This window comes from Oryctolagus cuniculus, chromosome 15 (genome assembly GCF_051225735.1).
Source record: "Oryctolagus cuniculus isolate XC-2025 breed Fujian yellow rabbit chromosome 15, ASM5122573v1, whole genome shotgun sequence".
Taxonomy (NCBI): Eukaryota; Metazoa; Chordata; class Mammalia; order Lagomorpha; family Leporidae; genus Oryctolagus; species Oryctolagus cuniculus.
This window is the reverse complement of record NC_142881.1, coordinates 3043651-3114768: the sequence shown is the minus strand read 5'-3', so window position 1 is coordinate 3114768 and position 71118 is coordinate 3043651.

The window sequence follows — 71118 nt, the reverse complement described above, 5'->3', positions numbered from 1 at the left end:
TCTGTTCCTCGTGTCACGACCTCTGTGGAGCTTGCAGTCAGTGAACCACAGAGGAGAGTCGGGCGCAGAATAAAAAACTGCATCACATCATTTTTCATCGTGGCCAGATGAGGTCTGAGTGGAGGAACAAGGAACAGGAAAGAGAGAACATCTGAAAAATTGGCTCTGCAAGCTGGAATGAGATTCTGCTCCGCGGGGCCACTTTTTTCCCCTTTCTTTCCACAGCAGTCAGGTTGTAGACAGATCTGGGTCTTAGCCTGCCACCCCAAGGGCCCCAGTGTCAGGGAGGAGTGATAGAACACTGTTCATTTATGCAACATCTGTAACACATATAGCAAATTATTAATGCCTCAATGTGCCAACCTGCCACTGTGCATTTCTGACATAGCAGGGGCCAGGGGCACGGAAGTCGTGCAGCTCAGCTCTGAGGACGGGGCTCCTGGTGAAAATTAAACGCAGGTGCTCGAGTCCGGCTGCCGGTTTTCCGGGGACAAAATGTGGCAGGCAGAGCAAGCGTCCTGTGTTCATGGGCATCAGGGTTACGTATTCCACAGTCTGTCGCTCGATGCAAAGGACAGCACCGGGGAGGACCGACGACGCCTCTCACGGCCACAGGGGTGCCGCTGGGACATGGGAGCGGAAGCCACGCGGCTTGCACAGGAGACCAATGGGAGCAGAGGCACATGGCGAAGTCCACGGCGAGAGTCCACGGCGAGGGGGCGGGAGCTGCTTCACTCTGCCCTGCGCCACCCCGATCCCAGCCGCCCTGGTGGGGACAGAACCTGCCTCTCTGCCTGGACCTCCCATTTCCTTTGCGTCCGTCACACAACATGTGCCCCTTACTTGCAAGCTGACACTGGCTGAGTATCCTTTCACCGCTAGGCTACCACTCACACAGCCGCCCCCCGTGTCCCTGCACACCCACTCGGCCACATAGCTTGGCTGTGAGCCCACTCAGCCTGCAGACTGGACGCCTTTGCTTCAACGGTCAGCCGGACACTGGCTGCTTCCCTGGAGTCTGCCTTATGTGTTCTTTAAGCCACTTCACGACGGTCTGATTACCGTGTTTGAAGCCGCACCTGTTTAATGTACACCACCCCGAGAGTTTGGAGGTAAACAAATACAGGTGCAGCCATCATCAGGACCCAGGCCACACGTGTATCTGTCTTTGTTTACACAAAGTTTCTTATTGCGCAGTTTATTTTTATTTTGTAATTCTCTAAATGTGTTTTTTCATTTGCGCTAAGTGCATTTAACATAAGCTCTATGGTATTGACATAATTTTTGAGCCTTCAGCAATGTATTGCTATTTGAGGGCCCTATGTTGTACTGGTTCATCCTGCATGACCAACACTGTGCACCCTTGGCCAGTATTTCTCCCTGCCCTCCACTCCTGCTGCCCGCGGCTCTGCTCCCTGCTCCTGCCAGTTTGACCATTTTACATTCCTCAGGGAAGCAGCATTAGCCGGCTCAGCCACTCTGCACCCAGCCCGCCTCAGCGGCACGGCGCCCTCCCGTCCAGCCGCATCCCAGGGCTGAGGGATGTGTGCAAATCCTTCTGTCCACGGCCCTCGCTCAGCTCATTCCCACATCCTGACTCCGGTGACTATGCTTCAGCGGACATCTCTCTGAGATTCTGGTTCTTAATCCTGAAGCTGGAGCCCCTCAAGGAACGCCGGGCTGAGGAAATGAGGCGAGGGGATGGGACCCAGCACACGCACGATTCCCGGCCCCTCGCGTGCAGCTGCCCGCACACCGTGGTCCTGCAGGGCAGGAAGTGGAGCTGGGCGAGAGCAGCCAGATGCCCCTGCCCCTGCTTCCAGGACGAGATCCTGAAACGCCCGCGTGTGCTTTTATGTGCTGTGCCGTCATTCTCCAGCCTCTCCCACTGTCTGCTCGCTCAGTGGGGTTCGTCCTCGAGGGCCAGGAAGCAGAGCAGGGCACACACAGGAGAGGCCAGGCCAGGGCAGAGCCCCTCCCGGGACACGGCTACACAGAGGGCCCTTGCTGGGCTTGTGACCGCCTCCCTCAGTCTGCTCCAACCAAGCTGGACGAACTCATTCCAGGTGATGAGGTCATGTCCATGGCAGAAGAGAACCCAGTGAAGTCACAAAGCTGCCCCCTTGTCAGCCCTGGGGGCAGGTGTGGAGATGGCGGGAGGGCAGGTGGTGCGGGGGAGGCGCTGTCCCCGCCTGTTTCAGCTGGGCCCCTGCGCATTCGCCAGCACCAGCAGGGCCTCTGAGAGCCCCTGGGTCACAGCTGAGGTGTCCCTGATGTATCCTGGAGGCCCGGCCACCTCGCCCCCCCCCCCCACACCGCTCTGCAGATGGCAGCCTCAGAGAGACCAGCGTCCTCCAGGAGAGCTGAGGAGAGGCGTTGCATGCGATCCTGGCGCTGGAGAAGCCAGGACTGCACTGTACTCCCGCCTCTCTCCCGTGTTCCCCTTCCCGTGACTCGTGCGTGTCAGCCCCACGGCCAAGCACACCGACTCCTTCACCTGCCGACAACTGACCGCCCCGGCCCGGCTGCAGCCAAAATCCCATTAGGTGGCTTTAGCCAGAGCCCCTCAGCCCTGAGGTTTCCCTCTGTTAACTTCCCTCCTCCGACGCCCACTGCCTGCGGTGCTTCCTGGTGCCTGTCCCGTGCGCTCCTGAGTGAGGCCTGCCTCTCAGTGCTGCACCAGGGCCCCTGGGTCATTGGAGAGCGGCACCGGTGCTCTGGGCAAGGACCCTCGACTCTGACGCCGCACGGCGAGCTGGGATCCCAGGGCACACCGCACCTCCCAGCTCCCAGCACCCCAAACTTCCCAGCCTGGCCCTTCCCTCAGGCCTGAGTGTGGGAGCCTGGGAGTCACCACCCCACCCCGGGCCCCACAGCATCCCTGACGCTCCTCAGTGTTCCCTCTCCGAGGGTGCTCCCAGCTCTCGGCTGTGATGGACTCTTCTCCAAGATGACGCAAAAGTGGAGCCTGCCTGCCTCTCTCAAAGATGCTTGCTTCCTCCCTGGCTTCCAGGGGCCCCTCTACCATGGCCCCTGCCCGCTCATCTCAGACAGCCCTGGGAGTGACTTGCTTCCCTCCGTGCCCCCCACCTGCTCTGGGCTGCTGCCATCCTTGGTGGCTGCAATTCCTGGGCCCAGGGTCTCTTCCATTCCCGGGGGTGCCCACGTCTCCAGACACAGGTTGAAGCACACATCGACGATGCCCCGGACAGCACCTTCTGCTCGCCCTCCCCATTGTCTATCTGGAGAGCCCTGTGCCAATCTGCTCCTTTGAACGCAGCAGTTGTGAAAATTGAGTTAAACTGTGTTGGGCCAGCGAGAGCCGTGCCACGTTCACAACCTCTCAGGACGATCTGGAGCTGGGCGGGAGGCTCAGCAGGACGCGCTCGGGCCGCTGGTCCACCTGTTTCCATCTTTTTAAACTAAGACATGAGAGCATGTTAACTGCACACCACGTGCTGTTGGGATTCTCCGGCTCCTCTTGGGTCCTGGACATTCAGCTTGGACGTGGACCGGAAACCAGAGGAGGTTTGCTCACTGAAGACTCCGTTTCCAGCCCGTGGCGGCTGATGTGTGTGCCGTGCTCAGCAGCCGGGCGCGGGGTGACCTTCCTGCCTAGAAGGGATCTACCTGATCCGCTGTTTGGCTGCCTCTGGCCTGAGTCAGCTTTCTCCTCAGTCCGGCCCCAGCCCTCGGGCACAGCTGTGGAGGGCTCCTGGTGCTGTGTGATGAATTTCCGAGTCAGTGTGGAATCCGACCCTGGGGTGTTGGAAGAGATGGACTCCGGTGACTGACAGCTGGGTCCTCGTCGGGCCTTTGAGGCTGCCACTTGAGCCTGCTCGTCCAAACTGGATTTCAACCCCAGTAGGCCGGGTTTGGGCAATTCAGGAAGCCAACTGCCCTGCCAGACATTTGCCTCTGGCACAGGCCACTCTAACATGTTCAAGGCCGTCCCGCATCACGGAAACTCACAAGCACTTCTTCCTGCCCTTCTGTGCCCAGGCCCAGAGGCCAGTGACGCTTCTGCCCCGGCAGGGTCTGTGCCTCGGAGCCCCGGCTCTGCCCAGCCTCCGGGAGTGAAGCGGGGTGTGGATCAGCACCAGGGAGCCACTGCCTCTCCCAGGTTCACCGTGATCTCAAGTCTCCACGGAAAACACACTTTTCAGCCTGATCGTGGTTTACAAAATCGTCATTGACTCGTGAAAACTCTCCACTTGCATAGATTTGCCGGATTAACGGTGTCACATTAGCTGAAGGCCCCCTGCAGGTCGCTGGACCACAAGTGCTGCCTTTTGCCTTCAGCTGCTCCGTCCCCGTCCCGCTGAGTGGCAGCTCACGTGCACACATTCTGGAAGCTTCTGTGACTCAGGCTGTCATGCAAGGTACAGAGGCTGCTTGGTGACAAGTGGTGACAGTAACACTCTGCCCTCCTCCATGGCCTCGCCGCTGCTTATACGAGGGCCCAAGGAGGCTCTGCTGGGATCTCGCTCTTCCATTTTGTTTTCCAACTTGGAATATGTGATTCTGAATAGCAGTTTTGTTCTCCTCTTCCTTTAACAAAATTAACCAGCCTTTGAGTATTTGTATATTTGAGAGACACAGAGAGATTGTGAGAAACAGGGTGCGAGAGAGCTCCCACCTGCTGGCTCACTCCCCAGACACCCGAACAGCTGAGAGATCAACGCTGACAGCCTGGTCTCAAGCCAGGCTCCCTCGTGAGTGGCAGGAGCCCCATCGCTTGAGCCATCACGGCTGCCTGCCCCGTGTGCATTAGCAGGAAGCCAGAGTCAGGAGCTGGCACCAGAAATCCAACCCAGGTACGCAGATCTGGGATGCCGCTGTCCCAGCTAACTGCTTGGCCAAACGCTCGCTCCAAAACGAATTAGCTTGTTCTCTGCGTTCTTGAACCTGATCTGGACAAATCCGAGGTCTTGACCAGTCATTCCCACCACACTGACTCTGTCCTTTGCGCCTCCACCCTGTGAAGCGTCGTAACCCACAGAGAAGGCAGGCCCGCAGCAGGCAGCCGGGCCCAGGCAGAGCGCGTGCAGAGCGAGGCCGCTTCCCGCACAGCTGCAGCGGGAGACCTCATTCTTCGGCTGGGAGCGCGTGGAGACCCCGCTGGGATGCACTTCTGTGCCTTCACTTCCAGCACTGTCGGTTATGCTGCTGTTCCTCATCGGAGGCCCGCCGCTGACGTCTCCGCTTTTAGACCTCCACGGAACGCTTGAGCCATCAGCTCGCCTTTCAAAACGCATTTGACTCCAAACAGAGGCACGGCACAGACGCAGGGGTCACCGACATCAGAGCCTGCCACGGCAGGAGATCGTGTGCTGAGAAGTGAACTTCAAGAAGGGAGCGCTAGCGAGACAAATCCGGTCTTGACAGCACTGCGCAAGCTCTAAAAATGTGCAGGGTTCTACATTCTAATAATGTCTTCGGGGGTTCACATCTGTGAAGTGGGCGCACAGACTAAACAGCGGGATTGTTCTTTTCCTTCTCCAAGGGGAGTTTTGTAACCGCCAGGAGTCACTGGCGAGGTGCAGAGGCCCTGCTGTCCACAGCGCCCCTAGAACCTGCGCAGGTCCCGGCAGCTGGCCTCTGGCTGGGGCCACAGCAAGCCGGCAGCAGGCCTGATGCTTGCTGAGCTGGACTTCCCAGGCCTGCTCTGCTGGGTGGGGACCAGCAGGCCTGGCTCCGTCTCCAAAGCTCGGATCTTCTTCCAGCTGCTGGGCCCCCCTCGCCCGGAATGACTCCCCCTGTACGGAAGCCCTTCTGATATAAGGGGTACAACTCCCCGTACAGATCCTAGGACCACTCGCTACTCAGGATCCCACAAACCATAGCTGACTCTTCTGCTCTGCTTCATGGAGGCTCCATAGCTGAATCCAAAGCGAAAAGCCACCAGAGGCCTGACATTCATAAACATCAGCGTGCCCTTTGGTGCGACGGCAGAAGCCCAATCGCTACCCCAAGAACCGCGTTGGTCTCAGCCTTGGGCTGCGTCCCAGGCAGACAGAGTCTTGGCCTCCTTCTTCTGGATCACAGAGGGAGTTGCAAACCTGTTTCTTATATTAAAGAGTTTCCAGGAAAAACAAATGTGTTATCTCGTAAATCTTAAGCTGCTGCAGCATCGCCAAAAGCAGAACAAGCTAAACCAGGCCAGGACACCATCCCAAAGCCCTCCTCCCTCCCTCGCAGCCCGCTCCCCAGAGCCTGGAGCCGTGATCCTCCTGGCCCGTGAATCTCCTGTTGCCAAGGGCATCCGGAGCTGGGTCTCCCTGTGACGCCCACAGCCCAGGCTCTGAGCAGGAAGGGACCCTGCAGCGAAGTCATGGGGCCCCCGTGGCGTCCTGCAGAGAAAAGGGAGAAGGGAGGAAGGGGAGCAGGGGGAGCTCTGGATGGGGGGACCCCAGGGAGGCCGGGGACTCGCCCGTTCTCCCACCGCTGTCCCTGTCCCCCTCTTCCCGGGAGCCCAGCCAGGCATCCCAAACAGGAGGAGACCCAAGAACTCGTGTTTTCTGGATCCCGCCCGAGCTTTTTATGACACATTATCTGGTTTGTCCAAAACACATGTTTTATGACATGAGAAAGAACAACTTTGGCTGAATCGTTTGAATTATTAAGGCTCAGTCCAGCAGTCTTCAAGGGCTTTTGAACTTAGATTCTTTTACGGTTTTATAATCGCGTTCTTTTGGAAACCTCTCTGCATTTTCGCCCAGCCTACAGGCATAATGGATTGCTGCTCCAAGATGTTTTTATGACAACGCGACTTCCTCCCGGAGCGCGAGGTAAATGATGGGGTTGGAGACCGTGTTGCATCGGGAGAGCCCTAATATTTCATATTCAGATGGAGCACTTTCCAATTTTCCAACTCCATTTTGTACTTTTTTCTCCTCTGGTCCGCCCCAAGACGTGCGGGGAGGCAGGAAATGCGATGGCTCGTTGCTCTGTAGATAGAAACTGAGAGACTCCGGGCAGGCCAGGGCCTCCCAAGACCCTGCAGGCAAGAGGCTGCCGCCTCTGGGGTCCCTGGCTCTCCCACAAGCACCCCTCACCTCCCTGCGGGTGCCTCCACAATGCTGAGACCGGGTCAGCTTGAGGGTCCTCACCCAGTCCCCCTCATGTCACAGGCAGGAAACTCAGGGTGGGGCCGGAATCCCTCCTCGCCCCCAGCCCTGCACAGCCAGCGCCTCAAGGGCCACAGGGCCACCCAGACCTCACGCTCAGCCCACGGAGCCTTCCAAATCCTCAGCTTCCTGCCGCACGCAGCCCAGAGAGCTCGCTCCCCTGAGGGTAGTCGTGTATCTGGAAGGAGCCATTTGTTTTTATTATGGTCGGGGATCAATACCGAACCTGGAAATCATCTTTGTTCTTTGCTGGCATGCCCCCGCCCCAGTGCCTTCCAGTGGAAGCACCTCCACGTTACAGCGTTACCATGAAATTCCACCCTCTCTGGGGTCGGTGGGAGGAGGCCCCTAATTAAAAATCCCTTTGAATGAAAAGGCAGTGTGCAGGAATCGCCTGCCATCAGTGAGCACCTAGCATTCTACTCTTGTTTCTACAATAAAGTGAGTGAGTTAGGTCTTTGCAAAATCAGTTCACTGTTGGCAAAAGCAACATTTTGGAACAGTGCAAAAAAGCAAGGCAGTGCAATCCGAAGAACATTAAGGACCCCCATTACTTCAGTTTAGACTATGAGAAAAATGAGGGGATGTAAGACTCTATTAGAGAAAAAGATGTAATATTCTATTACTGGGTTTATAGCTATATATAAAACCCAAGTACACTGCTCCCAGCTACTAACCTCTTCTGTTCAAACCACTAATAAATGGTGAATTCCTTTAGTTTAAAGATTGTGACTCTCACCTTTAAGCTTTCATAACTGTCGGAAGAGAGCAAAATTAAAACCATGGAACCTCGCCTATGATTTTCCAGAAGGAAAGCACTCAGGGAGATTTGACTTTTTTGCAAGAAGGGGTGAGTCCATCTGAGCGTGACACACGTGTGACACGGTCGACACAGCACCTCGCGTGGGTGAGGGCTGCCGAGAGCACCCGGGGCTGCAGCACTGCGGAGGGCGGAGCTCGCACAGAACTGGCGCTCCGCCTGGGGCGGAGGCAGAGGTTGGAGCCGCGCGGACCCCATGCCACCTGCTTATTGCAAACAAGGCTCTTGAACAATCCCAAACAAATCAGACCGCCCAGACTTTTTTTTCCTTGTTCCTAACTTTCCCATAAAAAGATTCAGGTAAATGTAGCATGACGAGCCAATTTAAGCCAATTTCAAAGTTATTTGAGTAATTGGTTATTAAGATAACAGTCTCAGATTTCAATTCAGCAATTATTGTCTTAAAGACACAGACACAGGCATCAGAAGAAAAGGCAGCCGCGGGTTAAGGTGAGCGCGCCCTGGTTTCCTGGGACAACGCGCCCCGGAAGGAGCAGGTGCCCAGGTCATGTCCTCTGCAAAGCGGCTCCAGACACCTGCAGGGAGTGGGACGGGACTGTGTGCCTCAGACCCCAGGGACCACAGCCACAGGCCTGCCTTGGTTCAGGAAGACCCAGAGATGGGCTGTGTCTAAGGGTCGGTCTGCTTCTCACACACTCCCGTGCACACACGCACACGCACACGCACACACACACGTTAATGTATCCTCACCCTACGTTGAGACCCACGGAGGGATTTCTTGCCACCCTCCCAGGAGACAGCGGCACAGCCTCCCACACTGTCTCTGGATGGAACAGTGGCTTTGCCAGGGGTTCTTGGTGGAAGGCCAAATCTGCCTTTCTAATGATGGGTGGAATTACCCTGAAAGCCTCGCAGTAAAGAAATACAAAACGCTCAGCTGACTCCCAGCTAATCAACCCCCTAGGATGGATGGCTGTGACCAATTATGACGAACCACGAGGTGCTCGCTAAGCCCAGCCTGCGAGGGACTGACTTGCTCCAAGGTTTTCAAAACAAACGGATATCCTTGATATTCATCAAAGTAACAAAGAGACCTTCTAAGGAAAGCAGAGCGATGCTGAGAATTCGTGCTGCCCTCCAGTAGGTGCTGTGCGCTCCCTGGGCGCCAGGCATAGCCTTTGTGTGGGAGCAGCTCTCGTGCCACCACAATCCTAGAGCAAAGGGACTTTAAATCAGTGATTCCCGTATCCGGAGGGCTGCGGATGCCTGCCCGAGGTACTACAGGTGGCAGGGAGCGTGCAGACTGGAAGACCACAGGATCCGAGACAACAGCCCAGCCTGTGACCAGGCTGTCCCACCCCAGAGACACCAGTCCTAGGACATCCCTGGCGTGTCCAACAGGCAGATGCGCTCACACCTCTGTCCATTCAGGCTCTCACTCACCGCACGGACGTTCATTCCACGCCCCCACTGGGCAGCCAAAGATGCTTTGTATTAAAAATGAAGCCCCAGAAAAAGCAGCGGTGTTTCAAAAATAAGCCATGGGAATTCGCCAGCCCTGCCTTGAATCTCTGCCCATCTGCTCATCTCTGAGGACAGCTGCGAACACCTCTCTGACAACAGCCGGGTCCCCCACTCTCCCTGGGAGACAGTGGTCTCACCTCCGCCTTGGCATACCCTGAACACAGGTGTAGCCCTCCAGGTACAAGGGAGGCTGTGAGAGAGAGAGAGAGAGAGAGAGAGAGAGAGAGAGAGAGAGAGAGACTCGGCAGCAACGCACTTGGCGCACAGCTTACCCCATAACGCCTATTCTGCTGATGAGCTGCCACCATCGAGCTGCAGACCTGGCCCAGGAGCTGACGTGTAGCACATTTATCATCCAGAACATTCTTTTCCTTGGGGACCTGCAACAAAGCAGAGTGGAAACTCCTGGCTGGTGCCGACCCAATAAAGAGATGGAGCTAGGGTTACCCTCACTGTTCATGTTCCTTAGTTTACGCCTTTCGGAACTTCTTCTCCGACTTCAGTTGTCCCACACCGGGGACATGGCGGGAATCTCAAGTGGCGTGTTTCCTGGGGAGGGGGCGTGGACAGGTGGCAGAGGTGGGGTGGCGCCGTGGCTTTGGTCCCCTGCTCAGACTGCGGAATGAGCTGAGTAGTTTGTGCAGTGGATTTGACTCTTATGTCTGCTTCCCAGAAATGTCAGCTGTTGGAGTCAAAATGGCCCTCAACTCTCATCTATTGATCCTGTTTGTTTCCAAACTCTCATGGCCCATGTAATCCTTTTGCTCAAAGTCTCCTCCCAAGGGAGGCACATGCGATGAAGCAGTCGGCCCTGCACTTCTGTTGCATCCCAGTTCCAAGGATTCAACCAACCGCGGGCTGGAAATATCTGACTGAACATGTACAGGTTGGTTTTCTTGTCATTATTCCCAAAACAATACAGCATAGCCGTTATGTCCAGTCTTTACATCTTAGTAGGTGTTGTGAGTAATCTAGGGTGGACACAAAGTGTGCAAGAGGAGGTGGGGAGGTCTTATGCAAACTCTGCACCATTATAGGAGGGATTTTGATATCCTTGTGGGTCCTGGAATCCATCCCTCATGAATATCAAGGGACAACTTCACACCCATGTGCACACATACACCCATGCACACACATACACCCATGCACACACACACACCCATGTACACACACACACCCATGCACACACATACACCCATGTACACAGGTACACACATGCACATGCAGACCCACCCAACACACACCCATGCACACACATGCACACTAGCACACACATACACACATGCATGCACAGGAAATACATATGTGTATACACACATGTATGCACATACACACAGACACACGTGCACATACATACATGCATGCACATGCAGCCCACCCACACATATACCCATGCACACACATGCACAAGAAAACACAGTACACATGTACACACATACAGGAACACACATGTGTACACATGTACACACAGGCACATGCAGGCCCACCCACACATACACCCATGCACACCCATGCACATTAGCACACACATGTATACATACATGCACAGGAAATACACACATGTACACACATACACCCATGCACACACATACACCCATGCACACACACACACCCATGTACACACACACACCCATGCACACACATACACCCATGTACACAGGTACACACATGCACATGCAGACCCACCCAACACACACCCATGCACACACATGCACACTAGCACACACATGCATGCACAGGAAATACACACGTGTATACACACATGTATGCACATACACACATGTACACACAGACACACATGCACATGCAGCCCACCCACACATATACCCATGCACACACATGCACAAGAAAACATACTACACATGCACACACATGCACATTAGCACACACATGTATACATACATGCACAGGAAATTCACACATGTATACACACATTCATGCACACACATTCACCCATGCACACACATGCACACTGGCACACACATGTACACATGCATGCACAGAAAATACACACATGTATACACACATGCACACAGAGACACACATGCACATGCAGGCCCACCCACACATATACCCATGCACACACATGCACAAGAAAACATACATACACGTGCACACACGTGCACATACAGGAACACACACGTGTACACACGTATACACAGGCACATGCAGACCCACCCATGCATACACCCATGCACACACATGCACACGTGCACATACATATACACGTGCACACTAGGCACATGTGCACACACGTGTATACACAGACACACACAGTCCCACCCACACATACAAAGCGAGTAAAGCAAGGAAGGAGGCCACCGCCCGCTCCACCTTCTGGGACCGTGGAAGGGACCGTGGAACCTGGGACTCCTGGACCACTTAGGAAAACTGTAGCCCTTGAACCCCTCATCGTGGTAATCAGCAGAGAAGCTCTCAGAGTGGGGAGGCCGGGTCCTCCCTGCCACGGGGCAGGCTGCGGAGCTGGGCTCGGGACGCGGGGTGCAGCCGCTCCTCTGCTCTGCCGAACCGCCCTGCCCTGCGCTTCCTGGGCCTCCAGCCCCAACACCTTCCTGCGAGCCCCAGCAGCACAGCACCTGGGCTCCCCGGCCCTGCCCTGGCGTCCTAGCTCCTCATCCTGCACAAGCCCTGGCACTCCTGGGTCCTGGGCAATCCCCTCCAGGCCTGCGGCTCTCTCAGGTCTGTCTCAGCCCAGACCCCAGGTGGGAACGCCCACCCCTTGTGGGGCACCTGGGCCCCGGATCTCCCACCACTCCCCTTCTCAGGGTCTCCCAGGGGAAGGCACCGCCAGCCTTGCAACAGTGCCTGGGGCCTCCAGCCAGGGCCCCTGCCAGAGACGACGCTCTGCTCCCATGGTGGTGACAGGCTCGGTGCCCGGACGGGCTTTGCCAGCCCACAGCCTTGCCTCCACCCTCAGCCTCGGCACCTCGGCATTGCCAGTCCTGGCTGTGCGGGATAAAGGCAGCTACATTCCGCTCTCACATGAGCCTCACGAATACCCATGGATTCAGGTTATTTTTGTTCCCATTTTCTACTGGGGAAAGTGAGTGTGTTCAGAGACTCGGGTGCCCAGGCACAGGGTCCTGGTTCCCTGCAGCCGCGACGTTGCTCCCGTCGTCACAACACAGGCCTCTGTGAAGCAAAGGCAAGCCCGGTGCTTCCTGGGGGTGGCGTCCCAGGCCCATGGCCCAACCGGCCTCCCTCCAAGGACTCCTGCCAATATTCAGACCCCTCCCTGCACCATGCACCCTGGAGCACCCACAGACTGCGGCCGGCTGGTACTGAGACAGAGCCGGCTCACCAGGGCGCAGCACAGACGGCAGCAGGCAGCAGGGTGTGGACCCAACAAGAAAGGACCATGAAGTATAATGATGGTTCTAAGGATTTATGCATTAGTGAGTGCTGAGACGAGCTGGACACACACACACACACACACACACACACACACACACCACGTTCATATAATTATAGGGAGATAATTGAAGATCCCCTGAAGGTTTGCAGGATAATACAGAGTGGTGTTGCTGGTGGGAACCCCTTGCAAAACCATGGCTATTTTACCAGGAAACTGACACAGCAACGACCTTGTTCGTGTTTTCCCAGTTATGCTAGAACAGCGGTCTGAGCGCGCAGCAACGTCAGCTCCGAGCCCTGCTGCCACACGTGGGCATCTGGCGTGCCCATGCTGCTCCCTCCCTGTCCCCACCTCTCTCACACCAGCTGCAAACCTGAACCTCATCTCTGTGACCCTGTGGTTCCAAGCACGCCACATAGACACAGTCATGCAGGAGGTGACCTTCGGAGCTGGGCTCCTTGTATCCAGCGTCACCGTCCGCGGGGACCCTCGGGCCACCAGCTGTGTCCTGACTCACTGCTTCCTCACTGCCGTGTTCCCTGGTGGGGAGGGGGCACGGTTTGCTGCCTTTGCCAGTCAGAGGACAGAAGCACACACAGGCTGACACAGGGATCGCTGGCTTCCAGCGCTGAGTGCTCCGTGCCAGCAACCCGGCCCCGGGTCCAAGGACACCAGTCCTGCCTGCAGGCCACGCTTGTCAAGAGCGACTGTCCCAGCAGGCAGTGGGCGGTCATTTCCCTGTGCTTCAGGAATTGTCTTCCCTTCTCCGGCTCAGCCTGCAAGGAAAGCAAACTCCCACGTGCCACGTGCAGCTTGCCGAGTGGTTCGGTCAGAAGGTTTGACTCAAGTGACTTTTAAAGTAAGGAGAGAGTGGATTATCAACTTTTTATTAAAAACATTGTCCGTCTCCATGGAGAAGGTTTTTTTCTTTTAAACCAACGCAAAGGAAGGGGAATGGTATAAGGTTTGCTAAGAAGGAGTTAATATCCTGTAATTTAGGACTTCTGGAATATTTTAATTATGAAATGAAACGGTGAGCCCTGCTGTTGCCAGAATGCTGTGTCCGTTTATATTCCTGTAGCGTGGAGTTGGCCTTTAAATTATGAAGTCCTAAAAACCATATTCTTTCTCCCGGTCTCTCAAGTGCTTTTAAACTAATTCTGGGCATTAGTCGATTTGGCTCCCAGCTGGGTGTGTGCTCGGCCGGCGGCCCTCGGCAGTGCCAAGGTACACAGTCTGCAGCCCAGCGGGGGACTCGCGCTGCAGGTAGACGGTCTTCTGCCTGTTGGATTTTGTTGTGGGGTTGTGGGTGGTCGGTGCCGCCCGTCAGAGCTGCCCAGGACCTCACAGGGTCCCTGAGGTTTGGGACATTCCTGCCACCCACGACTGGGCACGGAGAGGAACCCCCTGTGTGCTGAGATAGCCTGTGCACAGTGACGTCAGCCAACAGAGGAGGCCTGTGCCATCACCCAGCCGCATATGGATGACGAGGCATCAGGGTGCTGATGTCAAACAGGGGAGGACTGAGGCCCACCCCTGAGAAAACTCATCAATCCTATTGTGTCAGGAGGCCCGTTCCTGCCTGGCTCCATTGCCGGTCTCACCTGAACACACCCCAGCCAATGGGACAGCGGGTGACAGGAGCAGGGATCCATACCAGCCTGCACAGCAGGTTTTTGGGACTAAAGTCAATGTATTTTCCTGAGAGCCATGGGAAAAGTAGATGCGGGGCCAGTGAGAGCCAATGGCCATAGCCCTCGCTCTCTGCAGAGCCCTAGGCTGCAGAGGTGTGGAGTTAGGGAGCACCCTGCTGTGTAGACAGTACAGGAGGAAGGCTGGGAGCGAATGCTGGGTTATTGGCTTGTTGGGATCAGCCACTAAAGATTGCAGATCCACCCACAGGGCCAGAGCCACCCAAGGGCCACTGGTCTCCTCTATTTCCAGGCAGGGGCCGGTGTCCCTGACCACACCTGGAGCGTTTTCCTCCCGGGGGAAGTGGAGAAAGGCTCTCAAGAACCTGGGGCTGGAGAGAGGGAGCCCACGGCCCCCACACCTGCCCTGTGTGCCTGAGAACAAGCTTTGGGCACCCACCTGACAGGTGAGGAAACTCTGGCTCCAAGGGGAAGCAGGCCTGTGGGAAGTGTCCCCTCCGGGCCCCGGGCCAGACACCCTCGTTCATGAACCACAGCAGCAAACCCAAGAGGGCTTCTCCACCACCCTCCATGCGTGCCTGGCATCCACGGACATGGCCGCCGGTGGAATCCGTGCTGGACTGCCCAGGTGTCGGGCAGGCCCCGGGGCAGGGGAGAGCTTGTGTGCTGGGCCTGAAACCAGCCGCCTCGAGCGTCACTCTGCAGCTAAAAGAGCCCAGCGTGGGCCATGAAGGGGCCATGGGAATGCACGGGCCAGGGCTTAGCACTCAGCACAGCCCGGCTTCTCTGCTGAGGCTGGGCACAGCCGGGCCATCCGGAGATGGGGACGTGCACGTTCACGTGGCCGGTGCTCCTGGGCAGGCTCGTCCTCGCCGCTCCAGCGCCCTGGGTGAGGCAGTCCAGTCCCCGCATCAGAGCCGGCTCTGACAGCTTAACAAGGGGCTCCAGTCCCAGGGCCTTCCTTCTGCCCCGTGGACAGCAGGAGGACCCAGGCACAGGCATCCCAAGCGTGGCCCAGAGAGTCGTTTGCAGGGGACCGCCCCCTGCCGCAGCACCAACCTGCTTCCCTGTTCTTTCTCAAGGTAAGGAGAACCCCGCAGAGCTCCACGAAGACCCCAGAGACCGCTCAAGGCTGTGGGGCAAATCTGTTTGCGGGGGGGCAACGTTTACCACCAGGGTCCAGAGGCCCCGCGCCTGAGGCTGCATCTGGAGCCAGGGCCCTGACTGGCTGCTCCTGGCTTCTGAGGGCCACAGAGGAGGCAGTGGAAGGCGTACCTGGTGCAGGTTCCCTGGGAGCCACGGCTCAGAGTGGGAAGAGTGGAGCCCAGGAGAGTGGGCCAGGCCTGGCACAGACCTGCAGGTCCTGGGACCTGCAGACACTGAGTGGGTCCCAAGCCGAGGCTGTGCGGTCGCTGGGCCTGAGCCTCATGTGGCGCCAAAGGGTGCAGGTGGGGCACCTTCATCCAGGGCTGGGGTGGACGTGTCCCACCTGGCCACGTTTCCCACTCAGAGACACCAGCTGCCTCCTACCCCAGCCGGTGCCATTCCAGAAAGTCCACGGACTCTTCTAGGGGCCTGCATGGCTCAATCCTCCACTCCCACCCAGTAGCCCTTTCTTTAACACAGAAATAAATCTTAAACTATTTGGTATATAAAGTGGTGACACCCAGAGTGTCCCCAGCGATGGCCTCCTGCTGTCCGGTGCACGTGAACCCAGGCCTTCTGCAGACACCACTCGCCTGGCCCCGGCCCTAGGGTTCATGGCTCACTGCAGAGCCAGGAGGGTGCACACGTGTGTGGCTGGAGCAGGCAGAGGGGCCACGCGGAGCTGCCACGTCACGGGAGAACAGGGACCCGGTGTCAGCGGCAGGGGCCACACCAGGGTCTGGGTGATGGGGCTAATGAGACCCCAGGTGGTTTGGAGAGGCCACGCCCTGCCCCGAAGCTGGCTGGGCCCCAGGGGCGGCCAGGCCGACCCCAGCAGCCCCAGCCACTGCCTCTCCCAGGTGTGAGTGGGGCCCAGGTGACAGCCCCAGGGAAAAGAGAAAATTGCAAAATTGTTGCTGCTGAATGGAGCCCATTGAAAATGGCAATTATCCATGCTTCGTGTGGCAACAGCTCTGCAGGCCGCCTAATGAGAAAACCCACTCTCCTCTCGGCCGCTTCCCCAAGAAACCGCAGCTGCTTCCGGGCTCACCAGGAATCCCGGGGAACGCGGGTGCGGGGAGCGCTCCACCGGGAGGGACCACGCCTCCCAGCGATGCTGATTAGCTAGCGCCTTCCGGTGGTCTCAGAAGGCTCAGGTTCCCTGATCAGAGGGTCGGTTGCTGTGGTCAGAGAAGCAGGTACAAGATGACGAAGGCGCCAGATGTGGCGCTCTGTGACGTGGCCTTGCCTGTGACGTGGGGCGATCATGGAGCCAACCTCCTGGTGTCCAGACCACCCCTTTCCCCAGCCTGGCCCCAGTGGTGTGATGGACAGGCCGCTGGTGATACATTATTGCTTACTAAGGTGCACAGTTTCTTCAGAGTTCCTTCATGTTTACCCAATGTCCTGGGACGCCAGCAGGTCCCCACGGGATTTCTCAGACCGCCTGCTTGGGGATGCCCTGGACAATTTTCGGACGTGTGGGGAGGTGCAGAGTACCCCTCGGGGGCATTTGTTTGCTGTTTATCTCGTGATAAGTTTAAGGTTGTGTGCTTTGGGTGCAAAGACCACCGCGTGATGTGCCACTGTCACCAGATCTGATCAAGGGTCCTGTTGACATGGCGTCACTGTGGACTTGGCTCTGCACTCCTGGCCGAGGGGTGTGTGCCAGGGTCTCCTTCCAGAGTCACTCCCTCTCCCCCCGCCATGCCTCCTCTGGGAGTCCCTCTGTGCAGGCTGTGGCGCTGTGGGTGGGTGTTACATCCCCCGTCTGTGAAAGTGAGGACCTGCCTGACCTACATGAACCATTTGGAGTCATTTGGCACTGAGATGTTTCTATTCTTCCCAGCGATTTGACAGTCTATTGCGTATTTATATCAGCGTGGACCCAGGGATCTTCATTTTATACTTTATTCATTTTGTGGCTTTGGCCATTGGGAGCTCTTTCAGTTGCTGATTGTGTCCCCTCGACTCCAAGGAGTGTTTTTTTTTTGTCACTTATTTTGCTTTATGTTTTTACTGTTTCCTAACAGGCAGTGTAGGCTGCCTGTACTGACAATCGGTGCATTAATACATAACGGGGTGTGTATGTGTGTGTGCAGTTCACAAATGGGTGCACATGTAAAACGGCGTTGCTTGAGCTGCTGAACAATGAAAGGTCTGGAGTCCGGGCAGTGGGCTGTCCTTGGAGCAATCTTGAAGCCTTCAGTTCACGCCGTGCGTTTCCCACGTTCACTTGTTTGATCTCACTGCTGCTGGAACATCCACCAGGTTCCTAAAAGCACACCCACGCTCACCGGAAACACTGAGCCCTTCCAAGTGCCAGCACCCAGCACCCAGCACCCAGCACCCGAACCGCAGGCTGGTGGACGCAGGCACTATCTTTTCTAATTAATTCATTCTGACAATGGAGAGAGTAAGAGTCGGGGGAAGTAAAGGGGGAGACTCAGAGACAGGGCAGGAAGCCTGGCACCCTGGGACGGACGAGGGCCTGCAGCAGCCTGGCCCTGGGCCCGCTGCCATTGCACCTGGACACCCTGCAAATGGTACCATCTCCTGCAGGCATCGTGCTGGGGGCTGTGCCTCAGCCCCGGGGACACAGGGGGCGCTCTTGAGTCTAGGCTCCCCAGACTGCACAGAGCTGCCCACACATGCGCTGCCTGCAGTCAGCGTGGGCGGATCCTAGTGTGACGTCACCTGTGTGGGTGTGTATGCCCGGGATCTTCTGAAAGTACATGGGAACCCCACTGGGGTGACAATCTTTTCGGATGCCCCAAAGGCTAGGGGTGGGAATGTCTGTGACCCCTGGATGCCCGTTGCTAATGCTGGAGAGTTCTTACCTGATCTCTTCATTTGTATACCAGTAACACGAAAGGGTGAACTATAAGTGATCAGATCCCAGTTCATAGAAAGCGCTGTGGACCCCGCCCAGGTGCTGAGCAGTGGGCTCAGACCCAGGGAAAATGGCGAGTGGGCCAGGCAGGCTGAGCCATGTCCTCCAGGGGTCTCAGCTCTGCCTGCAGCGCCACCTCTCCTCTCCTTCTCTGGTCATCAAATGACAGGCGGGACCTTGGCCTCCGTTTCTTCATTTGCTATTTTGTTCCTTGGTGAGTGGAACTGAGTCCATCACACCTCTTGTCTGCTGCAGAGTGTCGGCATTGTTCTCACTGGACGCCTGCCTTATTTTATTTCAATCAAACGTTTTCCTTTTGTCCGCTCATCTCTGCTCCCGTTCTGCCCCAGCCCTGGGAGATCCACGCCAGCGCCCTCTATCTGTGCACATGATGCGGGACACCGTGCTGGATGCTCCACGTGGTCTGGAATTTTTACTACTAATGATGGATTTTCCTCCGTTCCTCACTGCACTGAGTTGTCGTTGTAAATCCGTCCATCTGCTCTTTGTGGATCCGCCCACTCCTTCCGTCTGCAGCACGGGCCGCCACTGTGTGCCTGCGCCACCCTGCACTCATCCGGCTGCCCGGATGGCGCCCGCCTGGCCTGCCACAGTTGTGCTCCTTTCTTGCAAAGGTGCTGCTACTGAGCCATGGGCTCGAGACCGCTCCTTTCCCTGCCATGGTCAGATACTCTCCTGGACGTTTGCACCGGGTTGAACTTTCTCCAAGAACACACGAGGGCTCAGGGAATCCAGTTTGTGAACAACGTTTAATACTGGCTAGAGGACCTGACTTTTAATTTCAAACAAAATCAAGCTGGTGGAAGTGGCCAAGGAATCTGTCCATTTGGAAGGAACAAAGACCACCTGGGTGGGGCCACTCCCCTCCCAGGGCTGACATCACTGCCAGCCTGGGCCACGTGGTCATGAGCAGCACCCGTGGACCCCGCAGGTGCCTACCATGGGCAACACTGTGGGAGGGGGCTGGCTCCCAGCTCTGTGGCTGCAGGAGACAAGAGAATTCTTAGCAACTGCAGGCTCCTGGCCGGCAGGTCCAGCTCAGAATCCCCCTTCCCACCCAGGGAACAGCAGGAAGCTGCCACAGTAGGGCAGTTTCACGGTGCTCTGTTGCAGTCGGTGCTGCTGGTGCCCGCACAGACAGAGGACAAAGGCCCTGGACAGGACCTCCCAACACACGGACCACGAGCCCCTTCCCAGAAAGACCTGAGCCAGGCGAGGCGTTCGGAAAAACTCACTACACCGCGTTTCACTTCACCTTCCATGGCCCAACCAAAGGCAGCCACGCTGCCCGGTGGCCGCCTGTCAGGAGAAGGAAATTGACCTCCTCGTGGGCCGGAGCCGCAGGGGTGCAGCAGCCCCCTCTGCCTTCACCCAGCTCCCACGGAGCCCGAACACACGAGGGCAACCGTCACTCCAGCTCCGCGGCCATCATTACAGATCTGCAGCGAAGCAGAAAAACGCTGTAATAAACAGGTCCCGCCGCCTCCCGCGCTCCATTCATCCTCCCCTACAAGTGCTCGGCCCTTCTGGCCTTGCTGAGCGTTAAATCCCCGTCCAGCTGTTTGACCCTATTACGGGAACATGATGGGCACCCCTGTCATCTGAAACGCCTGCAACAGTCGGATGCACCGAATCTGTCTTCCCGACAGGTAACCCTATGGATAATTTATTTTTATGCGCTTTCAAAGGAGGTTGACAACAGTCAGCAGCGTCCACGTTCAGGGAGCAGTGCGCACGGCGCCTGCGGTCACTGGTAACGAGCTGCAGGGGAGTCCAGCTCCACCAGCGCCCCCTCGCCCCGCCCTCCCCAGCCAGTGCAGCCTGGGCCCCGGCACCACTCAGGCTCAACTCCATCCCTGATTCTGATTCAGGGCCAGAAAAGCCTCTTCTGGGTCCCAATCAGCCTAACTCATCCCCCCCAGAAAGGTGCCCCGGAAGGTGGATGGGGTGATGGGCACGTGGCACGTGGTGGGATGGAGCTGGGGACCTGGTGCCCTTGGTTACGGTTTGTACCTGGCTTGAGCCACACACTCCTGGCCGTGGGACCACGGCCACAGAGAATTTTCTAGCAGTTTTCAAGAGATGGGTTAAACACCAGCAGAAGCGATTCCGAGCGGGTGGTCGCCTACATCACAGAGCAGTAAGCACGCACTCGGAAATGCTGGCCCGTGCAACCTTTGCCAGCCCGGGGCTGGGCGCCCGGAAGGAGAATGACTTCTAAGCGGCCCTCCTGGTTGCCTTCTGGCCCCAAACCTCCACTACGGGTGCCACTTAAGCCTAGAGAATCCAATCAATGTGTCAGTTAAATTGCTGCTCATCTGTCCAGATTAAGCGTCCGACTATTACCTCAGATTTAGTAGAAGTCTTAGGTGCTGGCACATTTCACTGCAGCCATTAGTAACACCTGGAATCATTCACATTAGTTTAAGATCTGGCACCATAAATTCCCAGCCATTAATGATGATTCTGACTCCGCAGGATAAATGGCTTAACGTTTTTGATAATGAAAATATACATTCTGCCGTAGTCCCTTCTTAAACCCACATTACCTTCGTAATGTACTTCATGGCTGATTGTATCGGACGGCACCACAGAGCTCGCAAGGGTTTTTAGTGGGCTGTAAAGTACGGAAGAGCTGGGGCACTATTAATTTTTTCTTAAAAAATTAACGAGATATTTATTTAGATGTTTACGGGGGGGGGGGAGCTGGGGGGCGGTGCCTTCACTGGCCTGCTCGTCACGCAGAAGGAGGCACCTGCTTCTGCCTCCCTTCCCTCGCCAGCCCCGGCACGTGAGGCACGCTCAGCACAAAAGCAGGGCAAGCAACAAACTTCTCGCGAATATTATCAAAAATCACAGAAAGACACCATTGTGAGAGCCGAGGGCGTCCATTTCGTTATAGCTCAGAGAGATTATTTAAATATCTCGAATAAATCTTTTCATTGCCTGCACATTCATCTCTTTTAAGTGCTCATTAAGGTGGGGTGTGACACTCTTGGAAAATGAAACACTAATTCTTTTCCTCTGAAGCCGGGGCGCACTGCTCCCAAGGGCAGCTGGAGTTTAGGGGGATTACAGAACCGGGGCAGGGGGCTCCTCTTCTGCATTTCAGTCCAAAAAGTGACGGGGGGTGTGTGTTTGATGCCACAGTTCTGCTAGCATCTGTCGTGTGATCTGTCAGATCTGAGGGAAGCGGGCGTCAGTCTGTGGCGTCTGATAAATGGTCCCCAGAACAGGGCTGTGCCGGCCGCGCCCGCACACACCTCCGTGTGATTTACAGCCGCCCGTCTGAGCTTGATTTAGTCCGAGTTTTCCAAAGACGGAAACCGAAGTCTGGGGCCTCGGCTTCGCCTCTGCTTCTCCCACACTCGGATTTCATTCTGAAGGCGGTGGAGATGCCGCCTGTGAAGTGTGTCCCAACAGCAGCGTGCAGGCAGAGGCATGGGTGCCAGGGTGCGGTCAGAGGCACTCACGATTCGGACACCTCCCAGGGAGGCAGCCGGGGTTCCCTCAAACAGCAGAGGTCCAGAGAACAGCGCCGGCGTACTCTTTGATGAGCTCAAATGGTTTCTGGTTCACATGAAGCCTGATTCGCCTAAATTCAGCTTGCAATTTTGCACGGTGCATCAGAAAGCCAAGCTGAGGAACCGACGGGCAAGGTGGAGCCGCCTGGCAGCCCCAGCACCGCTCCGGGGGACACTCGAAGCTGCCCCCACTTTAACCTCAGCCTCTGGAGCTCTCCCCCAAGCCGGCCTTGCACGACCCCAAGACACCCAGTAGAACACAGATGGGAAGCCTCCGCCAGACTCAGTTTCACAGGCAGGACGCCAGCCCCTCGGCACCTGCGCTGGGTACAGAGCGGCAGAGAGGAGAAATGTAGACAAATCCACAGGCACAAGGTTACCTGGGGTGGGATAAGATGGAATTTGACCTGCCAGCCCCGGCAATAAGGAGGAAAGGGAAGAAGAAAAATGGAGCGGAAGACAAGACTAGGACATTTTGAACATTAGATAAAAAGCTCATCAGAGCTCTTGCAGAAGAACCATAAAGACCATGAAAATGAGAGCCCCGAAAGGTTTAATCTGAGAATCTAAAACTCACTAAAGCGTCACTTAGAAGGTGATTTGGACAAGGGCTGAAATCGGGGACCCTGGTGGGAACTGTACAAATAAGGTCTTATTGAAACATTAAACCCAGAGCGTGCCAGGGCCACCGGTGGGCATGCAATAAATAATAATTGGTAATGATGGTGATGCCCAGATTTAATTCCATGTTCCGAGGGAAGCTCCCCAGGGCACGGCTGGGGGCAGGCTCACCAGTGCCTGCCCCTGCTCCTTCTTTACGAGGGAGAGGGGGCAGCTTTGCCCCACTGGAAAACCACAGCTGTCTCACCGAGGGCTGGCAGGAGGTGGCACTGGGGACTGGTGCCATGCAGAGCAGCCGTGTCCTCTGCGCTGTCCTGTGCAGAGGGGAGGGGGAGAGGACAGCAGGAGCCGCCGAGATCTCCCCGAAGCCTGGTACAAAAAGGAGACTGAACCAAGAGATGACAGAGTGGGCCCAGGTGGGAGCCACCCCCAGGCAGGGGACGATGCCAGCGCCAGGGGTGGGAGAGGGCTGCAAACCGCGGCCCTGGCCCCTGCACATCCTGATGATGGAAAGCCCTGGACTTTGTAACTGTCTCTGGGCCTCAAGAAGAATGAGGGATCCAACCTGGAGGGCTCAGGCGTGGGCATCCTGGGAACACAAAGCAAGGCTGGCCCAGGTGAGCTTGGAGACGGCTGCCCACCTACAGGGAGGAAGCAGCTGAGGCAGGAAGCTGGATGTGCAGAGAGGAGACGGTGGAAAGGAGGGGCGGGGGCCCTGAAACTCAGATTCACCCGCGGATAGACAGGGACCGAGGACTTTCACACGGCCCAGGCGCTCGGGGGAACAGGGAGGGTCTTCCTCAGAGCTGCAGAGGGCTGGCCAAACCCTGCACCCTCGTCTCCCCGCACACTTGAGCTTTTTTTAGTACACAATTTTCTTTCGAAGGCCCATTGAGACACAAGGAGCAGCACCGCAGGTTCCCCCGCTGGCTGGCTCGCTGTTTAAAGCACACATACACATACAGGTGCGCGTGCACACATGTGCACACGGGTGCACACACAAACATGCATGTCCACACACCTAAAGAGTTCCTCGTGGTTGGTGCCTCCACCACACACACAAATACAGGCATGCACGCAGGGTGACTTGCCCACTAGCTGATGATCTCCAAGAAATTCTAAGAATGGGGTCATTAGCATTTGCCGCTGTATTAACCCGCACGAATCATGCTTTCAGTGGCAGACAGTCCGCTCAAACAGTGCGCCCTGGAATTTTTGGAAGGCACAGAGAATTTGTAGAAATAATGATTATGAGGAGGGAAATGATGGGGGGGCAAATCAGTTCAACCTCTGCTAATAAGTGCTTCATAATAGCTCGGGAAAATCTCTGTCAGGACTCTGCCTCTTCCGAAATGCAAATGGGCGCGTGCTCCCTGCAAAGCTCACGGTGCAGGGTACACAGCGAGGGCGCGCTCTGCTCTGTGTCATTCCAAATGATATGGAAACAACGGAGCGCGTCCTGACTGCGGATAATTACGGAAGAATGACAGGTTGGTAATAAGTTCTCATTTAGGAGTCTCTCAAAAGCGGGAGGTGCCACCGCGGCGGCGGGGACGCCAGGATTCCGGCGCTGGAGTGCCGTCTGCACGAGTAAGCAGGTCTCGACAAGGAACTGGGGGCAAACTCCCAAACAGGAATATTTCAGACATTTCGTTCACCTTGAGAAGGAAGCGGTGTCTTGGCTGAGCACGGGCTGCCATCTCTCTGCAGCGACGCTGACGGCGACAAACCCAGGGTTTGCACCCATGGCTCACCTGGCGCCCCCCACCCACCCACCCAGCACACACCACGCCTCGAAGGTGTTTGCTCTCCTGCCAGTCTCTGATTTTGGGGTGAAGACAAACTCAGTGGAGGGGCTGCGGCGGCCTGTCAAGTTTATAGCAGGTTCAGGTTTGAGGCTTGCATTATTGATGCTTATTACTAATTATCGTAAAACGAGGAGGAGGAGTATTGAAAGCCCTCAGTGCAGAAGCACCCGCTGCAAGGCGAGTGGAGAGTCCCGGGTGCCGGTCCTGGGGTGTCCTTGGATGCCGACTTTGACCTTGGAGGGCAGCCCCAGGCAGGACTTGCCCCAGCCCTGGGCTCACCTCCTGCGGGCTCAGCTCTGTTTCCGGAACACCAACCACGGAGCTTGCTGAGGGCAGCGAGGACAGCACAGTGGAGGCAGGGCTGTGCAGGGAGCACCTCCCACTCAGAACCTGCTCTCCACGCTCCGCTAGGCACCCTCCCAGGCTGAACACTTGCTGCCAGGGGTGCCCGGAGAGGGGCTGTCCTCCCATAATTTCTGTCTCTCCCCCAGGGCAAGCACAATGGGACCTTTCCTCGAATCTTCCCTGGGCGGGGGATGTATGGGTATCCAGGTATTTTTTCTCTGGATGCAACCTTGACCTTCAAATAGCCCTGTTTTGTATTTCAAAGGAAGCAAAGGTGTTTGCACCCAGCCCTCTTCTGCAGGGTCACACCCTTGATCTGAGAGGAAGCAGAGGAGACCAGGGCCTTGGATCCGCGCCATCAGGACAGGGACTCCCGGGGAGGCACAGGAGCGCCCTCCTCCCTCTGTCTTGTCTTAGGAGCTGTGAGGGAGAGAGGGCATACCACCACCATGCCAGCAGGAATTTGCTCGTTATTCCACGCCAGGGACCCAATCAAACCCATCCACCCCGAAACCCCACGTGGTACAGGATCGTCACCCCTAAGTCACAAATACAGTAACCAAGCCCAGGCCAGGACAGCAGATGTCACTGGTGAGCCCTTGACCTGGCTTCTGTCCAGACAGGGATGGGGCTGCAGGGTGGAGGAGGTGGGACACACACAGTAGGGGCTCGGGTGCCCGATAGGAGGCTGCTTTTGTCCAGGGGTGTCCCACAGAGAGTCACTGGCTGTCCCTACCTGTGCGTGGGCTCAGAGAGGCAGCCGCGCTCTGGACGTGAGTTTTTCTTGTCTGCTCTCTTGGAATAACTCAGCGAAAAACAGAAAAAGCAGCCCAAGTCCAAGTACCTGGCTTGTGGGCTGTTCAGGTGAGTTGGGTTCCTCTGTGCTCCATCGGAGACCAACAAGAAAAAACAGAGACAAAACCCAGAAGCCTCCAGGCACAGTCCAACCACACCTATCTGGCATGGAAGTCGTTAATGATGCTGCATATTTATCTTGAGTGAGGCTCAGGTACAAAGCAACAGTTGCATTATCTATAAAATAAATATTCTAGACACAATGTAGCACCGTTTGCTTGGTGAAGAATTCCTAGAAAACAAAAAAACACAGCAAAGACAACCCAGCAGTTAGTAGAAGATCCTTGGATAGTTGACCTGGCCTGCACCAATAATTATTCCAATTATTCTTCTATTATTTGGGCCAAGAGCCAAAGGTTGCCTGGTGCAGAGGACGTGCACAGCAGGCGCGAGCAGGAAGGGGAGGGCAGGCGGCATATGCTTGTTACAGTCCTCTTTCACGTAAGGATTTTGTATCAAGCAGGCTGCAGGCACCGATAATTTATCTTGAAGTCTATTTACTCAGTCCAACAGGGAAATAATAAATTGTCCTAATTTCCCTTCCTGGCCCCCGAAGCGGCAGCCTCCTGCCTGCCTTGCCAGCAACTCCACTGGGGTCTGTCCATCGCCCTGCCACTGAGTTAGGGGTGAGCCCCAAATCCTACTAGCAGGAAGCATCTCCATGCCCCCGCCAGGGTCAGAACGCCTGTGCTCCCATTCATTAGCAAACGCGTGAGCTCCCAAGGGGGCTGCTGGTGGTGGGTGGCTGGGGAGGAGCTCAAGGGGTGGACCTCGCACACATGCACAGCGCGGTCCCAGGGCCCCGGGGCCAGAGACGGCACGGCCTCCGCTGCCTGGGGCTCACGCGGCTACACTCCATGTTTGCTCCCTGAGCTGGGAAAGGTTGTCCCAGGGGAAATCCAAAGTTCTTCCTGACCACTGGCTCCTGAAACACCAATATGGCCACTGGGTCAGCTGCAGGGGCCCCATCAGACATCGGGCCATGAGCTAGGTGTGGGAAATGAACCCGCTTCCATGGACCTCCCGGCCTGTCCGTGGCCTCAGTGGCCCCTGCAGTGCCACGGTGCAGGCGCTCAGGAGCCACGAGCAGGCTCATCTGCCCGGATTTCCAGTCTGGAGGCCTCTGGGAGGTTCTGTGTCAAAGTCCAGTCAGGCAGGCTTCTGTGTGGTGGCTACCACTCCTCTCGGGATGCCCACCTCCCTTGTGAGTGCCTGGGTTCAAGTCCTAGCTCTGCTTCTGATTCCTGCCTCCTATTACATACACAGGGAGGCAGCCGTGATGACCCAAGTACTTGGGCCCCTGCCACTCACATGGACGTCCTGGATGGAGTTCCTGGTTCCTGGCCTTGGCTTGACCCAGTCCTGGCTGTTGCAAGGGCTGGGGAGTGAACCAGAAGATGGGAGATCCCCCTCTGCCTGTCTGTCTGCCTTTCAGATAAATAAGTAAAATGTAAAATGAAATGTAAAATGCCGTGGCATCTGTGGAGGTGGCTCCTGGACGGTGGCCCCATGGTGTCTCTGGCACGTGGCTGGCTGAAGATTCCCTACTCACCACCCAACAAAGCCCGGGGAGTGGGGGGAGAGCAGGCTGGAGAGGAGAGGACAGGCCTGGGGTGGGGCAGGGGCTGCACAAAGTCAGCCACACCCTGCGAGAAGCTGCCCCGTGTCCACGCACACTGGTCATCAGACCAGGCCACACTGGCGGTAGTTGCGAGGCCAGGGGAATTAATCAGGCACCAGCACACCCTCCTTGGGAAAGCTGCAGCTCCTCTCAGTGGAGGCAAAGGCTCCTGGGGCAGAGCCTCAGGTCCAGCAGGGGGCCGAGGGAGGCACAGCAGAGGCGCTTCGGGTCTGGTGATTTCTCGGCCGGAGTACGGGTGGACTGTGATGTCTGTCTCCCTGGGTAAGACAATGGGGGGCAGGGGACACCAGGGTGGGGCTTCAGGGCAGCAGTCTGCCTCAGCACAGCCAGGCTTGCTGGGAGCGCCCGGTGTCGGGTCCTGTGCCTGATGCAGCTTCCAGAGTCCAGAGTCCCGAGGGCCGAAGAGGGAGCAGAGTCAGCGTCAGCTCTTCCTCCCTTGGCCCCACACCCTGAGTAGCCCTTTGCTGCCAGTCTGCACACAGGGGCATCACGGCTCACTGCTTTCCAGCCTCGGAGATTTACATGCTTTTCCTCCCCTGGAATAACGCAGTCACCTGTGTTTGGGGGCCGATGTGCAAGGGGAGGGCTCTGAGGAGGCCGGCGGGACCAGCACACGCCGAGGTCCAGCGCCCGGCGCGGCGTCCAGGTCAGGGCTTCAGCCGTCTGCTCCGGCTTCTGGAGGAAGGCAGCTCATTCCCGATCCAGCTTCCCACGGAAAGCTCTGATTTCTCCTCCAATTCCCCCTTGGTAACTCCGGGCGAGCTGGTCCAGCAGGGAGACAGCACCCCTCCCTCCCCGTCCCCGACAGACCCCGGCCCCGCCGCTGTGCGCTCGGCTCGTCCGCACCAGCCCTGCCTGGAACGTCTTCTTTCATCAAAATTCTGCTCCAAATGGCCCCACCGATCAAGTGGAGCGGTCGTTCCTCGCACTATTGACTATCTGTCCTGAGCATTCTCTCCTAAGTTTCCTTTTATTTTCTCTCCCAGCTCAGAGAGTCCGCACTTTGAACTACAGCTGCCTGATGGACTTGGATTCAAGGCAGCCTATAAGCACCATGCCGCTTTCTGCATTTTGCAAAAGCAGCATGAAAACTTAAAACTCAGGAAGACAGAATCCCATGGGAACGACTCAGCTCTGCCCTGAGAGTGACTTACACAGTCCCTGGGGAAAGGTGGTGCTATTTCTCCAGGTATCATTTCAGGGCTGGGCAGCACTGGATGAAGCTGTCGGGACACAGATATTTATCTGCAAAAAGGAGAGAAAGGAAAGCTTGCAAGCTTGGGTAAGGAACCTGGAGGCACCTTGCTGGGCAGATGGAGCCAACTCCCACCCCTGGGTTGGCTTGCTTCCGCGATCCAGGTAGATTTTGGAGCCAGGCTCAGCACGAGGTGCACACTCAGTAAGCACTTATGAAGGGCGACAGATTCTCCTCCAGAATATGGCAGAAGCTCCTGGCTGTTCTTTGAGGACCCTCCTGGTTGGAATCTGAGCCCCAAAGCAGAGGCGTGAACGCCTCCACGGCCAGCCTGAGCAGAGAGAGAGGCAGCGGGCTGTCCAGGAGGGGCCGTGCACACGCCCACTCCTGCAGCCCTGGGCAGGGTAGGCCTCAGAAAACAGCAAGAAGAGACAGAAAGTCAGAAAGGGGGCAGGAAAGAGGAGACACAGGAAGCAGCCGCAGCCTTGACCATGACCTGGGCAGATGGAGCAGGCCACGGCGATTTGCCCAGGGAGTTCGAGAAGCCGGCATGCCTCACATGGGGTCGATTTCTTCAGTGGGGAGGTGAGCAGTAATCCTCCTTGGGATCCTTCTAGCTCTGGATGGGTGCGGATTTCAAAGGAGGACAGACAGGAAAGCTGGGATGAGCCCCTCTGGGAGTCGCTGCCCCGCCCCCATGCCTCACCGCCCTGTGCACAGAAGACATCAAGCCGGCGGCTTTATGGTGTCTCACTGACTCGGCGCTAAAAGGCTTTCCAGGCGGCGGGGCTCTCTCTTTATCTGTGTTCTTCGTGAGTCCAAACAAGGACTTGAGAAGCTCTCACGGCAGGGCCAAGATGTGCAGCTATCCAATCACCAAGCAAGGTGGTGACAAACGCGCAAGGGGACACTGCACACTTCTGTGCCTGATTTTTACCCGAGAGACTGTGGAACAGCTCCGACCCTTCTGTGGGTTAAGGCGGCAGACCTGCTGCCAGGTGGACGTCCATGGGCATCGCGTGCCTGGCTTCTGGACAGAAAGGATGGGGGTGCGTCACTGGAGGAGGCAGGGGGAGCACTCCCAGGCTCCATGACAGATCCACCACAGTGCCCTGAGGCCCAGGGACTGAAAGCCTCAGCCGAGACCGGGCCCGCCCTGACTCAGACATCCGGGGTCTCTCATTCCCTTCACAGGAACGCCAACCAGCACGCACCGAGCATCCACGCCATTAGGAAGCTGACTGGGGAAGAGGAAAGACCACGTTCACATGGCAACATTAGGAACATCCCCAGGCAGGTGTCAGAGTGTGGACAGCGGGACGTCTGGATGGTGGATCTCTCTCACTTTGGGGGATTTTCTGAAATTCCCCATCATTGTAGACCTAGAAAACTGCCCATTTGGCAGCCCAATGCTGTAGGATGTGCCCGATACCCCCGTTTCCATCAAAACAAGGAGGGACTGTGCTAGGGCTTGTTGGTCCTCAACCCTCACTGGAAGCCTGATCCGAGGTTGAGTTAACCTCAAATGTGTCTGCCCTTCAGGAACACCGTGGCCATGACCCCGGGTGGGCTCCGTCCTCATTCCCGCACCACCAGTCCCTCTCCAGGACGTGCCCTCGGTCCCTAGAGCAGCCAGGTTTTAAGGCTGGGGTGACGGCAGCTATAGGGCCAGTTTCCCACAGCACCCTGGAGTCCCCGTGCCCCATGGCAGGACCACGCTGCTGCCCGCACCACGGTGAATGGGAACACACAGCTCCTTCCGTTGCTTCTAAGGCAAGTGCACCTATCAGCAAGGGTGAGGCGAAGCCCACGCGACCCGCCTTTCTAAGGGGAGAACCCTCTGAGACAAAGCAATGGGGTGAGCAGCTGTCCTGAGGGACGCCGGGCCCCGCCCCGGTCACAAAGGCCAGCGGTGGAGCTGCTGGCTGACGTCAGCAAGGTGGAGCACCCTCTCTCCCAGGACTCCATCTGGGGGAGCTCTTCTGGGGCCCAAGGCGGGAACCAAGCACGAGACTCGGCTGGGGATGCGTGTGCACATGGAGGCTTTCCTGCACACTTCTCTGGATTTCTTCTCTTTGTCTTCCGTGCTGGGTGTGCGGCAGGAGATGTGAAAAAACCAGACCAGGAGACTGAGGTTCTGAGAACAGCAGGGACCCTCGCAGCCAGACGGGCACCTGGCACGGCGGGGGTCAGAGCCCCGCCCCTGGTGCCTCAGCTGGCGCACGTGGGACACGGCCCCTCTCTCTCTGGAACCCAAGAGACCCCAGGGAGCTCCTGACACTGCCCAGTCAAAAAGGGGCTGCCTGGGCGTCGTCCCTGCGGACCGCGTCAGCCCAGGGAGCGGGGCGAGCTGGTAACAGTGCTGCTTGCGGCTCCTCACACAGGGCCTGGGATCTGGAAGAGACAGCAACGCGCGGAGCTTGCTCAGGTGTCACCCCAAGGCCATCAGTGAAGGGCCCTCTCGGGAGGACCTGGGGGCAATCCTGGGCTCCCTCAGTCCTCCTGGCGCCAGCTGTTGCTTTGCTGGTCCATGTGGTCCATGCTTGTCCTCGGCTGAGCAGGAAGGCCATTCCTCAGAGCCCCCCGCCCCACTTGCAGGGTTGCGACTGCACAGCCCCAGGCCCTGTCCTGCACTCAGAAGCCACGGATGCCACCGAGTGTGCACAGCTGACCAGGGAGGCGGGGTGGAGAGACGGCTCGGAGGGCCGTGCGCAGCTCGGCACTCAGCATCCATTCTCCTCTGCTTAATAATTACAGTCCTCCTGTGTGTTGTCTGCGAGGGCTGAGCAACACGGACCACTCCGGGGTGGGAGACAGGGGTCTTCCCACTCCACCCCAGCCCGCTGTCTCTCTGTCTGCTCCAGCATTAAACTGGGCAATTAGGGTTGCTGAGCAACCATAACTTTTGCATATGTGCCTCCTGCGGTTTCGTATGACAACCACAATGTTATGAGAACAGGATTTTTCCCCCAACCAAGATCCTTCTTTATATGTAAATTTATGCTAGGGTTGTGTATTTAAAAATTAGTTTCTATGAGTAATGAGCCTCAGGTTCGGCTTTTCTCCCCGCCCAGGTTTCTAAAATCAAGTTCAGAAGTTCCTAGACCGCAGGGAGGGTGTAAAACAGGCGTGCACGAGAGCTGTGAGGAGCGAGCTGGTTCTTGGGGACACTCTGAGGACAACACAGACAAGGATTCCTCTGCTCCGGCTCGCCGCAGCGCTGCCTGGGGCCTGCTGCCTGCAGGAACACCTTCCCCGGGGCTCCCCGGGGGCTCCCCGGGGCTCCCAGGGGCGGGGCTTCAGACCCAACCTCGCCCTGCACTCTGGAGATGCGCGGTGTGCAGGGAAGGGGCCCAGAGGACCCCTTTAATGCTGTGCAGAGGGAGGAGCTCCCCAGGGTCTCCAGCCCCCAGGCACGCGAAGAGGAAGGGAAGGGCTGCATCCCGGGGCTCCAGCTGAGCCCCCTGTCCTGCCCTGAACGGCCAGGGGCCTAGGCTAACAGGTAGAGCTGTGGGGCTCTGGGAGCCTCCAACTAAGCCTCCAGTGGGCTCTGCCAGCCAGCCGCAGGGACTGGCGCTCGGGGAGCCTCCGTTTGGTGGCCTGGTCACGGCAGGGGAGACGCGGAGACAGGCGCGTACCCCGCAGGCTTAGCTCCCTCCTGAGGTCCTCCTCGTGACGGGGGCACAGAGAAGTGGGGTTGCAAGTCCTCCGCAAGCATTTCAGGGGGACGCAAACCTCTCAACTGCACGGGAAACGCCACCACCGCGTCCAGGCCATCCCGAATTATTAGGCTCCACTGTTTGCCTCCGCTGTACTGCTGGGCAGCTGGGTCAGAGAAGAGAGGGACGGGAGGGACCCACGGCCAGCTGGGAGGACTCGGTCGGAGAACCGCTCATAAATATGGATGAGCACGTCAGTTTCCTATTAGCGCTGATGACATGTTTCATGGACCTGAAACCAGTTTCCCAGATTAAGAAAATCCTGTCCACGCCCACACACACCACTTTTTTCTCACCGGATTTTGGTTCCTGTTCCCATACATAGGGACGCAGAGCAGCTTTGGAAATGGGGCCTTTTCCTTTCAACTTCCGGTCTCTCCTGGCCATTCACGCGGGGCAGGGGAGGGGGAGGGCCTGACTTCAGAAGCAGAAACACAAAGATTAGGTCCCCCTGAAACTCCAGCCGGACCCCTAGGCTGTGTCTTCTCACCTGCACCCCCGAAGCCCAGGGTCACCACGCGGAGGGAACTGCTCCGAGACATCTGCTCCCCGCCCTCTCAGCAGTGCCACAGTCTCCTCCCCAGCATGCCCAAGGCAAACCCCAGAGAAAACAGCAGCACGCAGGGGAGCTGCTCCCTCCTTGGTGGCTGAGGGGTGGGCGTGGGATGCATCCATTAGCGTCGTCTGTCTTGCCTGCTGTCGCCAGCCACCCCGGCATCGGGGCTGACACCGCCCAGCCTCTCCTTGGACGTCCAGCTGTTGAAAGTGCTGGTGACAAACGCAAAATTCCAAAGAAAACCAAAGCGAATTCTGATTGAAAAGATGTGTGGGCAACTCGCTCAGGGTGGGCGCCCGACCGAGGCAGATGTATCGGGGGCAAAAAGCATGATGGGAGAGACGCTGAGGGATGCGGCACCTGCAGCGGCCGTGGGGACCAGTTCAGCGGTCACCGACTGGGTAAGCAGAGTGGACGCAGGTAGCAGGGGCCGGGGTGACTCCAGGGAGGAGGAGGAGCCCATTCTGCCAACCTCGTGCTGGGGGAGCGTTCGTCCTGTCTAGGCGGGAGGCGCAATGCCAGAGCTAGGGAGCAGCAGCAGAGCCCCAGGCCCAGGCCCACCCAGCCTGCATCTCCAGGGCTTCCGGCAGCAGCCGACAAAGCAAAGGGCGGGGAATGGGCCCCCAAGCCAGGGCAGAGCCTCCTCCCTGCTTGCTGCGATTCGACACTGCACACGAGGCAAATTGCGTGGAACTCAGTCTCCGTGGGAAACCCAGGCCAGTTCCAGAAGTGGCAGCCTGGCTCGGACGAAGCAGCCCAGCTTCACCTGGGAGCCAGCCTTGCGGGGGTGCAGGGTGGAGGGAGACCCCTGGGGTCCTCTGTGAGCTCGGGCACCAGGAAAGTGGTCTCCAAGGCAAGGTGGCAAGTGCAGGGCCACGTGGCCTGCAGGGAGCAAATCCAGTCCTGTCTGGGCCTCCTGTCTGCAGAGGTGGCGCGGCCACTGGTGCAATGCCCTCAGGGGTCACTCGAAGAGTTCAGTGTCAGTTTAAACTGTTGAGCACCTCGGTTGGCCTCTACATTATTGAAGTATATGCCCCTTGCTTCTACGCCAAAACAGAAGGAAACTTGGCTGGTGAAAAATAATTCAGCTTTGTTTTTAAGGAAGCCTAATTTTTTGAAGATACAGAGAGAGGGAGAGACAGAGAGAGAGCTGGTTCACTCCCCCCGGTGCCCACAACAGCCAGGACTGGGCCAGGCTGAAGCCAGGGTCAGGAGCTTCGTCCACCTCTCCCACCTGGGTAGCAGGGGCCCAAGCAATTGACCTGCCATCCAAACCCAACGCTGTGTCGCTGGTTCGCTTCCACCGGTGCCTAGCCTGGCACAGGGACATTACCACATACCTGAAGTTGTTTTCCCTCTTTTTTTTGCCAATATTTCATCCCTTGCTGGTCATAGACACAAAAGCTTGAAATAGAATTTCGTCTCCTACCAATTTTTCCCATTTATGTTCAGAAATATTGATTTTTTAAAAAACGGGAGTTTTAATGGACCTTGAAATTAACATGGCTTTTATTTCTTTGCTATAACACCATCATTATTGATGATGTCACTGTGCCTCCCAGAAAAGCCATTGGCTGATGACTGTTGTTTATAGTCAATGCTTCCAGAACCCAGCGGTGTCCTGGTGCTCCTACCCTGGCCCCTCCCACCTGAAGGGAGCCATCCTGTTCCCAGGTTAGCCTGGTCATCCCAGAAAGCGACATTAAGTCTCAGCCTGCGGGAGCATCCCATGGGCTTCAAAGTAAGTATTTCTGATTGCAGTTGCATTTGTCACTAACTTTCCAGAACATTCCATACACAGCTTACCCAACCTCCCAGCACTGACTGGAGGCCAAATGGGTGGTCCCCTCAAGAGGAAGTTGAGAAATAAAGACAATGTCCGGGGCGACAGCCAGGGAGCAGAGCCGCCTGTGACCGCAGGTGGCTGGCCTGGACTGCGAGAAGGGCATCTGTCTTCGTGAGAACAGGGCCAAGGCCCCCAGTGCTTCTCAGGGCCAGTGGCCGCGAAGAGGGAAGGGAGGAGGGGAGGGCAGGCCCCAGTGGCAGGTGGCAGCAGCTAGACCCACGCAGAGAAGGAAGAAAACTCAGGGCAGAGCCCAGAGAGGCAGCAGCCCATGGCCAAGAGCAACTCCTCGCACTGCTCCAAAGCTCACCCTGGCTCCAGGGTCTGGCCCTGCTGCTCCTGCCTTGCCAGGACCCCTCTGCTGGGCCCCTGCAATTCTTTAGGGCCCCAAGTTTCCCGTGGCTCAGAAACCCAAAGACCCTCCCAGGTCCCTCTCCCCGTGCCCCTGACCACATCAGCTTGCCTGTCCCCAGTACCCAGCCAACTCGCCCGGGCTCCAGGGCCTGGACGCACTGGCAGCTCTGCCTTGACCACATTTCCCCTGGACCCAGGTCTTGGACCCAGAGCCCATGTGCCTGCAGCCAGGTCCCCCAGAGCTGTGCTACCTCCGGACCCCTGGAAGGGCCTGGCCCTTGTCCTACACAGGGCACACCGGAGCCTCCATGAACAAAGGGAGCAGAGGGGGCAGGGGGCTGCAGGCCTCCCAGAGCATCAGCCATCAGAGAAGCACCACTGGGCCCCAGGCCCGGACCTCGCAGGTTCCGCTCTGCACCCCACCTGCCCTTCCTCCATCATCCTGTCAAGCTGCAGGGCCTCACCCCGGCCTCCTGGGCAGATCCTAACTCAAGGGTGCCCGAGTCCAGGGAGCCGAGGCCAGAGGGAGAATCAGGAGGTCAGCATCAGAGGCACCGTCAGAGCTCCAGCCCCGGTCCAGAACCTCACCCACTGGGGGCAAGGACCAGCACCCGGCACCAGCAGCTCAGCCCTCCCGAGGCCCTGCCAGAGGCTCAGGCCTCCCCACGACCGAGGAGCCCTGGACGCTGGGCCCTGCAGAGGCCTGGGGCCCCACTAGGGCTGAGGCACAGGGCTCAGGGCAGTCCTCACGGGCATCTAAGCCAGGCTGCCCAGGGCTGGCCACGGTGACCACGGGGACCGGCCTGCACAGGCTGGGAGGGGTTGGCGCCTTGATGTGACAGTGCGGCTGCTGGTAACCTGGAGACAGGGCGTGCTCGCCAGCCTGGGCTCCTGGAGAGACTCTGTCCCCACCCGGGCCCCCTGCAGGAGCAGACACAGAAGGACCTCAGAGCGCAGGCCGCACGCTCCCGCATGGGAGGCCTGGGTGGGCCTGCAGTGCCGGGGGTCCTTGCAGGGGGTCGCATCTTTTATTCATCACGGAGCTGTGCCGCTGTGGGGTCCCCTCTTCAAGGCAGCCTGAATCCACAGAAAGCCCACCCCAGAATGTAGCAATTTCAAGGACAATTAAATCCAGAATGCACGCCACCACCCAGGTTGCCTCCAGCCTCCTGCCTAGGGGGAGGAGAGAGCCGCAGCCCTCCGCTGGGCACGGGCATGTCCCACACAGCCAGCCCCTGCCCAGGTGGCCTGGGCAGGAGCCCCACCCCAGGAGCACCAACGCCTGCTCCCCGTTCTTGGGAACCACTTCCCCTCTGGCCTGTTTCCTAAACGTCTCCCTGGACAGAGTAGGGTTCTCAGGGCCCGAGGCTAGGTAGCTCCCAGGTGCCAGCCACGTCCCAGCAGTTCTGGGTGAGAGACGAGCTGTCCCAAGCTGTGCCCTGGTGACTCCTGGAGACAGGTGGGGACGCCCCTGGAGGGAAGCCCTCAGGCCTGGCCTGGCCCGGTCCAGGGGTGGCGTCTCAGCTTTCTCCAGGGCCTTGGTCCAGGGGTCAGTCGCTGACCCTCCGTGTCAGGTGGAGGGAGGCAGCAGGTTTTGGGGGTAGAGTGACTGTGGCACCCAGACCCCGGGGACAATAAGGGAGGGGCTGGGGAGCAAGGCCCGTGGGCGGGGAGGCAGCTGGTGCTGCACGTGGTATCCTGAAGAGACTGTGGAGACGCACAGGGAGTCCTGGAGACATAGCGGGGCAGGGGACAAGGGGCGGCTGACCCTCTCCCACACAGTGCCGTCAGAGTGGCCAGTCTTGTGGGGGAAGGGAGACGCAGGTCTGGTCTCAGAGCTTCAGTCCCCGCGCTGGGTGGGGCGGGCAGCCCTCCAGCAGCGTCCTGCAGCCAGGGTCCCCCAGCTCGCCCTGGATCAGGCAGGGCGGGCCGTGCACCCCAGAGAGACCCAGAGCACCCCCTGCCCAGGAAGGGCTGAGCTGCACACACAGGTGATCGCTCCCGTGGGCGTGGCTTCTCCTGCTGGCACAGGACCTCTGTGAACTTGGGGTTTGGGAGGCCCCGAGGTCCAGCCGCGGTGACTGCTCACCTGACTGGTTGCTGTGCTTCTTGGCCACAGGTGCCCTCTGGGAACCACCTGGAGGCGGGGCCTGAAAATGTCACCTGGAGACCCTGAAGGCAGTCACGGCGGCCATGGATCCACTGGCCTTGGACCCCACGGGCTCCTTCACAGCCCTCACCAGGGGGAAGGGGCCTTATGGGTGCAGGCACCCTTGTCACGTGTGTGCCACAGCCTCTGGGAGCGGGGAGGGGGCTGCTGGGAGCCCCACAGGGGGCTCTGAGCTGCCCCATGGCTGAGGGACATTCTGAATGAAGCAGAAATTCTGGAGCCCGAAAGAAGAGCCCGGGCAGGGCCCCTGCTCTCCCCAGGAAGGTGGGAACTGATGGTTGAGGGAGCTCCTGCTCAGGGCCCAGGGAGTGCTTTCGCCAGCTCCGCTACAGGACTTAGGTAGTTCAGAGCGCCTGGTGCAGGGAGGCTCCAATGCCCTGGGAACGGCCACTCTTATGCTCCACCCTGGTGCACACGCCAGCCCAGGCCTGGCCTTCCAACCCGACGGCTGGTTGGCCTTGCTCCTAACCCATTCCCAAGACCCCACACTGAGGGCTCCCCTTGCAGCCTTTGGGGAAGCCCACACACGATGATGCCGGTACCCTGAGAGGAGAAAGACCCCACAGCTTTGCTCAGCCAGTTCCCCCTTGCAAAGCAGGGCGGGGGTGGGGAGGCCCCAGCCGGGTGCGCGGACGCGTTCGCAGCCACGCAGAGCACGTGGTGAGCTCCGAGTGCCCTTGACGACACAGCACTTGTATGAAATACGCGCACCGGCAGAGATGTTTTCCCTAACAACGCCCTGGCAAATTGCATTAAGGTTCTGCGTGATCCCCGGCTTTGCCACGACGGCCGCGGGGACGGGCACCCTCGGCGCCATCCAGGAGGGCACAGGAGCGGCCTTGTTACCGCTGCCTTTACGAGAGCCAGGGATCAAATATTTTTTCACAGTTTTATGTGGATAGTTTCATGAAAATTGATCAGGTCTAAAAAGTCACAGTCCAAATGAAGCTAAGGTTAAAGATAATTTATACATGATATTCCTAATTTTATTCCGAGCCCTTTTATTACTATGCAGGCCTTTATGACTTTAAAGAAAATGTCAGTGGCGGCAAATGACATTGTACTGAATAATCTAGTTATGAGGAGAAAGGCATTTAAACCATTCCACCGCTGCCTGGCCGCCGCCTGCGGGGCCCACCCTTTTCCTGGGCACTGCCGCCCGATCCCTCGCAGTTTTAGGGGCCCTCGTCGCGGCTGTTCCGTGAAGTGTGGAATTCGCAGACACCCGTGGGTTCTCTCTCCAGCCTGTGTGATTTCCTTAAGGTTCCTCTCGGAGCTGAGGCTTTTGCTGGCCTTGGTTTTCATGTCCATTAGCAGCAACGGAAACCCAAGGCTCTTAGCGAATCGGCCTGCAAGTGCAGCCTGAGTCCCACAGGAGACGGACAGATGGACGCGGCCGCCGCGCAGGCTCGGTGTCAGAGCCGTCACTGCAGCTGGCTCCCCTGGCCCCACGGGACCCAGCTTTGCGGCAGACGGCTCCCATGATCCCAAGACTGACGGGGCAGCATCCGCCGGGGGTCGCCCTAGAATCCTGGCTGTGCCTACACCCACATTTGCTGGGGCTCATCTGATAGACGTGGGCCCTGCCCTTTGCTGGCCTTCTCAGGAAGTCAGGCTGTGCCCAGGACCCCTGCGCCCCTCGGCCTCTGCCCCAGCCCAACCCCCTTGCAGGGCACTTGGCTCAGGCCTCGCAGCCACACGATGAGATCAACAGCATAGCAGGAAGTCCGGGGGCAGCAGGCCTTGGGGCCACGGTCCTGGCAGGGAACCCACCCTGCACTGGGGTCCTTGGGCCTGCTCAGCAGCTCCCACAAATCCAGGCTGGCACATGGCAGCCTGGAGCCACTCCTCCCTGGCTCTGCTCCTCTACTCTGTCGCCTGCGTCAACCATGGCCACATGGGAATACCTTGACCTCAAGGAGGGCCACGCGGACGCCGCTGGCTCCTCCATCGAGGCTAAAGCAACCTCAGCTGGAGGGCACCACCTCACCCGGCCGCACACCCACAGCCAGCTGACGCACCTGTGCCCATTTCACAGGTGAGATGACTGAGCTCTGGGGCCTCTGCCCTGCCAGAGCTACCATAAGCACCAGCCGACACCACTGAAGACAGGGGCTCAGAGCTGCCGGTCCCTGGAGCGCTGTGGGTCAGGCGGCCGCTGCAGCCAGGGCTGGCCTCCCCCAGCAGGGACCAGGCCCTGGTGCCCAGGCCCTGGGTGAGGTGAGCGTCCTGGTGCATGAGTGGCAGCACCTGGCCATGTTTTCAGAGCTGTTTGCTCCACCCCTGCCTGGGGATGGCCGGAGACCCTGGAACCCAACCTCCTTGTCCACATCACAGCTGCGTGTGTCCCAGCATCGTCTCTGCTGAGCCCTAGGCCCCAGGTCAGCCAACAGGTGCACGAAGCCCACGCTCAGCAAAGCTGCGGCCAGTGTCCCACAAGCTTGCACACGCTGGCCTCTGGATGGACAGTCCAGAAGCTTCTATCAGGAAACCTAGAACTTGATTTCAGCACGTGTGCATGGTTTTTAATGATTTTTCAAATATTTTATTTATTCATTCATTCATTTGAAGGGCAGAACAATGGAGAGAGGGACAGAAAGACAAATGAGAGGAAGAGGGAGATCTTCAATCCACTGGTTTACTTCCCACGTGGCTTTAACAGCCGCAGTTGCCCCAGGCCCAAGACAAGAGCCAGGAGCTGAGTGAGTCTCCCAAGGGGGTGATCCACGGGACCCAAGACCTGGAGCCAAGAACTTCCCTGGTGCATCAACAGGAAGAAGGATGAGAGCAGAGCAGCCAGATCTCAAACTAGCGCTCCCACCTGGACTCGCAGCATCTCCAACTGCAGCCTCACTCAGCGCTGCACCAGCTCTGCAGGGTGGCCGGCACCAGGCGAGGTCGTGGCTGTGACCCGAATGCCTGTGGCTCCCCGGGGCTCTCCCTGTGGGGACACCCGTGCCTGTGGTGGGCAGAGTCCCACCCTCCAGAGCAGCCCAGGTGGGGACGTGGGACGTTGCTCCTGGCAGGTGTTTGCAGGGCAGCTCACGCCATGAAACCTCAGTGCACAGCAAGGCCCCCGGCGGAAAGCACGGGTTTTCTTGGGAGACCCACACCCCAGGTCTTAGTCTCCTTGACACAGAATAAGGTCGATCCAAGGCTGAGCGGGATTCCACCAGAGCTGCTCCCCAGGACTTATCCAATCAGCTCCCTCCTGCCTGTCCCTGTCAGCTGCATCAGAAATGACCCCCGTGGGGCTGGCATTGTGACCCAGTGAGCTAAGCCGGCGTCCCATATCAGCACCGGTTAGACCCCGGGCTGCTCCTCTGCCAATCCAGCTCCCTGCTAATGCACCTGGGAAGGCAGCAGACGATGCCCCGTGTACTTGGGTGCCTGTCACCCACATGGGAGACCCGGTTGCAGGTACAGGCTCTTGGCTTTGGCCTGGCCCAGCACTGGCATTTGGGAAGTGAACCAGCAGATATAAGATCTACCCCCACCCCACCTCTCCCTCTCTGTTGCTTTGCCCTGTAACTGACTGACTGACTGAATGACTGACTAAATAAATAACTAAATAAACCTTAGATAAAAAGGAAGGAGCCACGAGGTCCCTCATTAGGTCAGCAACCACCTGTGTGGGGGTGGGCCTGCAGCAATGCCCACGAATGTGGCAGCGAGAGAAGGGAATCGCCCCACACTTCGGAACCTGGCAGAAACTTTGATTGGAATCTGGGGCAGGGTCCTTGGAGCAGCTCCCGAGAGCCTCACTGACCCCGCTGGACGGTCCCTGAGTCCCACAGGGCTCCCCACGGGCAGCCCCCACCGAGTCCTGGGCCGCCTCTGAGCAGCTGAGCAGTCCTAAGAGGGGCCAGCTTCCCTCGGCCGAGCCTCCATCTCGCCCATCCTTCCAGGTACAAAGAGGACCCCAGCTCTCACGGGTGCCCTCAGGGGATACTGTTGTATTCCCGCCACAAAATATGAGGACAGCGGCTACAGGCCAAGGGGACAGCGGCTTCTCAGAGCCACCATGTTCAGCTATTCTAATGTCATGGTGGGCACTTGGGTTGGGCTCGGCATGTCCAAGACAGGAGCCTTGGTGGCCTGGGCGGATGCCGTCTGCCTACCTCACCTTCCAAGCCTATCATGGAGGGCCCTGACGATTCCTCTCGCCTGCGGGCCTCTGAACCATGGGAAGGTGTTTGCCCAGATGGTGAGTGCCAGGCTCACCACATCCAGTCCCCTCAACCATAGGAATTCAGCCAGTGGAGGTCAGACTCCCGGGGCGCGGCCCCTGGCTCAGGCACCCAGCAAACAGACGTCCCAGGGTGTATCTCCTCATTCCAGCACCTAGCAGAGCCCTGGGCACCCAACATGTTAATCCATGAACAGTCCCCACCCCCAGGGTCTCCGTCAGGATACAGAACCCAGAGAAACCCAATTGGCATCGATGACCGACTGACGGAGTGAGTGGTCAGTGGCCGGGCGGGACGCTGCGTGTGGCGGCCATCGAAGGCCACCGTCCCAGGAGGACTTCCTGCACGGGGGAGGAGGGAGAGGAGAGGCAGTGGGCTGCCCAGAGGCCTGGCCCTAACGGGGGACAAGCCTTCTCCTCTGCGTAGTGGGTCTGGAATTATTTTATTCGGCTCTGCGGAGGCGGAGGGGCCCGCTCACGGCTCCTTGCGCAGTGAAGAACGCTTTAATCAGCATCTGTTCATTTTGTCCAAAGGGCTGCAAAGGCGTTTGGGCATCTCCCATTCCATTGTCCAGAAGGAAGCCCTGCATCCAAAAAACCCTTCTCGACTTTCTCAGCGAAGCAGGCAGTGTGCAGCGGGGAGGGGCTGTACAGCCCCCAGACTGGCTCCCCTCGCCGCCGAGGGAGTCCTTCCCTGGGCGCTTCCCGTGCTGCCGCCCCCTCCCCACAGACAGACCAAGCGTCAGCTCCACCCTCCACCTGCCCCAGTGGAGCTCTGAAGAAGTCCAGGAGGAGGAAGCCCCTCAAGACGTCCATATGCAGAGAGGGCTCACAGCGGACAACAGCAGGAGACCCTCGCCCTCACCCCACGGCCCAGGGTGCCCTTGGTCCCAGCCCACAGCTGCGGCCTGTCCGACCAAACCTGCTCCACTCCATCGGTCCTCAAAGGCAGCTTCCTGGTCCCGACTGTCCAGCGAAGAGTCCACTGACTCCCTTCTGGGCAGGACCCACTTTTCTGAGTATATGTATCGGAGAGATTCTCCAGTTACGCACGCATGCACGTGCTGGCACCCGGAAGTGCGGGCCCCAGAGGAGTTCCCCTGTGGGGTAGGTGCTGCCCCAAGCGGAAGGCGCCTGATTTCGTTTCTAGCCTCCAGGGCCATCATGAAGACTTCCGGGCACAGGACAAGAATAAACCCACAGCGTTTAATAGTGCTGAGTTCAAGGTCAGATTGTCTTGGCTAACTCTCCCAGCTGCACTGTTCCCACGACCCTCCCCCTCGAGTCAGCCAGAGGCCTGGGCCAGACGCCCCCCACCTACAGGGGTCCTCACTGACCCAAAGTCAGAGGCCCAGGCCCAGGCATCTGGGAGTCCACAAGGCAAAGTCAGCCCCGCCGAGCCGCCTGGAGCAACGTGACAGGAAGTGCTGTGAGGTGGCTCCCGCTGGGCTCCCCCTAGGCGGTCATTCATTCTGCCAAGCACCCTTTTACAAGGAGGCGGGCAGGCAAGGGGGACGAGCCTGGTGGCTTCTTTCCTGCTTCCGCTCTCGGGGAGGGGAGGGGGCCACACCGTGGGAAGTGCCCACCGTGCGAGCACCATGTTCCCACTTCCCGTGGCACCCAGCCAAGCCACCCTGGGTGCAGACACGCACCGACAAGCCGTCCAGAGACTCAACCCACCGACGGCAATGGGCGAAGCCAAGCACAGAGGCCTCCCGTGCTCCGGCGTCAGCTGCCAGCCAGGCTGCAAGTCCTGTTCAGCGTCGCCCAGCTGTAGTCAGGTGCTGTAAAAGCCTTATTTCTTTAAGGATTATAAGGCAGCAAGCACGCCGCGTCAGCCTTCCTCAGACCTGGAGAAGGGTCTGCGAGCCACGTCACGGGGGCACTGGGGAACCTGAGCGTAAACGGGACATCGGGCACTGTCGCACGCCCATCGGTGGCTGGGGCGGGACAGCGCCTGGAGCGAGGCTGCTGGGGAGCGAGGGCCCTGGCCTTCAGGGGACGTGCGCTTGGGGACACGAGGGTGCGTCAGAAAGTTCACGAGAAACGGAGCTCAGACCAGTTCATTCAGAACATTTCTGAAATCCATGCATAAATTCGTCATAATAAACAATCTCTGTGAACTATTTGAAAAGCTTTCATATTTGTAATTTGTTTTTCTAAAAAAAAACTTAAATTCAAGGACTTGGAAAACACACACTCAGAGCCAAGAGAGAACATGGCAGGTGCAGGCAAAGGGTGTGAAATGTTCTCTTTCTTTTTTTAAGATTGATGTATTTATTTGAAAGTCAAAGTCAGAGAGAGAGAGAGAATCCTCCATCCACTGGTTCACTCCCTTAGTGGCTGCAACAGCCGGGCTGCCCGGCCACAGGGAGGTCCTGGCCCTCTGGGTGGAGTCGAGGTGACCCAGGTGAACACCGTCCACGTCACTCACTCCACGACGGTCGCCTTTGCATTCTTCCTTGGTGTCCACGTTCAGATCGAGGCTCTGGCGTTGCCTGCATCCTGCAAGGCCTCCGGCCTTTAATAACAGAAAACGTCCCACTCAACAGGGCGCCAGGTGGTGCAGCTGCGTGGGTCCCGGGACCGCAGGGAGGAGGGGCTTCTGTTCAGACGCCGGAGTCCCTGAATGCCCAGGTCCAGCCTCGGCAAGCTCCGGCTGTGCTCAGTTGGTGCAGTGCAGGTCGGCGAGTGTGGACGCCTGAGCCCCGTGTGGGCTCCTTGGCGCCCGGCTGTGTCCGAGTGGAGACCCGTGCGTGGCTTATGTCGTGGGGTGTGGCCAAGAGAGCAGGCCACACTTCCGCTCTCACAGCCGCTTACGCCCTAGCAGAATCGATGCAAACAAAACCACCGTCTGTGGGGTCTGCTTAAGAAGACACAGACAGGAGCAGACAAGGAGGCGCCGGCTCCGGAGTGAAGCAGCCCCCGCGACACCCGCAGGAGGAACGTCCCTTCGCGCCTCCGCCTGACCGAATGCACCGAGTTTTCTGAAATTTGTGCTCTGCGAGGGAATCGCTGGCTTTCCGAGGCTTCACCCGGCGTGTCCGAGGGTGCTTATCTTCTAGGCCCATCTGGAAGCGCCGATTGGCTAATGAGTGAAGCGGCTTAGGGGAACATCTCTATTAAATTCTCTTGGCTTTTTTAAGATTAAAAAAAAAAGAAGAAGAAACTTTTTCTTCCTTGAATGCAAATCTTCCCCGAAACACTCTGCCTAATCTACTACAACTAATTAATCTGCTGGAGCTGATGGAATGTTACCTCCGCATTTTTTTGTTCCTTGTATACAATTATTGTAACAGTGGCGAATAAATCAATATTCCCAATCCAACTGTAAAAAACAATCAAGAAAAGCAGTGCTTCTCAGGGAAAAAAACACCAAATAATATTTATTAACTCTGTCTCAATCCACAACAGAACCAAATACCATTCAGGCATTTTCTGCAAGTGTAATAAGCAAACTCAGAGACATGATGGAAGTGGCACATGCCAATAATTTCACCATTTTACACTGCAGAGTAATTGAAGGATTTAATGAGAAACAAACCAATAAAAATAAATAGACCATGTTAGAGGAGGAGAAACTGGTCTGAAATGGAAGTTGCTCCGTTGTGAGTTTAGGGGGTTTTTTGCATGCTTTGGCCAAGGGAACAAATACAGGCTCAGGACAGGCAGCTCTGGAAGATTCGTGTCCCAGCCAGCTCTTGGCCGCAGGGCTGTCCGGAGCCCCCAGTGCCCCTGTGTGTTCCCCTGGGTTTGCCTCAGCTCTGGGCTCTGGGCTCAGTGAGGAGTGAGGCACAGGCCCGGCCCAGAGAGCAAGGGAAGAAATCCCTGTGGTGTTTACGGGGCCATCACACGGGGTCCCCGACCAGGAGGCAGGAGGGTTAGGACGAGCTCCGGGAGGAGGGACCCTGGGGCAGAGTGGGGCAGGACAGGCCATGCAGCAGGCTCGGGTGGGCTTGGAGAGCAGGGGACAGGGTGGGCCGGCCTTGCCAGTGACTGTCCTGTGGGAGGGAGGCGGCCAGGCCGGCTCGGAAGGGCTCCTGGAACCACACGACGTCTCCTCTGGTTCCGGACCTTGGCAGGAGAAAAACACCCACAGAGTAAACTCTGAGGCCACAGAGTAAACTGAGGGAGGCCGGGATCAAAGTGGGGGAACCCAGGGCCCTTCCCAGACCAGGGGCCCGGCCACAGACCCCTCGATCACATCTGTGAAAGGCTCTCTTGACGAGGATTGAAGGCTCGGAGCATTTGATTGCCAACCCAAGTTCAGTTGCGCTCCTGTTATGCCCGTGCCCAGGGAGCCTCTGTGGGTGGGCAGAGAGCATGAGGGTGACCCACGGCTGCCTGGGCCAACCGGCTTCTTGCTTTCTCACTGCTCAGGGGGAGGGAGTGCAAAGAGGGAGCCATTCCTATCAAACCTGCCCAAATCCACCCAGGAGAAGATTCCAGATTCCGGAAAGATTGGCTTTTGCTTTGGCCAGTGTCTTGGCATCTCAACAGGTGCCTTGAGTCTGCCTCTGTTCTCCAGTGCTGGCGTCCAGCAGGGTACTTCCTGAGCTGGCTGACAAGGGCGCTCCTGGGGGAAGAAGGACAGGAGGAGGAGGGTGAGGGAGAGGAAGCAGGAAGGCAGGCACCCAGCCAGGCCTTGACTCCCCCTCCCCAACCCTGCCCAAGCTCACTCTACGGTGCTGCTATCCCCCTGGGCTGCAGAGAACAGCCTTGGCCCACCAAGAGCAGGACGAGGCCAGCAAGAGGGTCCAAGAGCCACACCCAGAGATCCTGGGTCTTGCGCAGGGGACGCGTGCCCCAGCTCCACAATCCCAGGCTGGCTATTGAGAGGCCTGGGAGCGTTGTGGACCAGCGTGGAGCAGCTGCTTCCACTTCCGAAGTTGTGCCAGCAAGAAGGAGGAAAGAAGGGGCGTGAAATGGAATTACAAGACGGGTCTGTTTTGGCTGAAAAAGCATCCTCAAAACCGATTCCTGCTTTCTTCATGATATGTGTTTTCCGTGGACTTTTTGGAGACCCTCGTACTTCTGAGGCCCGGTGAGGGAGCTGCTTGGAGCTGACACCGCCAAGCCACCGGGAGAGGAGAACGCTGGGCTGCCTGTGCACCTGCTGGTTTCCACCTTCGGAGGACAGACACAGCTGAGTCATCCATGCCACAGGCCCCGGGGACAGCAGATGGCCAGCGGCCTCAGCTCCGGCCTCGCCTTCCCACTCACCCCCACTGAACCGGATGTTGCTGGTTCCCAGCTGTGAAAGGAGACTTTGGGGAGAAGGTGCCAGAGCCACGGGACTCAGAGCAGAGAGGGCTGCATGATGCTGAGCTTCGGCAGGCCCCAGTCCTCTCCCTGGCCTCCTGCATCCGCCATGCTGGCCAAGGGAGCATCCCTCCAGCCCCACGGGGTCCTCAGTGGGTTCCAGCACCTTCCAGAAAGGGCAGCCCTACTGCCGCAGCCCCCTCCCCGGACACAAGCTGGAAGTCCAGGGATCCAGGCAGGCAGTGTGGGGAGCAGCTGTCCCTTCCTCCCAGGCACTCCTCCAGCTGCCGGCTGCTCCCCGATGCCAGCCCAGGTGCCTGCCTCCTTCATCACAGCATTGCTGTTCCCCGAGAACCTGGGTGTGCCTGACAGTGCTGCCCTAGGTGAGGGCAGATCTGAAGTCGGCCAGATACTGCCCGAGACCCTGAGAGCCCAGGCTGAGCAGAAAACCGGCTCAGCGAGATGGAGCAAACGACCAGGTCCTCCTAGCTGCTCAGCTACGTCCAGGTTCAAGGATGAGAGCCTGCGCAGCCCACTCCCACCCCGGCCCTGGCTCCTCCATCCACAGCAGCTCCAACAAGGCAGCCAGGGAGAGCCACCCTGGCTCCCGGAGAGGGCGTGGGGTGCGTGCCCAGGAAGACGGTCCAGGCAGGGCCTTTCAACCCCGGTGGCCAGCACCTGGCACCGAGGAGCCGGGGAGCGGCCAGGCCTCGGCCACGGATCACACGGGTCTCCTCATTCAGATCCAGCTCTCAGGGCAGCTCCCTGGTGAGGGCCCCACCTCTGATGTGCGTCTCAGCAGTATGCCCTCCACGCTGCCCTGGGTCAGGGCAAGGCAGGAGCTTCCTGACCTCAGCCTCGGCAGCGAGTGGTCATCTGTGGGAGGCGGCACGAGAACCACCAGCAGGGGCTGAGTCCGCAGGTCTGACAGTAGCCCGGGGTCTCCCTGGGAACACTCATCCCAAAGAACCAGAGACGAGCCACAGAAGGGAGCAGGCAAGGGTGTGAGTGTGTCGAGAAGGGCGGGGCCCTGTGGGAAAAGCCCCTCCCCCACATCAGAGGCCAGTGGGTGGGGGAGAGCTGGCTGCAAACCAACCCCACAGACACCCCAGGGTGCTGATGGACTTGGCACACTGTCCCCGTGCTGGTGGCGCCGGGCTTCTGCCCCATGCCTGGGACTCCGCCTGCTCCGGCCTGCCATCATCTCTGAGTGCATCTCCTCTGGGCACCAGCAAGGTCACAGGGTCAAGTGCAGGCCAGGGTCAGTGCAGGCTGGAGGATGGACGTCAGGATGGAGAAGGGACAGAGGGAAAGGAAAAGCAACCACGGAGCTCGTTAGCGCACGCAGCTCCCGTGCAGGGCGGCCCCGAGTCAGCACCCACGCTGACCTGCGTCCTCGTGTGCTGTCCAACGGGTCTGCAGAGGTGACCGCACTCATGAACTTGAGCAGACGCGTCAGAATCCCTCGGGAAGGAGCACAGGCATTCCCCGTGCTTCCACGAACACAGCACTCTTCTATCAGACCACTCACAAGTGCACCCTGGAGGCAAGAATGTCCTTATGAATCTATAATTGAAAAGTTGGACTTTTCTGAGGCTGACTTTGCAGCATAGTGAGTTAAGCCACCACCTGCAACGTCGGCATCCCATATGGGCGCTGGTTCAAGTCCTGGCTGCTCCACTTCCATCCAGCTCCCTGCTAATGCACCTGGGAAAGCAGCGGAGGATGATCCAAGGGCTTGGGCCCCTGCACCCATGTGGGAGGCCTGGAAGAGACTCCAGGCTCCTGGATTCGGCCCTGGCTCAGGTGCTAATGGGAAGAAAGTGACGTCTCCCTGGGAGCCTCAGCGGCAGATGTGTGAACATCTCCAGGCCTCTACACTGCCCAAGGAAGGCAGGGACAGGAAACGAGTGTTTGCTGTGGTTCCAGGTGTTAGATGCGGCACACCTGGTGACGCCCGTGCAGCCTGCCAGGGTCTGGCTGTGGGTTGGGAGCAGCCCCCAGAGCTCCTGTGTCGGGAGCTTGGTTCTCACGTGGCCATAGGAAAAGTGGGGGGGGGGGGCTTTAAGAAGATTGATTGATTTGGAGGGAGGAGTTACAGAGCAAGAGAGGGAGAGACGGCCAGACCAGGTGACCTGCAGACAGCTTGTGCTGAACAGCTTCAAGGTGCTGTGTCCATCGGCCAGGGGGCTCCAGGCACGTGCCATGCCTGGAATTCCCCTGCCCAGACCTGGGCTTTCCGTAACCCCACGAGACCATAGTGGCCACCGAGGTGTAATCTGTTGGAGAAGCAAGTAACCTGCTGAGTCTGGTGAGGAGACTGGTAGGGCGGGGCCGCCCCACCACCTCCGGCCCTCGAGTGAGGCTAAGGTGCGGAGGGGGCAGACAGGGACTGATGGAATCCAGCATCCATGTTCAGGGCACTGTTTGGGGACTTGGTTTCAACAGCAGCTCCAATCCTCCAAGCACAGACTGGAAAGTGAGGGGGCCGGGGCCGGGGGAGGGCAGAGTGGGGGCAGGACCAGGTGTTCTGACTCAAGTGCGTAACGCAGGGCTTAGCCGTCATGTGAGAAAGCGTTGAGAAGGCTTGGCCCGTCGAAACCGTGTGTTCCAAGCCCCGTTCCGGCCCTAAGTGTCTCCAGGGAACAGACAGCTGCTCTCCCGCAGGAGCCTGGTGTGCAGCTCCGATCTTACCTCTGCCCACCCGGCCTCCTCCCAGGCGTGACCCCCACTCTGGAGGGCTCCAGGCTGTCTTCCTGTCAGCCTGTCGCCCACGTGCTTAGCACAGCACCAGGCACGTGAGCCAGAACGCAGTCAGTGCTCACTCCACGGGAGTTTCTTCTACTCTAGGGGCTGGGGTGCGGCCCAGGGGGTTAAGCCACCACCTTCGATGCCAGCACCACATATGTTCACCAGAGTCCCCGGCTGCTCCACTTCCAGTCCAGCTCCCTGCTAGTGCGCCTGGGAAACAGTGGACGATGGCCCAAGTGCTTAGGCTCCTGCCACCCACGTGGGAGATCCGGATGGCACTCCAGGCTGCTGGCTTCAACCTGGCCCAGCCCTGGCTATTGCTGCCGTTTGGGGAGTGAACCTGCAGATGGAAGAAACCTCTCTTTCTCTCTCTCTCTCTCACCTTCTTCTCCCCTGTAACTTTGCCTTTCAAGTAGATAAATAAAATCTTTTTTAAAAAAGGCATTTGCTATGATTAGCTACATTAAGCCACAACAAGCAGAAGCTGCACATGGGAAAGTCTGGGTAGTAGCTTATGAGTTCCCATTCATCTAACACCTTTATTCCAACACACATAGTAAGACTCCAGTTTTAGGGCACCCCAGCCTCTTGCAAACAGGATGTGTTTTGGGGACCATCAGGCAAGCTGGAAAGGCCACCGTTGGTGCAGCGGCGCCCGCTCTGAGCCGCCACTGGGTCCTTTGGCTCCTCCCTGGACAGGCCTGGGAGTGCTCTCAGCTCGGTTCTGCTCTCTACTGAAGCTGTTCCCACTGCGACCCCCACTGCCTGCGCTATCCTTTAGTGGCCAATGCTGAGGGCCACCTCGGAGCAGGTTCTCCACCTGATCAGCCCTGAGTGCTCAGAGCCAACGGGAGCAGTGACCCGGCAGTCACCTTGGCCGCCCGAGTCTTTGAGGCAGGAAGTCAGTTAGTGAGGCAATGTGGGTCATCGCTCTGAGATGCGGCGACTCCGTTCTCCCGAGTGTAATGTGCCTCCTAGGGCACTTGTATGGAAGAACGCCGTTCCTTCTGCGGCATTTTTCAAGCTAGATTCCAGCCAATCCTAGGGCAGAGCAGGGCCGTCCACTGCACAGGGCCAAGGCGAGGTCGCAACACACGGAGATGGAGACAACGGATCACAGGGGAAGGAGGGCCAAGCAGAGGGAAACCTCTCTGGACGCCAGCGTGGACAGGCCTCCCGGCTTCAGGAGCGCTGTCAGGCCAGGGGACGTGGGTCAGGGGGCAGCTGGCGGAATTTTAGCTCAGCCAGAACAACCAGGCGGGGAAGGCGTGTGCCGGCCATCAGGTGAGAGCTGGTTCTCCCCCTGCACAGAGGCCGTGCCCCTCAAGGCATAGGTGGGCGCCCCACCACTGCGGACACAGCGTGGGTGGGGGGACATTTCTTCATCTTCCTTGGGCTCTTCTTGTCCCTGGGTGAGTCCCGTCCAGCTGACTTGCTCTGGCGTGTCGCCTGGCCCACCCTCCTGGGGACACTGACAGTGCCACTGCGGTGACAGAGCTGGGCAAAGGCCCGATGGGCGTTCTTGGCCAAGGGTGCTCTTAGGACTGCAGGGCAGCACCCAACCCCACGTCCTGGTCAGAACACGGTAGAGTGGCGCCTGCTCAGAGTGGACCTCGCCTGGGGCAGGTACAGTTCCTTTCAGCCCAGGAGTTTCTGCTCGCAGCACTCAGGGCAGAAGCTGACTGGCGTCAGGAGGTGAGCACGGAGACCTGGAGTGTGGAGGTGACAGGAGACCTGGAGTCTGGAGGTGACAGGAGACCTGGAGTGTGGAGGTGACTGAGACCTGGCGTGTGGAGGTGACAGGAGACCTGGTGTGTGGAGGTGACGGGAGACCTGGCGTGTGGAGGTGACAGGAGACCTGGAGTGTGGAGGTGACAGGAGACCTGGAGTGGGAAGGTGACTGAGACCTGGCGTGTGGAGGTGACGGGAAACCCATGTATGGAGGTGACAGGAGACCTGGTGTGAGGAGGTGACAGGAGACCTGGAGTGTGGAGGTGACTGAGACCTGGTGTGTGGAGGTGACAGGAGACCCATGTGTGGAGGTGACAGGAGACATGGCATGTGGAGGTGACTGAGACCTGGTGAGGAGGTGACAGGAGACCCATGTGTGGAGGTGACAGGAAACCCATGTATGGAGGTGACAGGAGACCTGGTGTGAGGAGGTGACAGGAGACCTGGAGTGTGGAGGTGACTGAGACCTGGTGTGTGGAGGTGACAGGAGACCCATGTGTGGAGGTGACAGGAGACATGGCATGTGGAGGTGACAGGAGACCTGGTGTGAGGAGGTGACAGGAGACCTGGAGTGTGGAGGTGACTGAGACCTGGTGTGTGGAGGTGACAGGAGACCTGGTGTAGAGGTGACAGGAGACCTGGTGTAGAGGAGGTGACAGGAGACCTGGTGTAGAGGAGGTGACAGGAGACCTGGTGTAGAGGTGACAGGAGACCTGGTGTGAGGAGGTGACAGGAGACCTGGAGTCTGGAGGTAGGCGTGGAGACTTGGCGTGTGGAGGTGACAGGAGACCCACGTGTGGAGGTGACAGGAGACCCACGTGTGGAGGTCACAGGAGACCCACTTGTGGAGGTAACAGGAGACCTGGAGTGTGGAGGTGACAGGAGACCCATGTGTGGAGGTGACAGGACACCTGGAGTCTGGAGGTAAGCATGGAGACCTGGCGTGTGGAGGTGACAGGAGACCTGCCGTGAGGCCACGCCGTCAGGGCTCCTCGCCCACATCACTTGGCCTCTGCTCCTTCCCTCTTCGTGGCTTTGCTGCATCTTCGTCTGAATCTGGCCTCTGGATGGCCAGGTCAGGGTGATGGCCACATCCCCAGCGGAGCTGTCCACTGCTCGCCTCCAGCACAGCAGTTGTAGACGCCATTGCAGCCTCCCCCTTGTCCCCAAGGAGCGACTGTCCCCACTCCCCCGTGAGCGCACTCCAGCGGCACCTGCTCCCTCCCGGATGCCGTCATCTCTGGACCCGCGTTGCCCAGGGTTGCTGGTTCCATCTCAGAGCGGCTCTGCGCCCAGGGCTGACTCTGTTGATTGTTATATTAATACAAACTTAACACTAAATCACATTCATCAAATCCAGTAGCCCTTAGGAATTATGTTTTGATCTGATTTCAAACTTTTCTCTCATATCTTCACTTACATTTATTTGAACAAGTTTACTTTTACTTTTTAAATATTAGGAACTTGTGGTCATATTCATTCTGTGATTTTTTTGAAGATTTATTTATTTGAAAGGCAGAGTTACAGAGAGAGAGAAAAGAAAGGGAGAGAGGAAGATAGAGAATCTTCCATCCCCAGATGGCCACAAGGGCCAGAGCTCGGCCAGGCCGGAGCCAGGAGCCAGGAGCTTCATCCGAATCTCCCATGTGGGTGCAGGGGGCAAAGCACTTGGGCCATCCTGTGCTGCCTTCCCAGGCCATTAGTAGGGAGCTGGATCAGAAGTGGAGCAGCCGGGACTGGAACCAGTGCCCACATGGGATGCTGGTGTTGCAGGGAGCAGGATTACCTGCTGCACCACAGGCCAGCCCTGTTCTGTGATAGTTGGGAGACGGCCATGCTGCTCACTGCTGAAAGTCAACATCCCAGCACCTGCTCCGTGGGCTCAGCAGGTGGGGCTCAGTTCATGTGACTCTGGCTGAATCATTCCTGGGACCAGCTTTGATCATCTTCAGCAAAGACATTGTAACTAATTTTACTCACAGGCAGTCTCTGTGTTTCTCTTCCTGAACCAGGAACTGCACAATCACCAAACAATTTAAGGTATGAAATTAGGTCCACATTTGCTTTGTTACTTTATTAACAGTTACAAAGACATATGCAACTTGAAAAGAACCTTAGCTGGTACTGAGCGTTTGCCCACCAAGTGGGTATTGCAGTCCTCCTCATCAAACTCACTTGTTTAGGACTGCAGACTCTCTGAGATTCCCAGTGTTGGACAGAAATGATTATTATCCTGATAAGATTCTAGAAAATCAAAGCCACGTCCTGGAATGCCCAAGGGCTGCCAGCGTGGTAGAGAGCGGATTCTGCCAGCATCCCGAAGACGCACCCGGTATCGGCCACCTGACATGGCAGACCTGGCAGGAGACCCAGGGGGGCACCTGGAGCCGTCCAGTGACTCCCAGTGGCGAATCCATTCCGCATGTGGCATTTTTGCCTGTGGACTCAGCCTCCGTGGCAGGTCCCAGTGGAGCTGGTAAGCAGAGTGGAGGGGCCCCTGGGAACCGCCGGGAAGTGTGAGCACCAGGTGTCCCCACAGCAGGGACCCTCATCTCCTCTGCCTGGTGTGGGTGCCCCCTGCCTGCCCTGCGGAGGGCAGAAACCACAGGGGACAAAAGTGACGTCCCTGCTGAAAAGCTGAGCATGCAGGGGTGCGGGGGGACCCACGCCTCTCTTCCTTGTTTTGGTTCAACTGGGTCCATTCACCGTCTGTAGCTGCACGGGTGACAGACACTGGACACGAAGACCTAAGGGAGGTGAGGAGCCCAGAAACAGTTGGCACAGGAGGCATCAGGCAGGGCCAGTGAGCCCCAGCACTCCAGAGAAAGGCCAGAGCCCAGCTTACAGCCACGCAAAAACGCTAAGTACGCAGCTTTCTTCCCTCCTTGAAGCTAAGGTGTCAGGCGGGCAGCAGGCTGAGCCCGGCAGCCGCAGTCACAAATCCTCCCGAAGCCGTTTTCCTCCTTATAATCGGAATTACAAGGTGCCACTACCTTCGGAGCTCCATAATGTCCCAGGAGGACCCTAATCCTCAGGTCAAGATGCCTCTGAGCCTCAAAGAGGCAGGATCAGCCTCTGGCCTCGTAAGACCACTCCGCACGCCTGCGCGGAGCTCAGCTCTGCCGAGTGTAAGCCGGTGCTCAGAGCTGACGCCGGCGCTGCCCATTCGGGGGGTTGAGCACAGCAGGCCTGCAATCGTGCTGGCCAGACAGAGAGGTCCAGAGTGAGCCCGCAGTGGCACGAGGGTATGCTCTGGGCTCTTTCCGCTCGTAACTGCAAGCTGAGAACCCTGCAAACACTGCGTAATGAAGAGATTATTTTTCAGAAGATCGGGAGTTTCACATCCAAGACGGGGCAGGCGTTCAACACGTGATGAATGCGCAGTGTGAGAGCCCACACAGGAAACACGCAGCAAACTGCCAGGACAGCTCGATGCTTCTGGAAGAGAAACGCTGGATCACGAAGAGGTAGCTGGGAAGGCGGGCAGAGAGGGGGAATCAGAAGTCCCACGGAGAGAGAGCGCGCTGCCGACCACGGCACCCGGGGGGCCCCAAGAGGCTCAGAGATGGCAGGGGTGACAAAAGGCACGCGTGGCCCTTGGGCCTGAAAACAAAAGGGTTGGTTTTCAGACAAGCACCCACCTCTGAGAGCAGACCTAGCCTCCAGCACTTATCTGCGGACACTGGGCGCGTGGGTGTGTGTCTGCAAACAGCTCTCTGGGGAGACCCTGGTAGTCATGCAGATATTAGCGATCACAGATTCTTCCTGCCAATAGCTGACCTCCCACCCAATTCATAGGAAACTTCCAGAAAACCCGCAGTGAGCTCCCAGGCAGTTTCCCTGCGTCCTGCCCTTCCACGTGAGTGACAGCCGCGCAGACCCTGATATCACTCAATACCACGGCACAAGCACCAGAGACAAACCTGCAATACAAAGAATGAAGACCGAGATCAACAGAAACCTCTAGTCCAGAAAAGGCCTGGATATTTCCCGCCAAATAAGAGAAACTAAGGTGTGAACGTTCATCAGTGTTCTCAAGGTCTTGCATTCCCTAAAACAAGGAGGAGAAAGGATGAATATGAACAAGGAAACAAGGAAAATCTCTATAAAATGAAACTCGAATATACCAAGTATTCTGAAAAAGCAATAAATTGGTTGGAATACAAAGTTGAGGATTTAATCCAAGAAAATGAAAAACATGACAGAGGCAGAAAAGCAGGCAAAAAACTGGAATGACATCAAATTAATCTCACCTCCAACTAACATGAGTTTCAGAGAAAAGACCACAGGAAACCTAGAAGAAAGAGATCGTGGGAGAGAATCCTCCCAAACTTAGGACCGAAAGGGTGTCAACTACGATCATTTTGACAAAATACAAAAACCATCATCATGAAATCAGAACACTAATAAAAAAGCAAAGATGGCAACTCTGTCCGTGGGAAACACTGTGGCTTCTCACAAAGGAAGGGGAGCAGCGTGGCGCCAGACTTCACCATGGCTGCATGGCTTGTGAGAAAGCAGCAGCACCACCGTGCGAAGAACTGATGTTCAGCCCTCAGCCTTCAGTCCCATCCCCAGTCACGCTACCATCCCTCCGCAGGAGGCGGAGCAACCTGCAAGAACACGGAAGCTTAGCTCCCAGGAAAACTATTAGGGAGTTGCTTAATTATGTAGCAAAGAAAGACACCAGCCGCTGGGGAGGCCTGAGAGCAGAGGTCAGCAGATTAACTCCAAGGAACATGAAGCGAAAGGTACAGGTGGCAGGTGCGTGTGGGTCTCTAGATCCAACTACAGGACAGGGGACATTGAGAGAAAGCCCCAGGATGGGGAGGGGACGGAGGTATTGTAGCTGAGATCTCAGGTACAGGGCGGGAATGTGTGCGGGTGAAAGTGGAGGACTAATTTTAATGTAGTGCTGGGAACAGAGCTACCAAGGCCCAAGTGGACTTCCGGAAAAGGAAGCGTGGTGACAGCCGAGGAGGTGTCTCTGCGGTGAGCATTACTTCCAGAATCGCAGCCATGTGACTGGCACCCACTGGTTTGGCAACCTGGGAATACACTTCTAGACAGCATTCACTGATGACACACTGAGTCCACGCTAGAATACAAAAGCTGTGGCCTTGATAGTAGAAAATAAAGGGGCCGGCGCCGCGGCTCACTAGGCTAATCCTCCACCTAGCGGCACCGGCACACCGGGTTCTAGTCCCAGTCGGGGTGCCGGATTCTGTCCCGGTTGCCCCTCTTCCAAGCCAGCTCTCTGCTGTGGCCAGGGAGTGCAGTGGAGAATGGCCCAAGTGCTTGGGCCCTGCACCCCATGGGAGACCAGGAGAAGCACCTGGCTCCTGCCATCGGATCAGCACGGTGCGCCGGCTGCATCGCGCCAGCCGTGGCGGCCATTGGAGGGTAACCAACGGCAAAGGAAGACCTTTCTCTCTGTCTCTCTCTCTCACTATCCACTCTGCCTGTCAAAAAAAAAAGAAAGAAAGAAAGAAAGAAAGAAAGAAAGAAAGAAAGAAAGAAAGAAAGAAAGAAAGAAAGAAAGAAAAGAAAGGGACAACTGGCAAAACTGAGAAGCAAAAAGAGAGGTTGAGGGGATACCAGATTGGAGAGAAGGGTGGGTAGGTACTCAGGAAGTACTTTCAATGGCTAAAACTTGAGTTAATCATTTTGTTTGATTTTTTTTTTTCAGAAGCTACCATTTGGGGAACATAAAATAGTAAATTCGCTGGAAGGGAAGGAAGTTTGGGGAGAATTTAGCTGGATCCTCTACCTCTGCGGAAATCATCTTACAAGCAACACTGAAAGTTGACAAGCCCAGAAACTAAAATAAATATATGCAGCTCATGTCTATGATGCAAAAACACAATTTGAAAAGAAAAAAAAAAAAACTAAGTGATTGCCCATGGAATACAGAACTCGGGATGAGGAGAAATGGAACGAGAGGATTTATTTCCAATAGACATAGTACAAGGGCTGTTTGATTCCTTTTTTGAAGGTTTGTTTTATGTATTTGAAAAGCAGAGTGACAGAAAGAGGGGGAGGGTGGGGAGACGGGGTGAGAGTGAGGGATCTTCCATCCACTGGTTCATTCCCCAGATACCAGCTACAGCGGGGCAGGGAGCTCCATCCGGGTCTCCCACCTGGGTGGCAGGGACCCAAGCACCCAGGCCATCCTCCAGTGCTTCCCCAGGCACTTAGTGGGGAGCTGGGTGGGAAGCGGAACTGGCACTCCAGGATGGCAAAGGACAGAACAAGCAAGAGCCCAGCTCCCTGCACCGGCAGCCAGGCTCCGCGCTGTGTTGGTAATTCTTATCTCACTCGTAATATCTTCTTTCAAAAAGAGTTTAGAAATCAACTCTTTTATTAAAAAAAGAAGAAAAGGAGGAGGCGGGAGAGTTGTCAGTCACGGCAGATAACAAAGCCTGATCTCTCAGGTCCCGGTTTCACGGCCCTGCGAAGCCCGGACTGCGACTGCGGGCTGCCCGTCCCCACCCACCCCTGCCTGTGCGGTCTTGCCCGTCCCCACCCACCCCTGCCTGTGTGGTCTTTGTGTCCCGTCTTCCTCCAGGACCACAGTGATGGTCCTGAAGTAAAACCGGCAGAAGTGGGGTCAAGAATGAACAGCTGGTGCCCAGCCGGGGCCCGGTCAGCCAGGGACGTGTGGACCTCGTGCTGTCTGCCTCCCGGGCGAGTCCCACTGACCCACGACATGGTCGGGAGCACCTGCCCATGTCAGGTGAGCACAGCTGAGGCCGTGGCTCCCACTCTGTAGACGCCGTGTCTCACCCACGCCAGCGTGACCCCCTCGTCCTGCCCGTGTCCCTGTCGCCCCCAGCCTCCAGGACAGGAAGGAAGCGTGCCTTTGAAGTGGCACACGAAAGACTTGACCACTGCTGAGTGCAAAGGAGGCCCGGGAGTGGAAAGGAAAGGTGCACGCAGACTGGGAGAAAATAGATCTGATGGCTGGCGAGCAACCAAGATGGAACCGACATGGAGCCATAGCACAGGCCACAGAAAAATCCTCCTGTGGCTAAGATTAACCCTTGAAGCTAACCACGGTGAACCAGGACTCACGGTACCCAGGAGGGCATGGTTGCAGGCAGCCATGGGCTAGCATTTCTGTTGTCACGTCACGGGCTGGTATTCAGATTTCTCGTCTTTCTGGACAGGTGCTTGGTCTTTTCTTCATTTCTAAGCTTCCCTCAATCACAGCGTTGATACCTACCTTCAGCCAAACACGGTTTTCTGAGAACATGATTCCAATTATAGCAATTCCTACAGAGCTCACCAACTCCCGAAATGACCAGGGAGCCCCAAAAGAGGGTCAGAGAGTTTCCAAATGGAACATTAGAAGTTGTTCTCCGCACACAACACAGCAGACAGAAACCGAGGAGCTGTCAACATCACCGGGTGCCGGCCTCGGCACGGGCGCTCCAGGGTGGTTTGGAAACAGCACATTGGAAAAGAACAAAATGAGGCTCATTTCCTCCACTTCAAAAGGCTGCAATGAAAGCAAAATAGAAAAATGGAAAATGTCATTTTGATATTTTGTGTCAAATTGACAACTTCCAAATCTCGCACATCCATCAATTGTATTAAACTTAGTGACATTTTGAATAAATATTTTCACTAGTTCCTAGTGTGACTTCTCTGGGATGCTTTCCAAATACCAGCTAACGCTTGCTGGAAGCCAATCTACCACAGGGGACTTAAATACATTAAAAAACAAAACCCTGTCTTTCTACCTGGAGCAGGTCTAAGTTTGCGACGGTCTCCCCCACCAACTTCCTGCAGGAGTTAATCACAAAAGTCCTGCATTACTGGTAATAAGAGGGTGGAGATTTAATCTGGCCGTGGCGTTTAGAGGTGGGGCTGTGGGAAGCGATCAGGTAAGGGGCTAAATCCCTCTGACTGAATCCAGCAGCTGTATAGGAGAGAGGGGAGATCACAGATCACACAGCGTGGACGCGAGCACCCCTGCCCTGATGCGATGCAGCCTGGGCCCTCACGAGAGCCTGTCCCACGCGGCCTGGTCCTTGTACCTGCAGAACCTGAGCCAGAATGAAGCTCTCCTCTTTATGGCGAGGTCTGCTTCCAGTGTTTTGCTGTAGAAACATAAAAGTGACTGATACAAAGATCTAAGGGCTCCTTCATTCCAAACACACAGAAAAACATACATAGACAATATGTATTTTTCTCCATCCGGTTGCATGAAAAGTAAAATTGAAAACAGCCAGTCGTCCCAGTGCACAGCCGTGTGGGAGGGGCCACCCTGCTCCAGCCAGTCCCCAGCAGTCCCCAGGGACATGCCATTGAGTCCATTCCACACCACCCGGAGCAGAGACACCCCCCTCACTAGGCTTGCCCTGCTGTGCCTGGCCAGGCCGGTGCCTTGTGCTCCCGCTGCAGACTCTGCTGTTCCAAACCCAGGCTGGGCTTCAGAGAAGGCTCAGGAGGCAGCTGAGTATCTGATCTTAAAGTGGACCAAAAGGTCTGAAGATCCGAACTCTTGGGAGAGTCCACCCAGGACGTCGGGGGTCCACCCCCGACTGCTCCCGGGCAGTGATGGCAGCAGAGAGCGGAGGCAGGGGTGGAGGGGGCTGTGCTCAGGTCCCTGGGAGCTCAGCGACTGAGTTCTTTCAAGCGTTGCAGACAGGCCAGGCTGGGGCGCGGGGAAGGCACAAGTCTTCCCGCCGAAGGGTCAGAAAAGTCGCCAGTCAACCAGAGAGCAAGTGCAGCGTGCCCCGGATGCTCCCGTGACGTGGCCCCTCCCGCCCCTCTGAGCAAAGACCCTCCCTCCACTGCCCGACCCAAACCCACAGGATTTCAGTAGATATTCCCCATCTCCCAGGACGCCAGTTGATCAAGAGAGACAGTCAATTAAAGTTAGGAATCAGTGTTTACTAGCATTAGTACTACAGTAGGGCCAGTGCTGTAGTGCAGCAGGTTAGAGCCCTGGCCTGCAGTGCCCGCATCCCATATGGGCTCTGGTTCAAGTCTCAGCTGTTCCACTTGCAATCCAGCTCCCTGCTTATAGCCTAGGAAAGCCGCAGAGGATGGCTGGCTCAAGTCCTTGGACCCCTGTACACATGTGGGAAACCCAAGAGAAGCTCCTGGCTTCTGGCTTTGGATCAGCTCAGCTCCGGCCATTGTGGTCATTAGGGGAGTGAACCAGCAGATGGATGGAAGACCTCTTTCTGTCTCTACCTCTCTCTGTAACTCTATCTTACAAATCAAATAAACCTTTTAAAGAAGAATCAGTACTGGTAGCACAATTAGCATAGACTGTAACATAACATGGCAAATATTACTTTTATGCACATATTTATGTCATCACACACACAAACACAAGTAGTTGTTCTTTGACGTCCACAGGAGGCTGCTTCCAGGACATCCTTGGATTTCAGAATCCGCAGGGCTCAAATCCTTTATATAAAATGTAGTGGTTTTACATCTAACCCAGCCACAGCTCCCGCGCACTGTAAGTCATCTCTAGATTATTTCAAATGCCTAACGCAATGTAAATGCTATGTAAAGAGTTGTTCTACGCCATGATTTAGGGAACAGTGACAAGACGAAGTCTGAACATGTTCAGGACAGATGGTTTCCCTGCAAAGAGTCCAGGCTGCTGTCGACTGTCTCTGGATGTGGAGCCCGGCGCACAGCGCGCAGGAGCTGAGTGTCTGTGCAATGTCACTGCTTTGCTTTCACGGACGTTGCTCGAGTTGGCCGACTGTCAAGGCCTGCTCTTTGAAGCTGGGCCTGCAGTCTCAGCTCCCCCAGCCCATTCCTCCTGTGAACTGCGGCCCGAGGTGCTGCCACAGGCTCAGGCTCTCAGGGCAGCAGCTGAGACTTCTGCACTCCCCCACCCCCACCCCAGTCCTCCAGGGCTACCTCTCTAGACTGTGGACATCTCTGCTCTATCATCACCGCCAAGCCTCTCTCCTAACGTCTCCTCCCTCCCTCTGCCCATTTCCTCTTCCCATCCTGCCCCTTTGACTTCCCCCTCGAACGATCAAACTTCTTAAATGCTTTCTGTACCACCTGCCCAGCCTCTCGCCCGTGGCCTGCACTTGAAGAAACCACACTCTAATGAACAAGGAGGCAGGCTCATGGCTGGTAGGAAGATGCACTGCGTTGACTATAATGTCATCGGAATCGTCGGCCTGATTCAGAAATGTTTTGGAGATGATTAAGACGCCCCTCAGGCCAGCACTGTGGCTCACTGGGCTAATCCTCTGCCTTGCGGCGCCGGCACACCGGGTTCTAGTCCCGGTCGGGGCGCCGGATTCTGTCCCGGTTGCCCCTCTTCCAGCTCTCTGCTGTGGTCCGGGAGTGCAGTGGAGGATGGCCCAAGTGCTTGGGCCCTGCACCCACATGGGAGACCAGGAGAAGCACCTGGCTCCTGCCATCGGATCAGCGTGGTGCACCGACCGCATGGCGCTGGCCGCGGCGGCCATTGGAGGGTGAACCAACGGCAAAGGAAGACCTTTCTCTCTGTCTCTCTCTCTCACTGTCCACTCTCCCTGTCAAAAAAAAATTAAAAAAATTAAAAAAAAAAAGTTTGTGGAAAATGAAATTAAAAAAAAAAAGACGCCCCTCATCTGGATAACAGCTAAAATCCCCAAACAGGAACATATAAGAACCCTGCAGGGAAAGCCAAAACCTGGGCACTGAGAAGAGAATGCATTTCACTAACAGGAACCTAGAGTTGAACTAGCTTTCTAGTTGTGCACTTGATGTATCTGTTCTGCTTATACCACATCTGTATGACCTGCCAAGAAAAGTCAGCACTGAGGGCGGTTGTAGGAAAGAAATGAGGAGAGAAGTGTAATCGGCCGGCTCTGGCCCAACTTAGCCAACGATACGGAGGTGCAATCCGCAGGCACAAATGCGAAGGCGCGGGGTCGCTGCTGCCTTCAGCACTGTTCTGGCGTGTGCCGTGTGTCCTGCTTGTGCCTTCTCTGTCCAGAGTCTCTCGCAGGGAGCAGGGGTGCTGACTAATCTGACTGGCCAGCCCACGAGGATGGGATTTTCCTATTCGCCAGCCTAAAAAAAAAAAAAAAGGAGCACTCTGATTGGCCAGCCCACGAAGATGGGGGAATCGGATTGGCCAGCCCACAGTAGGGAAAGTGCCCATGTGTTTCAGCGCCCTCGGGAAGCACCAAGCTGTAGAAATCTGCCACACCCAGTCTGCGGGCATCTGCCTCTGGGACTGCAGCGAGCTCACACGTGGCGCAGAGCCAGGTCTGCACTCACACTCTTCCTCCTCGTGCCTTGTCATCTTAGTAGATCCTGGGGCACAGAGGAGGTGTAGACGCACAGATCCTTGGGGCAGAGCACAAGGCCTGGCTGAGCTGAACAGAAACCGGGAGAAGGGAACACCCAGCACCTCTGGTGGGAGCAGGTGACGTTCGTTGGGCAGACACGGGAGGTCCAAGGGGCCCTCACGTCTCCATCCTGGCTCTCACCCTGCTCAGGGTTCACCTGGCCCAGGGCTCCGAAGCCTCTGGGGTTGCCGGAGCATCTGCTTAGTCCTGGTGCCAGCCCCAGGTTCTAGCGGTGCCTCCCGCGTTCAGGCACGGATGCCAGTCGAGGGCCTGACAGGTGGTGTGGTCCCTCCCTGGAAGGCTGCCGGCAGGGCTGCTCGCCGTCCTTGGGGTCTCCCCGTGATTATCACCCTGCAAGTCACGCCCCACATAGGACGGCGCAGCCAGCACTTGGACCAGTAAGCTCCTCCCACATTCAGAGGAACTCTTGATACTTCGTGCATTTTTTGCTCCTATTTAAAAACATATATCTTTGATGAAACTGCAATCCTCCCAAACTAAAATCTTCGACATTTTTACTTGAATTTTTACATTTTCAAAAGAAATTATTGGGGCTGGAGTCGGGACGCAGCGAGTTCGGCCGCCCGTGTTGCAGGTTTGCCAGCTTCTCTTCAGATCCAGCTCCCTGCTGACGCACTTGGGGAAACAGCGGGACACAGCCCAGGGGTGGCCAGTGAGAGAACCAGACGGAGCCGCTCAGCTGGGGCGGCCATCTGGGGCGTGGACCCGTGGCTGGAAGACCTCTCTCTTTCCATGTCTCTCCCTCGTTCTGCTTTTCAAATAAAGAACAAAAGGAATTCTGTGTTGATTGTGATCTATAAATATCTCCTGCAGCTAAGCAAGGCTTGATTTTCACCTGAAACATGGCCACATAAGGTCTATTCAAAGTCAGGTCTAACTGGAAGATAAACCTTATATTTATTTTATGAAGGAAGCCGGTCAAGGATAAAAGTGTTATCCATAATGGCCATTTAGCCCAAGCGGTAAAAGCTGTTGAAAAATAAGATGCCACCTAAAAGACCAGGTACTTCATGAAGTTCATGCAAAATAACTTTATTTCATGAACATTTTTTTGAAATCCATGCAGAATCTTTTTCATAACACACTGGTTTTTTTGTAAATTTTTTGAAGCCCCTTTGCATGTATGGATTTAAAAAAAAGTTTGCATTAAAACAGACTTCTGTTTTAGCTCCATTTTCCACCAGCTCTTTGATTGGCCGCACACATTCTAAGCTCCCCAGCTACCTCTCGGGGGAATAGAAGCAGCTGTGCTGGTGACCCTGGAGACAGGGGAGCCCACGCCTAGGGGGGATAAGGGCGGCTCAGCCCTGGGTACCAGGGAGGCTGCACGAGGTGTGCAGAAGACGGGTGAGTGGTCGCCTGTGGTCAAGCAGCGTCTTGTAATTCCATTAGGGTGTTAGATTCAAATGCAGAATTAGCTGTTGCCTACGCAGAATTATGTTAAACATGGGCCAGACTGAAAATCAATATTCTGCTTAAGTAACTGGTCCTCCAGTAATTTAATGAAGCTAAATTGCATTACACCGAGGCAAGGTGGAGGGGGACCACTCCGTCTCAACCCTTCCATTATACAAGGGTTGCACAGCGCTGGGCCTAAAGAGAAATTAAACACATACTCATTTTTTTTCTCCTGAAGTTGAAACTCTGCTTTTTCCACCAGATTACCTGACTGCTTCTTTAATTTAAAACTAGGTAAATAATTTGCAGTGCCATAATTAGGAAAGAACTAGAGACTCATAATAAGAAAGAGAGATGGCTGGTGGGATATTGGAAAATAATTCCTTTCTTAAATCCCCAAGAAAAAAAAAAACTTGAAGGGGAACGAGTGGAAAGCGGGGAGTCGTCAGCTGTACATTTTTATTCAGATTTGACTGTAAAGACTTCAGATCCACACTGTAATCAGTCAGGCCACAGTGTGCACAGGACCACAGCGCCCACATGGAGATGACGGGCTGTAACACACTGCGTGTGAGTGGGTGTGGAGGGAGGAATTTGTAAAGCCAGACTGACAAATTAGCTGTTCGTGTATGTCCCAGTTTGTTTGTAGTTGCTTTTCTTTCCCTTGGTCTCGGTATGTATGTGAATGTGTACATGTGTGTGTGAGTGCGTGAGTGTGTAAGCATGTGTGAGTGTGTAAGTGTGCATGAATGTGCTTTGTGTGTGAGCATGTGTGAGTGTGTGTGCATGCATGTACTTTGTGTGTGAGCATGTGCGAGTGTACATGCGTGTGCTTTAAGCGTGTATGTGTGTGGGCGCACCCTGTGACAACTATGAGTTTGCCAGGCCAGGCCTCTCAGTGCCACTGCGGCAGTGGGCAGCTCCTCTTTATGATTCCGCTGCAGGAAGTTGGAGCTCTCCACGCAGGCAGGATGCGCTCATTAGGACAGTCTAACCACAGAAGTTTGTGCTAAAGATGATTGACAATAGAAAGGAGGTGCCGTTCCACCATCCAGAGTTATTGGCAACTCATTTATTTATTATTCAGCTGCAAACTCCATCTATAGGAAGCACTTCACAGACTTATGTCCCAAACTCCAAATTAAAATGACAATAATTGCATGTTGCTTAGGAAGGGATAATATGAAACACAGAAATCTTTCCTTTGTAGACGCCAATTTGGATATTCTAGGAGCCAATGAGATGTGTTAGCCATGTAGGCCACTACCTGTGAGGGACTCCACGTGTTTAGAGCATGAACGCACTTCGTTAATTGGCATTTATCATCAGCTTCTGCAGCTCTCCCATTTTTCTTAATCTCACAGACTGGAAAGAACACCGATACCAACAAAGTGAGTCAAAAAGAAAATAACTCTCGAAACACAATACTCATAAACCTTGAGTTCCAAATCCTTCAGCACTTGGGTTAACTGGGTTTTCCTTGGTGCCAAAAGTCGTGTCAAGTTCAGCTGGGCCATCTTCCAACACCCTATGACAGCTTTAGAATAAAGGTTCTGCTTAAGTTCTTTATTTACTTATTTGCTTACTTACTTATTTAAAAGGCAGAAAGAAAGACAAACAAAGAGAGAATTTCTCCCTGCTGTTTCACGCCCCAAGTGCCCCACAACTGCTGGAACCAGGCCAGGCTGAGGTGGAGCGCTGGGAGCCCCATCCAGGTCTCCCATATGGGTGGCAGGAACCCGAACACTGGAGCTGGGCTAGGGAGTGGATCCAGGAACCCACTCAGGCACCCGGTGTGGGATGCAGGTGTCTTAGCGGGCATCTCAACTGCTAGACTAAATGCCCACCCCCTAATTTGTTATTCAAATATCTTGGTCCTAGAAAAAAGCAGTCAGCTCTTTCTTTTACTGAGTCAATGTTCTCAGCATCAGAAGTGCTGGGGGGGGGTCGCATCTTTCCTGAACACGGACAGACTTCCTAGTCAGCATCCCCCGAACAATACGGCGTGGCCACTGCCTGCATAGCGGGTGCTGTACTGGATCTGAAACGTCTTCCAGTCTGGACGTAGAGCGTGCAGGAGGATTGCGTGCGTTGTATTCAAATACGATGCCGTTGCTACAAGGGACTTGAGCATTCTCGGCCATTGGTGTCCATGTGAGGTCCAGAAGTGATCCTCCACACACCTGAGGGATTATGGGAATCAGAACACAACCAGCGGCAATGGTGACACGGGATGGGCTCACTAACAGGCGGAAAACACGGCTCGAAGCCAATGTTTACCCATTGTCAAGAGTCCTGAGGTGTAGGAGAAATTATTTTTCAAACTCCTTAAATCTATGCTGCAAACACATCTACTTTGGGTAATACCAAGAGCACCAAACTTGCTTTTTTTGCCGAGACAAGAGTTTCAGAGTCTGTCGCCTTTAAAACATTTTATAGAAACCCACCAAGCTCCACAAATCCCATTACCGAAGTCTGACACTTCTAAGCAGCAATGTGGCAAGTATCACTCTCACCTGTATTTTTAAGCGTCCTCTGAAGTGTCTTAAGTCTGCAAGTAACAATCTTCACAGCTCAAACTCTGAGTCTTGCTCCTATGTTACACCACTGGTAAGAGATGGAACACACGGTTGCAATGGGGAAAAATCGTCACTGAATTTAATGAGATTATCTCAGTGGGGTTTGGCAGTGAAGTGGTTAACAATTCTAACCTCTAAATGGTCATAATTGGGCTATCCCCCTGTGGAACGAATGGGAATATTTGTTTGGTAAAACTGGATGATATTGTGTCTCTTTATTTTGCTTGCAGAATCATAAGGGCACTGGTGCATTCTTAATGCCTTTTGCAAAAGCGAAGAGATGGAAGCAATTTAGTGGAAAGAAAAAGCTGGAGGGAAAGAAAAGTCTTTGCCTAATTCTGTACTTCTGCGGGCTTTTCAGGGGGGACTTTTGCAGCTCTATTTAATAATCCCAGCTGACCGTGAGAATAATTTCACAACTGATACGTTTTGAAGCCTAAGCATCTTTACTGGATCCTGGAAGAAAACCAAACAGTTGGCATGCGTTCCCCCCTCAAAAATGTCTGATGCCACAACGCACAAAAAGATTTCGAATTAAATGACAAATCCCATTTCCAAGCCCTTTACTGCTTTTGATAGGTGAGAGAGAGAAAGAAGCCCTGCGTACTTGTCCTCTCCCAGGCTGCCGGTGAGCAAGCGCCAGGTGAGCCATTTTGGAAAGCGATCTCCCCAAGCCCCTCCCTCGGAGTCTCCCCTTAGAAGCCTGCCCCAAAGAAGCAGCCCTGTATCCAGGCCAAGCCTTCTGCACAAAGATGCTCACAGGGAGTGTCCCTCACAGCCAAGAAACCCCCCCCAATCCAGCAGCAAGGAAACGTGGAGTGAATTCCGTCAAGTTCGTCTCTGGGGCGCTTGCTGTTAACAAGGGTGCTCACAGCGTTTTTATGCAAGATAGGGAAAGGATTACGGCCGAGCCTTCAGTGAAATGACAGTGTTCGGAGCTGTGTGTGCGTAGAACAACGCCAATGTATTAACCCTCCTTTTTTTTTTTTAAACAAAAATAGGCTCAATTACCAAAACACATCCAAAGCAGGTGAGGGGACGAGTAATTACAGTCGCCTAAACTACGTGGCACATTTTTAGAAAGTTCCCTGCTGGGCATGCACCACTCTTGTTCTGTGATTGTTGAAAGCTTCCAGCCACACTGATGCTCTTACGTGGGACAAACAGTCCTTCCTTTCTTGGACTGGGGAGTGCTGCTCTCTTGTAACTCTCTCCTGCTCCAGTGGGGAAACTGAGGCACAGCGGGGGGCTGCCTGTGCCCTTACAGTCATCCCTTTCATCCAAGAATCAGCTGAGCTGGGGAACACTTGCCCGGCCCCGTGAGGAAATGGAAGATGCTCCGTGGCTGCTCCGCGTCCTTGTGCGTTGACCCAGCCATCGAATGCTGGTGCGGGAGACCCTGAGTCTCCGTGCTACTGCACTCTTGGTGCTGCAGGGGCAAGTCTCCTGCAACAGAGGCGCATCTGTGGCCTCACCCACACTCCTGCACCCTGTGGGCTGGTGGACTTCACAGAGGTATGGATCCGCACTCGCCACTGCGAACCCGTGGCAGGGTACCTCGTCCTGCCCTGCACAAGCGGTGAGCCCAGGGATCGCAGAAGGGGGACAAACAGCCCCCAAGTCCCTGCCCTACACCCCAACCCTGCGAGGGGTGGATGAGCTAGGGCGGGAGTGGGAGAGGCTCGGGGGACCAGGAAGGGCGGGCTGAGGAGGTGGGGGCGGCAGGCAGCCGTGGGACTCGTCAGGTCTTTGTGGGGGCTTCAGCCTTCGAGGAAACGCCTGCATTTTTACATCGCGCGCAGGGCTCTGTTTTACAATTTATGTCACTGAGTTCATGCACTATCACATTTCACATTCTATCGAATTTCATAGAGTTAACACAAAAATGTTTTTGGACATCTGGATGTTATGTTGTAATGTGTGGGGGTCACAGGCGTGTCAGAACCGGGGGGGGGGGCGAGGGCTGCCGCCACCCCTCCCCAGCCCTCACCTCCTCTCCAGGGGCGGCTTTGGGCAGCATGGAGCATAAAGCATGATCAGGACCTGAGGGTGCTTGGGCTCCCGGCCAGGCTGGGCGGGTCGCAAGGTAGCAGCCAGCCCTTCACACAGAAGACGGGTCCCATCAGGTGTGCAGAAAGTTCAAAAAAAATCCATGCACTAAAATAAACCCATCTTAGTTCTATTTCTCCACAAACATCTTGAAACACCCTCGTGCATAGCAACATATATATGTATCTCTCTCGTATATAAAATGAATGATACAAATATCTCCCAACATACGTGGGAGGGGCTTCAACACACTGTGGAATCTTTGTATTATTTTTTGATTCCGTTTTCCATAAGTGAGTGGAAGCTCACGCAGATAGCAGCGTGCAGCGCGCGCACACACACACACACACACACACGTATTTCATTGTCCATTTGATGCTACTGTAAATGAGCCTTCATTAAATCCTGCCTTTACTGAAAGGCGCCTTTCACAAAGACCTTGCCAGGCAGATGGGTCTGTCTCATTCCTTGCGACCCCATTTGCATCAACCGTTTCTGCAAAGGAAAAAAAGCCGACTTCCGAGTCCCTTGCTCGGCCCCGTTTCTCACTGAGGGCGGCTGTCAGGGCTGAGTGCCGGCTGCCTTGAGCCAGCCCAGCTGGACGAGTTAACATCTCTCCAGTAACTCAAACCCCGATGACTTCATCTCAAAAATGTCTGAGCAGCACAGGTCAGAGCGTGAGTGTGGACAGCAGTAATGGGGTTCCCAGGGGAGGCAGACGGTGGCGGTGAAGTGCGCGCCACGATCCGCAGCCGGGACTCGGCACATCTGCAAAAACAGACTTGGAGCAGATCCTCAGAGAGGGGGCAACCTTCCGGTGCAAAGTGCGTTCCGTCTGATACGGCTCAGCACAGGAGAGACAGACAGAACGGCACGGATAGGTGCCGTGGGGTACACGCATAGCACATTCATATCCGTTCCACACAAGCACAGAGGAGGGAAAATCCAAACATGAAATACATGACTAACAATATACGGAGGTCTGTGTGTGTGTGTATGTGTGTGTGCACACATATATATATACATTGCATATCTCTTACTTCCATGAACTAAATCAAGGACATGCTAATTATTTATATCAGATAAAATCTATTGTCTAAAGAGGAAAGCCATAATCTTACCTTGTTATTAACAGCAAAATAGGTGTTTTGCTCTAATTTTAGTCCGTTTCTGCTGACATGGCTTTTAAGGAAATAGACTGTTGCAGAAAATGAAAGAAGAATTTCAAGGCACAAATGAAAGGAACTGTCCTGAAGCGATTAAATTTTGTGCATAATATTTTATTCAAGGTGATCGAAGGGGGATGAGGAGCCAGCCAAACACAGGTGAAGAAGCACACACGGCACAGGGCCCCCAGGGAGCTCCGTGCCAGGGCAGCCGGGGGAGTCTGCTTTGGTTTTGTTTTCAGTTTCCTGATGAAAGTTGGAGATCATTAGCAATCGCTTCCTATCCGTGGTTGAGAGAAGAAATTAACTTCATCGTGCCCAGCAAGCTAGAGGCCCAGAGCGGGCACAGGCAGGCGGCCAGCGCGAGCCCCTGGCGCTGGGGCGATCCTTCTGCCCCGTTCCCTAGGGCGGGGCACCTGCTGCCGCCGTTCCAAGCTTGCACCTAGAAGGCCCCTGTGTCGCCTGCTCCTCACGCCCCTGTGACTGACTCGGCGGCAGTGGCCTCCCTGGGTGCACACGCAGCCAGGGCCTCCTTGCCTCTCCCTTTGCTGCTTCGGCAGGGAAATGGGTCCCCCTTCATGCCTGGCTGCCACTCCTCTCCTTGTCCATGAGGATAAAATCAGTCAATGGAGAGGCACCTTCCGGAGAGGGAGACTGGGCGCGAGCCTTCCTGTGGGGGTTTCCTCGAATGAACGACGCAGTTAAGCCGCTGACCAATGCCACGGCAAAACCGAGAGGAAGCTCACGGGCGGCTGCCGGCCACCCTTGCTTTAGACCCTAGCGGACTGGAATGAGAACACGCGGTTACCTTCCCTGAGCAGGCTTTTCAACCTAAACCCTAAACGTTTCTGTATATTAGAAATAGAAAAAGGGATATTTTGAGAAAACTGAATATGTTGTCAATCAGGAAAACTGAAAACACCACAGCTCTTAGCCATGGGGAGCTGAGGGAGCCCTATTATATTCTGTGCTGTCTGATTGCTTATCGGAGAAGCAGAGAGAGAGAGAGAGACAGAGACGGGGCCCCCACCTGCTGGTGTACCCCAGATGTCCTCAGTGGTCAGGACTGGACCAGCGAGGCCAGCGCTGTGGCACAGTGGGTTAATGCCCTGGCCTAAAGCACCAGCATCCCACGTGGATGCCGGTTCTAGTCTTGGCTGCTCCTCTTCCAATCCAGCTCTATGCTATGCCCTGGAATAGTAGTAGAAGATGGCCCAAGTCCTTGGGCCCTGCACCACGTGGGAGACCCAGAAGAAGCTCCGGGCTCCTGGCTTTGGATCAGCACAGATTTGGCCATTCGTTGCAGCCATCTGGGGGAGTGAAACAGCAGACGGAAGACCTCTCTCTTTCTCTACCTCTCTCTGTAATTCTGTCGTTCAGATAAATAAAATAAATCTAAAAAAAAAAAAAAAAAAAAAGACTGGACCAGGCTGAAGCTGGGAGCTAGAAATTCACTTAGGTCTCCCACGTGGTGACGGGAGCCCAAG